General features: G+C 48.3%; 10 protein-coding genes across 16 annotated transcripts; 7 read left to right on the top strand and 3 right to left on the bottom strand.

Moving 5' to 3' along the window:
• Positions 1 to 9579: 9579 nt before the first annotated feature.
• Positions 9580 to 12247, top strand: FOXG_16147 (uncharacterized protein). The gene is made up of 3 exons (XM_018396236.1): positions 9580 to 9778; positions 9877 to 10942; positions 10997 to 12247. Exons 2-3 carry the CDS (start codon positions 10569 to 10571, stop codon positions 12156 to 12158), a joined length of 1536 nt encoding a protein of 511 aa, XP_018256750.1. The 5' UTR covers positions 9580 to 9778; positions 9877 to 10568; the 3' UTR covers positions 12159 to 12247.
• Positions 12248 to 15152: 2905 nt separating this feature from the next.
• On the top strand, positions 15153 to 16342 carry FOXG_16146 (uncharacterized protein). Of its 2 annotated transcripts, none has more exons than XM_018396234.1 (2): positions 15153 to 15349; positions 15404 to 16342. In XM_018396234.1, the coding sequence occupies exon 2, from the start codon at positions 15428 to 15430 to the stop codon at positions 16100 to 16102; it is 675 nt and encodes a 224-aa protein (XP_018256748.1). In that variant the 5' UTR covers positions 15153 to 15349; positions 15404 to 15427; the 3' UTR covers positions 16103 to 16342. The 2 variants fall into 2 exon arrangements, with proteins under 2 accessions (XP_018256748.1, XP_018256749.1); XM_018396235.1 differs by having other exon boundaries at positions 15413 to 16303.
• An 8557-nt stretch (positions 16343 to 24899) lies between these two features.
• On the top strand, positions 24900 to 29743 carry FOXG_16145 (uncharacterized protein). 2 transcript variants are annotated; one of them, XM_018396233.1, is made up of 2 exons: positions 24900 to 28912; positions 28943 to 29743. In XM_018396233.1, the coding sequence occupies exons 1-2, from the start codon at positions 28715 to 28717 to the stop codon at positions 29417 to 29419; spliced, it is 675 nt and encodes a 224-aa protein (XP_018256747.1). In that variant the 5' UTR covers positions 24900 to 28714; the 3' UTR covers positions 29420 to 29743. The 2 variants fall into 2 exon arrangements, with proteins under 2 accessions (XP_018256747.1, XP_018256746.1); XM_018396232.1 differs by having other exon boundaries at positions 24900 to 29743.
• A 553-nt stretch (positions 29744 to 30296) lies between these two features.
• FOXG_16144 (uncharacterized protein) lies at positions 30297 to 32043 on the top strand. Of its 2 annotated transcripts, XM_018396231.1 has the most exons (4): positions 30297 to 30360; positions 30418 to 30607; positions 30777 to 30813; positions 30861 to 32000. In XM_018396231.1, exons 2-4 carry the CDS (start codon positions 30539 to 30541, stop codon positions 31553 to 31555), a joined length of 801 nt encoding a protein of 266 aa, XP_018256745.1. In that variant the 5' UTR covers positions 30297 to 30360; positions 30418 to 30538; the 3' UTR covers positions 31556 to 32000. The 2 variants fall into 2 exon arrangements, with proteins under 2 accessions (XP_018256745.1, XP_018256744.1); XM_018396230.1 differs by having other exon boundaries at positions 30297 to 30607; positions 30861 to 32043.
• A 3565-nt stretch (positions 32044 to 35608) lies between these two features.
• On the bottom strand, positions 35609 to 37998 carry FOXG_16142 (uncharacterized protein). 3 transcript variants are annotated; one of them, XM_018396229.1, is made up of 3 exons: positions 37520 to 37998; positions 37238 to 37469; positions 35609 to 37179 (listed from the first exon to the last, which is right to left on the bottom strand). In XM_018396229.1, exons 2-3 carry the CDS (start codon positions 37251 to 37253, stop codon positions 36284 to 36286), a joined length of 912 nt encoding a protein of 303 aa, XP_018256743.1. In that variant the 5' UTR covers positions 37254 to 37469; positions 37520 to 37998; the 3' UTR covers positions 35609 to 36283. The 3 variants fall into 3 exon arrangements, with proteins under 3 accessions (XP_018256743.1, XP_018256741.1, XP_018256742.1); XM_018396227.1 differs by having other exon boundaries at positions 37716 to 37998; XM_018396228.1 differs by having other exon boundaries at positions 37238 to 37998.
• Positions 37999 to 38383: 385 nt separating this feature from the next.
• FOXG_22339 (uncharacterized protein) lies at positions 38384 to 40665 on the top strand. The gene is made up of 2 exons (XM_018402745.1): positions 38384 to 39819; positions 39878 to 40665. Exon 1 carries the CDS (start codon positions 39177 to 39179, stop codon positions 39651 to 39653), a length of 477 nt encoding a protein of 158 aa, XP_018256739.1. The 5' UTR covers positions 38384 to 39176; the 3' UTR covers positions 39654 to 39819; positions 39878 to 40665.
• On the bottom strand, positions 38540 to 38641 carry FOXG_22340 (uncharacterized protein; the record flags this gene model as incomplete). The annotated part of the gene is made up of 1 exon (XM_018402746.1): positions 38540 to 38641. The coding sequence occupies one exon, from the start codon at positions 38639 to 38641 to the stop codon at positions 38540 to 38542; it is 102 nt and encodes a 33-aa protein (XP_018256740.1).
• A 537-nt stretch (positions 40666 to 41202) lies between the features above and the next one.
• On the top strand, positions 41203 to 41556 carry FOXG_22338 (uncharacterized protein). Its single transcript, XM_018402744.1, has one exon. The coding sequence runs from the start codon at positions 41247 to 41249 to the stop codon at positions 41388 to 41390; it is 144 nt and encodes a 47-aa protein (XP_018256738.1). The 5' UTR covers positions 41203 to 41246; the 3' UTR covers positions 41391 to 41556.
• Positions 41557 to 44151: 2595 nt separating this feature from the next.
• FOXG_22337 (uncharacterized protein) lies at positions 44152 to 44976 on the bottom strand. 2 transcript variants are annotated; one of them, XM_018402743.1, is made up of 2 exons: positions 44867 to 44949; positions 44152 to 44758 (listed from the first exon to the last, which is right to left on the bottom strand). In XM_018402743.1, the coding sequence occupies exons 1-2, from the start codon at positions 44925 to 44927 to the stop codon at positions 44403 to 44405; spliced, it is 417 nt and encodes a 138-aa protein (XP_018256737.1). In that variant the 5' UTR covers positions 44928 to 44949; the 3' UTR covers positions 44152 to 44402. The 2 variants fall into 2 exon arrangements, with proteins under 2 accessions (XP_018256737.1, XP_018256736.1); XM_018402742.1 differs by having other exon boundaries at positions 44152 to 44976.
• A 14996-nt stretch (positions 44977 to 59972) lies between these two features.
• FOXG_16141 (alcohol dehydrogenase) lies at positions 59973 to 61690 on the top strand. Its single transcript, XM_018396226.1, has 2 exons — positions 59973 to 60975; positions 61025 to 61690. Exon 1 carries the CDS (start codon positions 59976 to 59978, stop codon positions 60861 to 60863), a length of 888 nt encoding a protein of 295 aa, XP_018256735.1. The 5' UTR covers positions 59973 to 59975; the 3' UTR covers positions 60864 to 60975; positions 61025 to 61690.
• Positions 61691 to 67901: the final 6211 nt, after the last annotated feature.

The following is a 67901-nucleotide window of genomic DNA, read 5'->3' as shown; positions in this document are numbered from 1 at the left end:
TAATTTTCACACTTGAGGATCAATCTAGTCCCCAGGAGCTTCTGTCTCTGTTCTGTCCTTTTTTGGTGTTTTCCCCGCTACCCGGTATTGATATATCCGGGACCCACAAAATACATGTTTCTTTTATCGAGGCGCTATCACTAATCCAACAGGAATGGGCTCCACTTCCCTTACTGCAATATTATTCTTGTATCCAAAAGAGGGGTGAAACCCCTCTTTGACTACTGCTCAAGGATCAAGTCGACGATCAATAACATCACAACATTCTGGTCCACACTTGGATACACTCACCCCATCGTATTCGTGCGTATTTAACAGGAGTCCGGCCCCCACAAGTAAGTCACGGGACCGGGTTCCCGTCACCCCGCTTTAAGCCTCAACACCATAACCTTCATCAATTCAATTACTTAAAAAGTCGATATTATATCACGATTTTCATCCGGTTTTGGCCTAAAATGCCTTCTTATACGGAAGAAGATATGCTTATAGCAATTAACCTTGTTCAAAATGGCCAATCAGAGCTCAAAGCCGCCAAGGAAGCTTCTGTACCCCGATCAAGCTTACGGGATCGACTCAAGGGCATCAGGCCTCAAAAGAAGGCTCATTCCGATCAACAGCGGCTCAGCCCGACCGTTGAAGCCGATATCATCCGGTTTTTAAGGCTTCAAGATACCCTTTGTACTCCGTTAACCTATTTCCAAATCAGGCAACTTGTTACCATATACCGCTATAACTCATGAAATTCGGTAGCGCCTGTGGGTCTAAGCTAAGGAATGGACCCGCAGTTTCTAACTGTATGTGGTTACCACCAATTTGCGAACCCAACCTCCACTGTCCTTCCCTCCTTGGTAACTCGCCGATATCTCGACTTCTAACGGTCGCAATGACTTCTAATTTTAGGAATGCATTTATTGATATCATATGTATATGTATGCGAAAGAACGGCAATTTTTGGCGACCCTGATGAATTTCACAGATGTAACCGAAGATTTCGATGACGACGAATGCTTCGAGATCGGACAGACCTACCGCCTTGTTTATTGACTCCCCTCTTCGCCCGGTCAACCTCAAGGGATTTCCCTGACGAAAAACGATATCTACTACGGTTGGGTTAGAATACGAAGTTGTCAATTAGTTGACGATGTCCTAAAGATGGGAAAATGGTGTTTTTGTAAGCCTGAACGCAGGGGGAAAAGGTGGAATAAATTCGATCAAAGACTCGGCCGTTATCGCGAGTGGCAGGAAGGGGAGGCTTTTTTCTGGGTTGATGATCAATTTGACGGTCAGGACTAACTATGACTATCTTCTACTGCGAATACAACGTCAGGATCCTCGATTTGGACTGTAATTGAGTCCCCAACTTTTTCTATAGTAGTTAGATGACTTCTCAGACGTTCAATAAGGTCGGACTTCTTCCCTAACGAGGAAATGTTGTTCAAAGAAGCCATTTGCCGTAATTGAGAGACTTTCAATCGTCTGAGTGTGAAAATGAGGGTATCTTCGCCATATTCCTCGTCGGGACCGAAGGAAAGCTCCTCTTCGTCACACAGCCGGTCCACAAGCTCTTCTGACTTGATAGATGTATCCCCAGCTTTCTCCCAGCCTGAAAAGTCGATATTTTCAATTCCTTTGATGGAAATAAGATGATCTTGACTTCCGTCTGGTCTTGTAGTTATCCCTGCTCGAAGGAACGAGTCTCTTATTATATCCCGTTCTTTTTTTATCCTCTCCCAAGCTCTGTGGACAATCCACGTTGTCATGATTCTTCTTTCGCTGATCGTCCAATAGGTCTTTCCTTTCCGTTCTTCTTCTAACTCATATATATCCATTTCCTCACGATAAAACTGTTTAAATAGTCTATTTATTGTTGTATCTAACGGCTGTAATAAGCTCGTACAGCCGGCCGGGATAAGAGCTGAAGTCAACAGCTGTCTCCTGACTTCGACCTTGATCCGGTCCGTAAGGTGGAAAGAGGCGGCATCCATCACCAAAAGGAAGTCCTCAGTTGCTGATTTGACGGTCGGGATATCTTCTTTCAACCACGATTCCATCAGGTCTTCGTTATTATATGCGTGTTCATTATATATCACCCTGATCCCCGGAGCGTACTGATTACCCTCATCTTTAAATATCCTGCTTTTCTCGCTTGGGGAACCTTTAAATATAATCGTAGGTTCAAGCCGGCAAACGCCATCCCCAAAGATATACAAAATCGCCGTTGCCTGCCGCTTTTCCCACCCACTGCGTACAGTCTTTACCGATATAGTTTTGGAGCCTTGTAAATCCCAGGTATCTCCAGAGTCAATTTCAAAGGCTATAGGCGTCTCATCAACATTTAAAGTATACCGTTGTTTAAAGCGTCTTCGGGGCGTATCAAGGATGTTTTCAATATCCATTTTGGGTGATGATTGCTGTTTTAATGGTGATAATTGTTGATCGTGTTGTACGCGCTTGATGAATTTACCGAAAGATCCACATATCTCGCGATAAGCTTCAGGTTGTTGAGTAGCCCGTTTTGTGACTCTGCGCTTGATGATATTATATCGCCTCCTGAAGCCTGCCCACCAGCCATTGGAGAATGTAAATAGTACAGCTTGTTCTTCGGATGATACTGATGATGTGAATATATCTTTTGCCCGTTTTCTGAACCATGCAGTTGATACAGCGCGCTGTTGAAGTCTCAGCTGGATGAAGTCTTCAAACAATTGCTTCTCGAGCTGCGGCCACACGGGGGAATAAGCTCGTTTTTCCTGTTCAATTGAGATAATATCATGCCTATACCAATCACTAATTGTTTGCTGTTTAACTTGAAAGTAAGCAGCAGCTTCCTTCTGCGTAGGTCTTCTGTATCCCTCAATTGATTTGTGATGGTCAGGATCGAAAATGCGGTGATGATAGAGAAACATTACAACGGCAAGCCGGCAAGCCCTTGGGTGAGACTCTTCCTTCCGCCTAACCGGCTTTTTGACCTTATAGATCCGATCCTGGATTGACTTTATTTTCGGCCCAGGTTTTGCGGCTTTGGCCGGTCGCCCGGCCCCAGAATTATACCGCCGGACAGAGCTCGATCCACCAGTCATTTTGATATATAGTATGTATTATAATGACTTCAATTGCGATGCAAGAAGTGGTGCGCGACTAAATTGAATCCAGGGCTGCATATTTTTGGATCACCGGTTTGATATGTGCGGGGAAGAGCCTCATTGAATTACCTTCCTAATAGGGCTAGCGAGACACTAATGGGATCCACAGGCGCTACCGAATTTCATGAGTTATAGCGGTACAACCCCCCTTTCGACAGCCCCACCCTTTCGTCAAGCAAAAAAAAAAATAGCAGCACCAAAATTCGTCAACTTCACTTATACGAAATTTGGCCAGAATAAATAGCTACCTAAAAGAAGCTTCTTTTATTGATTATATAAATGAGTGGAGATAATTATTTTGACCTGTTGAGGATGTGCTGGGCACGCGATATATGCAAGTCATGCTATTGAAATATTTTCAAAATGGTCACTAACCTCCTCACCTCTCTTTCTCGTGATTTTTGATCTTTACCCTCGACAACAGCAGAAAAATGGCTAAATCACGACTTCAATGGGAATATACAGAGGACGATATGGCTGAGGCCATATTGGACATTACCGATCATGGTTTTTCACCCCCTCAAGCGGCCCAGAGAAGAGGAGTGCCTCGAACGACCCTCATTGATAGACTTAACGGCCGTGGGGCCGCTGAAGACCAGACCCAGCCTCGCCGACGTTTGTCCAAGAACCAAGAAGATAGGCTCGCTTTCTGAATCCTCCGCCAGGAGTCCTTAGGTTATGCTCCGTCCCACAGTCAGATCCACGCTTGTGTCATGGGCCTGCTGAGACAGCAGGGCGAACATCCCGACTTAGGACGTAACTTGGTGATCAAGTTTATCAATCGCCGCGCAGACCTAAAGACCAAGATGGGTAGACGTCAAGAAGCCAAGAGGTTCGACTCTTTCACACCTAGAGCGGTTCATTGGTACTTTGATATCCGGGATGGCCAGTATGGCTGGATCAAGCCTGAAAACACCGTCAACGTTGATGAAGGCGGTATTATGACAGGTTTCGGCAAGTATTCACCTCTATTACTTGTCGGTGCTTGCATTTTTGACCGACTAATCCTCTTCATTCAGGACTAGATAGCTTGGTTGTTAGAAGCGCGGACCCGAAGCGCAAGGCCTTTCTCAAAGGACCACAAACTCGAAATTGGACTTCATTCATCGAAGCTGTCACTGCTGACGGCCGCGTTTTAATTCCTGGCATAATCTTCAAGGGGAAAGAACTACAGAAACAATGGTTTCTTGACGAGTTCAAGCAGATAGCAGACTGGTATTACATAACTTCGCCCAACGGGTGGACTGATGACCACATAGGCATTGAATGGCTTGAAAGAGTTTATCTGCCCCAGACGACACCTGCTGATGAGTCAGACGCTAGACTGATCATTTTAGATGGTCACGGAAGCCATGCAACAGTATGTCCTTCATTTTCCCCATCTCACGATCAGTGCTGAGTGGTGGAAGGATGAATGGATGGCCACGTGCTTTTTGAATAACATTTATTGCTGCTATCTACCAGCACACTGCTCTCATGGACTTCAACCACTAGACAATGGAGTATTCAACGCGTTGAAGGCTGCATATCGACGAGAGTTGGAAAAGTTCCCTTCATTGACTGATTCCGCTCCAATGGACAAGGTCAATTTCATCAGGGCCTACGCCAAGGCTCGCCGAGTTGGAATGACTAAGAAGAACATACTGTCAGGCTGGAAGGTCACTGGAAACTGGCCCATTTCACGTGCGAAAGCGTTACGGCACCCTGAAATCCAACAAGATAGGCCAAACGGCAGCCTAAGAGCGACTCCTAAACCTAGGCCGTATCTTGGCTCAGACGATACGCCACAGACGAGCCGTCAAATTCGTGATCTTGGGTTGAACAAAACACCAAAGACGCGGAGACGGTACAACGTGATAGCCAAGGGCTTTGAAGCTCATCAGCAGACAGTAGCGGCGCATACGTGGAGGATTGCCAGCCTAGAGGAAGAATTGGCTCGGCTGAAAAGAGGGAAGAAGAGGAAGGCGGTGCCGAATCCTAACAAACGTTTCATGACTCTTGGAGAGACTCTAGCTGGTAAAGAGTCCATACCAGAAGGGGTGACTCGTTATACGCCTGTCAGGGTGGAATTTATCTCTTCAAGCGAGCAAGAGTCAGAATCGGAGGCTGGCTCGGTCATTGAAGTGAGAGAGGAAGCCGTACCCCAGCAACGGACCACGCGGTCAGGACGGCTTATCAAAAGACCTAAATTCCAATAGAGATAGTTGTTCGCTATTGTGAGATGAGATATTTTGCACATGTCCCTCATTTTGGCCGAGTTGTTTACAAGTGAAGTTGTCCATTTTTGGTGGTCCTCTTTTTTTTTTGCTTGACGAAAGGGTGGGGCTGTCGAAAGGGGGGTTGTGTATGGTATCCGTATTTTAAGCTTATAAGGCGATAACAAACCTCTCGGCAAGCATTGGGTTACCCGATTTCTCGCACGCTCTGAACGAATCAAAACGCTTAAAGCAGTTAGAGTTGAATATAAGCGTATTAAAGGGGCAAAGGCAATTATTATCCGGACTTGGTTCGACCAATTAAAGAAGCCCGAGATCACGGTAATCCGCGGCTGTAACCGTTGGAATATGGATGAAACGGGGATCTTCCAAGGGGTCAGTATTAACGGCTTAGTAGTTGGCCAATCAGAGAAGAGGAAGACCTTAAAAAGAAGCCCTCATAGGCGCGGCTGGGTTACAATAACGGAAGCTATATGTGCCGACGGCACGGCCCTTCCGCCCTTTGTTATCTTCAAAGGGGATCAGCCGCAACAACAATGGTTTCCGAGGGATCCTTCCTTTTTAGGCAATTGGCGCTTTGCAACGTCACCGAAGGGCTGGACCACTAACGAGATCGCAGCCCTATGGCTCAAGGAGGTCTTCATCCCGTGTGCATTGCCTAAAAAGGAAGGGGAAGAGAGACTTCCTTTCTTAGACGGGCATGAGAGCCATTTAACGGATGAGTTTATCTTTCTTTGCTTTAAGCATAATATCTACCCCTGTTACCTTCCGCCGTATACGTCACATGTCCTTCAGCCTCTTGATTTAACTATATTTAGCTTATTGAAGCTTATATATCGCCGCGAACTTGAGTTGGAAGCCCTACTCGTTGAACAAGGAAATACAGCTAAGGCCGCCTTTTTAAGGTGTTATTTTAAGGCTTGGGCTGCTGCCTTTACCGAAGAGAAGATCCGGGCCGGCTGGCTTGCATCAGACTTGTGGCCTATTAACGTTATGAGACCGTTATCAAGTAAATATGTAATGCCGGATGAAAATGAGGCTCAAGCTGCCGAATCAGGCAATCCGACTACACCACCAGCTAATACAAGCTCTCAATTACCTTATCTTAAAGCACCACATAAGCTATCTGATGTTATGCAGCTTGCAAGAGCCGAATTAGGCAATAAGGCACTTACACCAACAAAGAGGCACTTGTTTCAGACGATTGGAAAGGGACTTGATGAACGGGCTGTTGAATTAGCTTTAATATCAGATGAAAATAGGATATTAAGCGAGAAAATCAACCAATCAGAGGTCTCAAGGAGAAGGAAGCTTACATTAGATCCAAATCAGAAGGTATATAGCTTAAAGGAGGTCTATGAAGCAAAGGGACACTATTGTAGTAAATACAACAGGGAAGTAAAGTTAACTAGGTTATTTCTTTTAATAAATATAAGCTTCTTTTATTAGTATAAAGAAATTAGATTAAAATTAAGCTTCTTTCTATTGATTTCTATATAGTTGAAGATATCGAGGTTATGGTGTTGAGGCTTAAAGCGGGGTGACGGGAACCCGGGGTGACGGGAACCCGGTCCCGTGACTTATATCAAAGACCAAGTTCTTTCCCGCCTTCCACGCCGCCTACCAAGCTACTATTACAGAAAGTAATATCCAGGGAGGTTTTAGAGGAGCCGGGCTTGCTCCCCTTGACCCAGAAAATATCATCTCAAAGATGGATGTGCAGTTACGGACCCCGACGCCTCCTATAGAGGTCACGGCACCTTCGACCCCCTGGGCTTCAAGGACCCCAAAGACAGTACTAGAGGCTCAATTATATTCTAAGTATCTAAAGACATAGATCATTAATCATAAAAGCAGCTCCTCAGAGTCAATTATCCAACCTGTTAGGCATTTTGAAAAGGCAACAAGCGTTCTTGTCTATAAGATAGTCCTACTAGAGGATAGGGTAAAACAACTTAAACAAGAGAATAAGATAGTAGGCCGGCGCCAGAGGGGAAAACGAACTAGACTACAGAAAGGAGGGCCCCTAGTTATAGAAGAGGCATCACAAGTAATTGATCAGATGGATGTTAATACGCAGGTAGCGGCCGAGTCGTCGAGAAGTGGTGGTTGCAGAGGGTCAAGGGGACCGAGAGTTATGCATTGTAGCAAATGCGGCAAGGCCGGGCATAATGCAAGGACCTGTCAGGAGGAAATCGAGGTTAATGTGGAAGAATATAGCGATTAGTTTTAATTGATTTAAAAGGTTAACGTACATGATAAGCATGTGAACCATCCAAGCATGTGAACCACTTTTCCCTCCTACACCTAACATTTCACTTAATCAATTGATTTATCAACCACCAAGCATGTCAGACCCAAATTACGAAGCTAGAATACTTCTTGCCCTTCAGGCACTTCAAAATAATCCTAAATTAAGCCTCCGATGCGCTGCAGATATGTATAAAGTTAATCGCATAACCTTACGTCACCGACAGAATGGTCTCCAATCTCGATGCGATTGGATTCCAAAATCACGCCGTTTATCAAATCTAGAGGAACAGATTATAGTTCAGTTTATTCTCGACCTAGATACGCGAGGATTTCCTCCCCGACTGCGTGCTGTTGAAGAAATGGCCAACCGACTGCTTGCTGACCGCAATGCACTACCTGTCGGCAAGCGCTGGGCTCATAACTTCGTCACGCGCCATAAAGAGCTTAAGATGCGCTTTTTTTTCGTAAATATGACTATCGGAGAGCCAAACGCGAAGATCCAACTATTATTCGCAATTGGTTTACGCTTGTAGCGAATACAATTGCGAAGTACGGCATTCGATCCGATGATATCTGGAACTTTGACGAGACTGGCTTCCTTATAGGCATGATTGCAAGCGGAATGGTTGTCACAGGCACAGACAGGCGTGGACGACCTAAATCAGTGCAGCCTGGAAACCGGGAATGGATTACGGTCATTCAGGCGATTAATGCGGCAGGCTGGGCGATCCAGCCGTTTATCATCGGTGGGGGCCAATATCACCTCGCCAACTGGTACCGAGAAAGCAACCTCCCAGCCGATTGGGTTATTGCAACGAGCCAAAATGGGTGGACAAATAACGAGCTAGGTCTTGAGTGGCTAAAGCACCTTGATCGGTGTACAAGCAACCGATCAGTTGGTTCCTATCGTCTTCTGATCCTCGATGGCCATGAAAGTCACCACTCTGTCGATTTTGACAGATATTGCGAGGAACATAAGATCATTACACTTTGTATGCCACCTCATTCGTCTCATCTACTCCAGCCTCTTGATGTTGGGTACTTTAACCTACTTAAAAACGCTTACGGTCGAGAAATTGAGCCTTTGATCAGATGCTCTATAACACATGTATCTAAGACCGAATTCTTCCCGGCCTTTTATGCCGCGCATCAAGCTACTATGACCGAAAAAAATATCAAGTCAGCCTTTAGAGGAGCCGGGCTTGTTCCCTTAGACCCAGAAAGTGTGGTCTCAAAGCTTGATGTGCAGCTGTGGACTCCAACGCCTGCTGAAGACGTCGCTAACCCTTCAACCCCTTGGGTCTCAAAGACGCCAAAGTCCGTGCTTGAGGCTGGCTCTCAGTCTGAATACCTTGAACGACGAATCAGAAGACATCACAGTAGCTCTCCAGAGTCGGTTATTGAAGCTATGAAGTCTTTAGAGAAGTCAACAAAGGAATGTATGCATAAGATTACCATACTGACAGCCAGGCTGGATGATGTTCAAGAGGCAAATAAGATACTAAGCCGGTGCCGAAGGGCAAAAATAACCCGACTACAGAAGGGAGGAGTAATGATAGTAGATGAAGCAAGGCAGGCAATTGACCAGATGGATGTTGATGCGCAGGTAGTTGCAGAATCGTCAAGAAGTAGCGGTCAAAGAAAGTCGGTCGGACCGGGGGTTCGGCGCTGTGGAGTGTGCGGTAAGCCCGGACATAATGCAAGGACGTGTCAGGTAGTAATTAGGATGTCTGGGGAAGAATATAGTAAGTAGTTTTAATTGATTAATTGATTTGTTGTGTTTTTATGATGATATCTGCCTATATGGTGTAGGAAAAGTGGTTCACATACTTGGATGGTTCACATGCTTATCGATGGTGCCCGCAATTACGTCGTAATTCGCTCCGACCACGTGACGACTTATCCCCCGCAAAAAGCGGCCCGTGAAATCGTGTGCGCGGCGCCTGATAAGTGCATTTGATAAGTTCCCCGCAACTTATCAGGCCCCAGACAGGAAACAAACACCACGTCGAAAGGCCTTGATCGACCAAGATGGCCGCAGACGACTCGTACACGGCCGCAGACGAGCGTGCCCGTGCCGCCCGGAGGGCGGGCCTTCAGGCGAAGAAGGACGAACAGCCGGCGAACACGGCACGGAGTTATGCTGCGAAGCAGCGGGAGTGGAAGGCACGTTCCCCCGGCCGCCGCCCTCTCTTTTCCCCTTTGCCCTTGTCTCTTTTTTTTACGTAGAGTCCCATAGGCGGCTAATAGACGAGAACTTATAGGCCTGGTGCCGTACGCCTCGGGCTGCGGCAGACGGCTCACTTTATAGCTGGCCCGACGGCGAGCTCGTAACTCCAGACAAGCTAGCAGCGTGGCTCAAAGAGGATATCCTCTTACGACGCGTTGCCTCGCCGCAAAAGAAACCACGGGCACGGGGTGGCAAAGGAAAGGCTGTACAGTTACGGCGGCAGCTCGAACAGGAGCAGCTCGAGGCCGCGGCCCTGGCAGAGGCCGAAAGCCTAGCCGAAGCCCTAGAGGTCCCCCTGGCTGAGGCCGCCGAGCTGCTTGCGGACGACCGCGAGGGCTACGTGCCACCCACGGCCCTTGCGCCAGCTGCAGCAGACCTTGCCGAAGGATCTCTGCTTACGAGGGGCACTATCGACGCCTATATCGCGGCCGTTATCGAGCTCTGGCGGCTCCAGGTAGCCCACGGCAACGCAAACACGGAAAACCCCCGGGGCGCCGCCGTATGAGGCTTCCTTGAGCAACGCGGCCGGCAGCGGGGGAAGCACGACCGCGCCTCCTTTAAAGACCGCGGGACTGACGGGATCCAGGCCGGCTATTCACCCGACGAATGGCTCCGGGTCCAGGATCTCCTTCTCAGCGGGGCCGCATACATGCCGCAAAACCTCCGTACGCGAGTTGACCTCCTATTCGGCCACTACTACCTCTTACGGGGGAAAACCGCCGTAAGATGGAGCTTGCAGACCTGTCTCTACTCGACTATCCGTCTTCAGAAGGCCCGAGCCCCTGTGGCTGCCTCGTTACCCTTTTGCAAGACGGTAAGCTAAACAAGACGGCAAAGAAAGAGTTCATGGGTGCCCTCCGGCATAAGGACCCCTTGTTCTGTACGCAAGGGGCCTTAGCACAGCTCTTCTTCTGGCGCTGGCACGTTGCCGGCGAGCCGTCCCCGTCCTTCCGGCGCCGCCAGGACTGGTATCGGATCAAGGTTCTTGTCGGACGGGACCGCGAGCAGGAGCTCTCGTACCCGACGCAGCTACAAGAGACCTGGCGTATCTTCGGTGCTGCTGCCTTATGGCGTCAAAGAAGACGCACCTCCCGCGCAGGGTAGGCGCCCAGGACGCGGAGACCCACGGCACGTCGCTCGCCCAGATCTCGCAGGCCGGCGCTGGAACCAGAGCGTGCTCTGCCAGGCCTATCTTACGCGTCTACCGCGCCAGTTCATGCGTATTGTTGCCGGCTTCTCGGCGTCACCCGGGACTACTTCCTCGCGCGTGCGGCCCACGAGCCCCCGTACGTCTTACAAAAGCAGCTCTGGCCGTGGATCGAGGAGTGGGAGCCTCGCTTTGAGGCTCGCGCGCGCCGGCAATGCTGGGCAGAAGGTGGCCTCGACGACGACGACCTAGCCGCCGACGGCTTCCTTAAGCTTATGCGGCGCCTGCGCATAGTACTGTTACAGGACCTGGCTGTATTGCAGCCTCGCTATCCGTCGCTACCCTTCTTCGCCTACGCCCCTTTTAACGGGCCCGAATGGGATGAGTTCGCCGTCGCCGTTCGCTCTGACGCGGTAGGGGCTACGGAGCCGTTAAGCCTGCTCGTACAATGCGCGCTGCCAGAGCTTAGCGGTGTGTTAGAGAGCACACGCGAGGCCGTCTTACAGAATAGCCAGCGGCTGGCCATCCGGCTAGAGGCCCAGCTAGAAGGAATTCAGGACGGCCTCGATGCCCTCCTCCAAGGCAAGGTCCCTGTCACCTTTACCGGCCACTTTGGAGCCGGGCCAGCAGTGTCGCTGGCGCCGGCGCCGGCGCCGTCGACAGCCCCTACCTTGAACTTCAATACGGCTCCGGCTCCGGCTCCAGAGCCTCCAGTACCAGGTATGCCCGTCGTTGCAGCCCTGGCTAAGGTCTTTACAGTGCGGGATGTCTGGAAGGAATGGGAGGAAGGGATTGCAGGTCAGCCGGCCGTACGGGTGCTAGAAGAGACGTGGGGAAGCCGCTGGCGCCCGGGGAACGGGATCAGGGTGCAGTTCTGTCGCCGGAAGGTGATCTGGGACGAGCTCTTGGCCCGCACGGCGTCCGGCAAGAGCGAGGAGGAGGCAGTTGCAGAGCTAGAGCTCTTACGCGCCGGCCAGAGCTTGAATCGGCTCATCGACGAGCTCAAACAGCGCCGCCGGCGGGGCCAGGGCCAGGGCCGGATACGGGTACAGGTAGGGACCCCCGTGCCCGATGACCCAGGCCCGGGACCAAGGCCGACTCGGGGCCAGGGCCATCGGGGGCGCTGGGCTCGGCTAGGGAGAAGGCGGACTGCCCCTCGTCGACAGTAAGCTGGCCATCAGGTAGGATCTTTATATATTTATAGCGGTAACTAGTCTGTATCCAGTTATCTATCTAGAAGGCATATTCTTTTATTAATTCTTTTTTTTTTTTTTTTTTTTTTTTTTTTTTAAATATTAAGGAGCAGCAGGATTAGCGCATTGCTATGTCGTAGTCCTTGCAGCAAAGCCTGGCCCCCCAGCCGCTGCACATGCAAATATCTCAGCGCCCGCTCATCTATACAACGTCGCTCTTGAACCAAACGGACCGCCAGAGCGTAGCAGTCCTCCGGCCCTGAAATTGCATCGATTTGGCTCCTAACCGTCGAGATATTCGCGTGCGCGGCGCCGGGCACTTATCAGATGGTAGTTGTGTAATCACATACGATTTCCCGAAATTACTCCGCAAAACGACCCCACGATAAGTTCTGCTTATCATGTACGTTATGGTGTTTTTAGAAGTAATCTTATTATCTAGGTGATAAAAAGTGGCTCACCTGCTTATCTGGCTCACCCGCTTATCAAACACGTTAATTGCTTTCCGAACCATATATATACCAATGACGTATGTTACCCTATACGAAATAATCCAAATATGCTGGACCAAACAAAACCACACATTCGGGCCATGAATGGCGCGGACACACAGAACATACACTGCCGATATTATAGAAAAGCCATTGGTATATTTTACGATTGATATGTCGAGCCTTTGTTAATCCCTGGGATATAAGGGTCCAAATTAGAAGTATAAACTATCAATTGGCTAATTCGCAGGTTTTGCCCCGATCTCTTGTGGGCGCTAGGTAGGAACTCATCTAAAAGTATAATAACTAAGAACTTGCTTGACAGTAACCTTAAGCTCCCATGTTAAGACTTGCTTCCTTTCATACCGTCCTCGTCTAAACTGATCATAAGACTACGCGGAAGAGGTCAGTCATGGACGGAGCTAAGCTTTAGGCAGCATACTCACATCTTGGTCGGTGGCACGATCTTTGCTTAGGCTGGAAGGAGGGGTATTATTCACCATGACTGACAGGGGTTATTTATTTCACACGGTTAGAACCATGACAAGTTCAGTGTGCTCTGCGCTGCAACATACATTTCATCAGAGACTTCTGTTGCGGAAAGGAAGAAGCGAATAAAAACCGAATCTTCACAATCATGTGCCATTTTCCGTGCGCCTGAACCTCCCCCATTCTGGGATCCAAGAATTGTCGATCGGCGTTCGTGGTGAGATATAGTAAGTAATAGAAGTCCTAACACTCTCCCCTTCTCGGTCCAGCCTTTCAGTAGCGGATGCGGAAGGAAAACCTATTCGAGACTTTCCGCCACCGGCAAAAAAAATCATTTTCTCGACATAATGCCTATCATATAAAGTCTCATATAAAGTGTCAAAATGTAGCTTCGTCATACTTGCCGCCCTGCTGGTACAGTAATCGAAGGTTGACCGAAATGTTCCTGTACATAGTATCACCTTCTCGAGTGATAGCTCACGGACTCGTGTCCGCTGAATAAATCCAAGCAGATCCGTCTCTTTGGCAGAAACCCCAGAAAACTTGCAACGCTTTAGGATGGGCAGCCTATCAAGTTCGACTATGCGCTGTAGAATGGTTTCGTAGTAGAAATGACCGACTAAGGCCGAATAACCCATTGGGATCCGAAGATAATCTATTTCCAAGTTTTCAAGTTGGTTGCATAGCCGAAGCAGTCCTGAAAGGCCGACAAAGTCGTTTTCATCTCCAGCTTCTGCTTGTACCTCAGCCGCATCCTTCTTGGAGGATCGCCCCACGTCCTGTTTGTTCTCTTGTAGAGCTCTACGAAACGCGAAAACCCGAGTGGAGAGGCTTATTGATAATGACCTTAGGGTTGCCAAAGTCTTGGCAAAACCGGAGTCATTCCAGTCGATTGCATTGATTTGATCGCACACCAAGCTAGAACAATGCATGTCCGGTTCGCTGAAGATGTTGAGGCTGTCAATGCGCAAGCTGCTCGCGGCTAATGCAGATACAACTGTATCAAACGTGTGCATTGTGCATAGCCACACACTCTTCTGCAAGGGGACTAAAGGCCCTGAATCGGCACGTAAGGTCATTTCTTCGCCGTTACGGACAATGGCTACTCGTAGCGTAAGCAACCGAAGACTTCCGTTCTTGCTGTATTTTGCAAGCCCGTTGAATGCTTGGCTAAGTAGATTGACTTGCATCCTCCGTGTTTCTTCTTTTTGCCAATAATTTTCCTTCCGTGGTTTCCGGCTTTCGCATTCCTTGACAATACCTACAAGATATAGGTACTGGATTAGACATCGAAGACCCCCAGCTTGAATACCCTCAGCGAATGTCCGTAGAGCATCAACCGTGACATTGACATGTTTCGAACGAAAGAACGTCCTGAAACGATACTGTGAGGATTTCAAGGCAAGTGATTTGCAGGTAAGGCGAAGATTGCGAATATCGTCGAAGTCTAGCAGCTGAGCAATGCATTCGACAACGGGTTCTGGACAGCTTTCCAGACCTAAAGGCATGTTGTATATGAAGAGTAAACAAGGATATGTGTGAACGAGGCCGTTTGTTCCTCTTTGGTGTTTAAGATGGGTATCTTGATTTGTATAAAACGGAACGATATATCCAGAGTTAGGTGCACTAAGGTGGCAAAATGGCATGGCCTCGACGCTTATTGGGAACCATTGAAGAATAGGTATGACGAAATAGTAGTTGATCAGACAGCTATCCTCTCACCTAGCTGTTGGTCTTGCTTGAGTGGATTATGTCACTATTTCGCCCATAGCAATCACCTAATGTCCTTTAGATAACCTCAGTCGGCACGACTCACTGCTAGCCATGAGGGAAGGTTTACACCATTGGGTCTAAAGCCTATAATGGCGTGATGGCAATTGCGGGGTAAGACCGCGGTCAGGAGACAATGTCTCTAGGTGTCAACTGAGTCGTCTTGGATCAGATCATAAATTGTAAAGTTGATAAGGAAACACGTCATTGTTACAATGCCAAAAACTCTGTCTAGAAGGAAGTCAGATCACTTACACAACACTACTGTTCCCACATGGGTATTACTGGCGCTGCATTTAGAGGCACCCTTCACTTCAATCATTGCATCAGATCATGCCGAATCATGTTGAGCTTACAACACATTGACAATGAGCAAATCCTTTCTATAGAGCCACGGAGCGTCCTCTCCAGTCAGATGTAAAGACTTTGCCTTCTTTAATGCTATATATACCCCCAGCAGCTGACTTTCAGAACGATGAGCTATAATGACTTCCCATGTATCCCTGCAGATCACTAGTTTCTCAACAAGCACGCAAAACAATAGGCGGTTTACTTACCAACAAACGCATCTTTCCACATTCCATTGCCAACAAAGTACGCACGATGGCTCTTTTCCCTCGCAGCCTTTATAATTCTGATTCCCCCTTTCACCCAATCTTCCGACTTCTCGAAGATTACGACACATACTCCCGAAAAGATCAGAATACTCATAACACTGGAATGATCCACTGGCAGCCCAGGTTTGATATTTGCGAGACGCCTCGGGCTTACGAACTCCATGGGGAACTTCCTGGTATTAACAAGAAGGAGGTGCAGCTCGAGTTTACTGAGCCGCAGACACTGGTCATCCGTGGAAAGTCCGAGCGAACCTATACCTCAGGGAACCCTCCTGCAGGTTTTGTCGAAGGCCCATCTGCGCATGGAGCTATTAAAGGCGATGGCGACGACCACAATAAATCGCAGCCTCAACAGCCAGAAAAGGGCGACAAACATGGCGAAAAGACGAAGTATTGGATTGCTGAGCGCAGCATCGGCGAGTTCTCCCGCACCTTCACCTTCCCATCTCCTGTGGATCAGGATAGTGTCAGCGCCGGCTTTCAAGACGGGATCCTGAGTATTATTGTCCCGAAGGTCAAGAAACATGAGTCCCGCCGCATCCATATTGATTGAACCTAACCGCGAGGCCAGCAAATACGGCGGCGTGCTTGAGCTTTCACTGATCGTAACTTGTCTTATCATTCTCATTTTCCTTGGAGGCTGCTTTTGTATATCTATAATATAATTCGGTCCCTATCTTCTCTCATTTATTAAAAATACACGCTCTCTGCAACTTCCATAGTAAGATCTACAAGATAGTCCTGTTCACAACCACCTCTAGCCTCCCAAGAACGTCTTATGTGACTCTTCGACTGATTGAGTGCTTTTTACTGTCCGGAGTAGTGCTGCGAGGACCTTGTCAGATTATGATGTTGTGGTTGTAGAATTGTAAGGAAGTTTCAGTTGTTTGGCAAAGTTAAGAGAGGCTGGTCGTACTGCATGCGTAGTATGGTAGCATTAAGTTATTTATTTATAAGACTAATATAAATAATATAACTTAAATCTCTGCACAAGTATTAACAGATTTAACCATGTAAAACATCGGACACGTTGTGACATATCACGACGCGTTATAACGCCTAAACCCAAATGTCTCCTCCTTTACTCGATTCATATGGTCGGTGAACCTTCAACTTCGAGATGGCGGACATACCTCTTGACCCTGAACTACCGACCAACCACGAGGGACAAGCCGAGGTCCCTCGGCGTTCTCGGAATCCAGACACCACGACGTCCGCCAGCCTTCTACTTTGGCACCGACAAGTGATGAGGAGCGGAGAATCTTCCGCGTCTGGAAGGGACTCACGCTGGCCGAGCGCAGCAAATATACCATATCATGGGTATGGAACTATGGGGTCGAGATTCAATCCAAAACTTCCCGACTATGGATCTGTATGCCATGTGTGCGCCAGAAGACCCCCACGCTACAGTCATACGAATCCAAAGGCACCCAAAACGCTGAACTCCACCTCTGGAATGCTCACGGCTACTGGGATCCATCAGGACGACGTTCAACACCGCCAGAGAAGAAAGGAGGCAAGAGGGTTCTTGCTTCTATTTCGGACTTCATGAACCTGAAACGTTTCGATCTAAAGGAGCAAGCGCTGGCCAACAGCTTGATCAAACGATTTGATCCAGGAGAGTTCCAGAAGCTCATTGTCAACTGGAGAGTCGAAAGCCAGCAATCGTTCAAGCCGGTTGAACACCCTCGATTGCAACAGATTTTGGAATACCTCAATCCGGCGGTCAAGGTTACGAGTGCGCACATCACGGCGAAGACTGTGCACACACTGGCGGTTCAACAATTCGAGCGATGTCATAGCACGGTCCAACAGGTCTTAAAGAGGTCGCCGAGTCAGATCCATATTGCCTTTAACGGCGCAAGGACTAGGAATCGTCACGCGTTACATGGCGTGGCGGCTGTCTTCAGAGACACAGAGAATCAGCTCCAAAAAGTTGTGCTCGGCATTCCGGAGCTGGTAGAAAGACATACTGGCGAGAACACTGGCGCCGAGATCCTCGAGATCATTAAGTCGTTTAGCATCGAGGACAAGGTCGGTTACTTCACTGTCGATAATGCAGCAAACAATGAAACGGCAATGTCAGAGATAGCAGAAGAGCTGAAGTTCGACCCGGTTCAACGACGAGTTCTATGCATGGGACACATCCTTAACATTGTTGTTAAATCCATTCTCTTCGGAAAGGATGCTGATACGTTTGAGAAATCTCTCGTCAAGGAGCCTTTGACGAGAGCAGCCCGTAACCAGTGGATGCGGAAGGGTCTTGTCGGGAAAGCGCATAACTTCGTCGTTTGGGCCCATAGGGCCGACTTACTGACTCAGTTGCTTCATCAACTGCAACGAGTCTCACTTGCAGCTTCTGGCGAGCCTGAAAGTGGAAAGCAACAGCCAGTTGACGTTGTTCTTGATAACGATACTAGATGGTTGTCCCAATACTACATGATAAAACGAATGCTTCGCTTGCAGCCCGTCTACGAAGAATCCATCGCCAAAGCCAAGAGGCTATTCCGAGACGCTCGGAAAGGTGAGAGAGGACAGAATCCTCCTCCCTGCCTCGAGGAGTCGAGCTTCATCAACGAGAACGATTGAGCGGTGCTGGGGGCATTTGATGAGATACTCTCTGATTTCCACGTCGCTATGCAAGTACTTCATGGAGACGGGAAGTCTCGATATCGATCGTCTGGAGTTAGGGAAGCTTTTGGTTCCATGACTGATGTGCTGGAGGCGTTCGAATTCCTGCTTGGGAGGCTCGAGGACGCAAAATCGCGTATTGAGAGGCATCCTGCGCCGGAGCAATTCTGTGTCAATATCAACCTTGGCTGGAAGAAGCTCGATAAATATTACAATACGTTGAGGGACTCGCCAGCATCCTACGCCGCCGCCGCCTTGCACCCTAGCCTACGATGGGACTATTTCGACGAGGTTTGGGGTCAACAGCATCCGGGTTGGGTCAATGAGGCGAAGGAAATCGTGCAACGTCTATGGGATACGGAATACATAGACCTACAGATCACAGTCACCTCTCTTGAAGGTTCGGTTGTGAAGAGGCGAAAGACAACTTTGTCCTCTTTTGATCGGTATCGCAACCGATACCGTCAAAGCCAACCCTCCGCTGCTCAAGCGGATGAATATATCCGCTGGCAGGCCATTGTGTCTGGGAGCGACAAGGACGTCGCAGACCCAGTTGGGTACTGGGTGCTCAAGAGGTTTGAGTATCCAAGGCTATCTCGAATGGCTCTTGACGTCATGACAGTGCCGGCCATGAGCTCGGAGTGCGAGAGACTGTTCTCCGCCACCGGGTTGATGGATTGATTCCCTACCCTGGACTCGGGGTCATTAGAACCAGGGGGCACAGACAATATGTCGATGGCCATGCGACTGAGACACGGATATGTCCGAACCTGATCCGTCTGACACCACCAGACCAGAGGAGAGCCTTCGATCTTTATAGGCTGGTTGTGGATAAAGTTTTCGAAGTCATCTACGTCCCTGGTTATGTCTTCGGCGACCATAATCTTGTTCAGAAGCGGATCAAGTTCGTTTGAGTCCCCTTGCTGCGACCTAGACGCTTCGCTCAGCGCCTGGGCAGGTCCGAGGGCGGGCGCCATCTTGTATTCTTCCTCCCATATCGAAAGTGCGTCCCTAATGGCAGCCTCGGCCCATTCTCCCTTCCAGTTTATTTCAAGGTATCGTGCTCGCTTCGACGGATCAAGGAGAAGGGCAGTTGCGTAGATAGGAAACTCCCCAGACAAAGCATGGTACTTATCGAGTACGAACCAGCCCATACCAATAGAGTGCAACATGAGAGATATCATTTGTCTCCTAGGCTTCATAGAGCTCCTAGCCAGAGGATCAGAAACTGGTTGGTTGAGTTAGGTGAAAGCTGAGATGATACCTTCTTCTGCTCGTAGTGGCGAAGTAATATATCCTTGATCATGAGGTTTTGTGAGAGCGTCGCCGTCACACCTTGAGCCCACAAGGTCGTAGACGATAATGGTTGTAGAAACACGTGCGTTTTCTCCAGGTGGTCCCAATCAGAAGAGGTGAGAATATTGTCACCTAGAGCTTTGTCGTAGTCAAGTAGGAACTGCTTTGCTGCTTTTTCCTTATCAGATTGACGATCATCCTGTGCCATGAATTTCAGCGCGTATCGTTATGAATACCGAGCCGTAATTGATGCGATCATCCCATGCATCACTGTGGATAGGTGAGTTACGTAGCCACAGCCCGATCCGGTGCAGTTTGCGCAGCGCTGGCACCATAATCCAGCCCCCCCTTCTGGTGTTGTCTGGCTTATTATCTGATCTCGGTGGAGGATTTACCTTCTGAATGGGAGCTAATTTGCATGCAACGCCGCCAGGATGCTCTGTCTGAGCATTTATATGATCTGGGTGGTTTGTCGTATTACCACCAGACGCGTCGTTTAGGATGAAGTTGTACGGTTCGTAGAGCTTATTCCCAGTGATATCGCCAGCAGCATCGAGGGCGACTTGAAGTGCTTCTCGTGAAGACGCGAAAAGAAAGGCTCGAAGGGATAAGTTGATAACATCAAGGATACATCGGATATGGTGCCGTTTTGGATCCCAGTTGATCTGCTATAAATTAGACGGCTAGATAGGAGAACGAAGCTGGAGTACGACGCACATTGCGGTCCTGCATAAACCCGGTTGATAAGTGCTGCAAACATGTTTCGTTTGATGCCGCATTATCACCCGTATGACAGCCGAGCTGATTCGCGATATCGTAAATATCAAGTGTTGAGAAGATAATCAGAGACTGATGTTCACCGGAATGGCTGTGTCGAATCTCTGGTAGACTCAGAAGCTCTCGTCTGGGTTGGTAATCTTCGTCAACCCATCGTGCACATACTGCTAGCACACCATGGCGGTGCGGCGATGTCCAGAGATCAGATGAGATGTGGATCTTTAAAACGGCGCTTCGTAACTTAGCCTTTAACTCGACTGATAAAGGCTAAAATTTGCAGTAATATGACGCATCGCTTCATAGCTCGATGTCAGTATGAGGTCCTCAATTGCCGGATTACAGGACAGCATGATGTCCTGCATCTCATCCCATGTAACTGCCGAAAAGGGAAGGCGAAGATGTGTGAGAAGGCCAACCATGCTCTCAGTATATCGCTGAGGATTGAACACTTTGCGGAGGGCCGATTCTGATGGCGTTGCTGTATAATAATTATCGGGCCTAGTTTGCGTTAATGGAGGTCCCATGTCCGATGATCGTTCGAGTACTGTATTGTCTGAAGAGTTGATTAACGTACATGATAAGCGAGTGTCTCAGACAAGCGAGTGTCTCGGACAAGCGAGTGTCTCACTGTACTGTGTTACCTAAAAACAGCTTACCTTATAACACTTTTTTAGCTAAAATAAAATAATGGAAAATATTAAAAACTATAGTTTTAAGTAGTAACGTATATGATAAGCGAGCGTCGCAGACAAGCGAGCGTCGCAGTATACTGTGCACCTAAAAGCAGCTTACCCTATAGAGCCCAAAAGTTTAAATAAAATAGTTAAAAATCTAAAAAAAAGTAGTTTTAAAGTTAGTATAGTTAACTAGGTAAAAAAGTATTTTTTAAATATTTTTATCTACTTTATTTCCTATATAAAACCTTAAAACACAGTGTATAGCACAGTATAAATAGACTTTTTAATATAACTCTATTAAGATAATAGGTATAATTTCTATAAAGATTATACTTAAATATATAATAGTTAGGTATATTATATTATAATTTGAACTAATTTAAAGCTAAGTAGACTTTTTGAGAGCAGTTTAAAAAAGTCCTTTTAAGGTGAAAAATGGCTTGCAACGCTCGCTTGTCTGCGACGCTCGCTTATCATGTACGTTATAGCTTTTAAAACTAAGATATTATTTTTTAGATTTTTTTTAATATTATATTATATCAAAATCCTGTTAAAATACAGTATAAATAGATTTTCTTTAATAACTCTATAAATAATTTAGCTATAATTCTCTTATAAAGTATATAGCTTTCTTATATAGATAAAAGTAAGTTATACAGCTTTTAGCTTTTTTAAACTTAGCCTGAATTCTATATAAGCTTTGTAAAGTCAGCTTTTTAGGTGTAAAGTGACGTGGGACACTCGCTTGTCTGAGACACTCGCTTATCATGTACGTTATATCACGGTGTTTGCGTTTGGCGTGGTATATGGCGTTGTGTCGTTTGGGGTATGACCAGGCCTGATCAGAAGAACAGAGAAGGCATTCATCAACCATTGGTCCCTTCGTTCTGCGCTTCCCTGATGGTCCGGACTGGCCTTTTTTGGGATATGTCGCACGGAACATGCAATCGAAGTTCAGGACCTCAGATGATGCTGATTCTACATCAATAGTAAGGTCAATAGTCATCTGGTGCTGTAATGAAGAAGCCATTATTAAGAGTAGCAGAGGCACAAAATAATACAGCGTATTATATCTACACACTTGAGTGGTGTTTGAGAGATTCCAATACTATAAACATGGGGAAAATCGGATGTTGTCAGGCGATAACGTGCCATCCGACCAGTCAGAGTGTGCAGCTTATCCTGATATCTATACTGACATGAACTTACGGACAAATTGTTCAGCTGCCTGCCTGGGAGGGATTTGATGAAGGGTCATGTGCTGAGGATTATATAATTATATAAAAGTCCGGAGACTACTCTTTTGCTGGTCCTGTAATATATGGCAAACTCCGAAATCCACGAGCAGTTCCTTGGAGGTTGGTAACTCGGCAGACCTTCTGATCGGGGAGCCGGGCTTCTGTGATATAGTCTTATTGATCAGACAACCTCTATTTACTGACTTAAGACGTCTCGCGCTTTCGGGCTATGCGCACTGATTAAATGTTGACGTAACCGCACAGACCTCCTTCACAATCATCACCATCAGTGCTAGGATCATTGTGCAGACAAAATTCAGACCATGGTGACCAGCCAATCACTACCTTACGTCCTGATCACAGTACTCCCACGCAAGATTCTAGTCCGTGCTAGCATTTTGCCGACCCACCACAATCCCTGGACCCTGGAGCATTCAATGAACCCCGCCATTGTATGCACACAGTGCATCTCAGCCGCAAATCTTTACGATTGCAACATGCTCTGCTCCGCGAGTTGGAAGAGACAGAATATGGTTCTAGACTCTCAGAGTAGGTGAGTCTTAGTGGCTGCGATCTCCTGATTTTATATAAACAGAGCATGATGATATGACCGGGCCATCAATACCCAACAATGAGGCCCGTGATTGAGGCTCTGTATGAATTTGGCCGCATTTCATAATGGCACCAGTAGCCACTGTATCATGGGATTTCAGGCTCGGTTCTAGCCAGCCGTATTCCCAAAGTCTCTGGCAAATGAGCATAAATTTCATCTATCTCGACTGAGGATTTGTTTAACTCGACCTTCTTCAGTTAACATACCAGATTCCACTACAGTTTAGTTCTGAAATTATTCTCCTACGCTGGGCATTGGATAGCCCCTCCTGAACCCTCTACTGTTACAAACTCTATCAGAACTATCCCATCCACTGCCCTGCAATTATGTCCCAGAGAATCTACTCCGAAGTACCTACTACTGTCATTAATGACAAGGACCTGACCTATGAAGGCGAGGCGCTCAGCGCTTTACACGAAAGAGCCCGGAGCGAGGCAATCAGGACGGCGCAAAGTCATAACGCCACCCCCAGATATGCCGCAGTACAAGGTTTGCACCAATCAATACCTTCACGAGAAGGCAAGGCTATTAACCAACTATCGATATGGGCATAGGAGATGCAGCACTCCCGTGCAAAAGCTGCATGGAGTTTTCCTGGTAGCAATTAAAATTGAATCCTATTGATATAAATCGCCTCTGTAATATTGATGATAATCGTGTAGCGTAGGGTTGCAAGTAAGAATAGCTATTATCAATGGTTCTTACATCAAGGACAATTACGCCTGTATCTTGACAAGTAGGATACCCTTGATTGTCATCTAATAAATGGCGTTAAGCGATATTGGAAATTGAAAACCATAACCCTTAACTTGACAATTTTGGTATTGCTTCTCAAGATATTCCTAGGACCAATTCTCTTCTTGGCCGACATCAGAGCCTCATACCTATCCCCAAAAGCCGTCTTCAGATCCAGCTCTCCATCATCCAAAAATCCCACAGAAGCAAGCTCAAGAATACTCTTGGGGTCCTGCTCAAGAAGCTCTTGCTTCAAGGCCAAAGTCCACTGGTCTGTCACCTTGGACGGAGCTTCTTCGGGCGATGCTGCGATGATCCTCAACCAGTAGTGATCAGAGCCGGGCGAGAAGACGGATTTTTATGCATGGCTTAGGTCCCGATGAAACTGGAAGAAAAAGCCAGGACTGGGGATAGTGTCGTTGTACTTGGCCAGGATCTTAACCATCTTGGGTCTAGGAATCTTGAAGTTGAGAGTCCGCGCTCGACCGTAAACACCATAACCAGCCGTCTCATCATTCTCGTCACAGTGAGTGGATTATGAGTTCGCGTTGACGATGTGTATGTCGCATGTACTCAGAGCTTCAATCTGGCCTATCCACTTGCGGCCCTCCTCGTGGTCATCATCTACCCAAGGGCATGACACAGAGAAACCGTTACCGATGCGAGGATCGCTACTCCAACGGGCTGCGAGGACAACCAGTTCGGGAAATCTTCAGCGCTGAAGAGTTTGTGGTAACCTTCAGCGAAGGTAGCCTAGGCTGCTTGATTGTTTCTCGACCCAAACGCAAAGGTACCTTCAAGCACCCGTGAGAAGAGCATGAATTAGCATCATATGGATATAAGTAACTCCAGAGTCCAAGCTTAGACTCACCTCTTTCAACGTGTACACTTTGATGGTCAACTCTGCGAATGACTCCGAAACTACCACCTCCATCTTGCAATGCGATCAACTCATCACCAGATGCATCAACAAGCGCACCTTCTACGTTGACGTACTTTGCTCCGTCAAGCTGATTAACCCCTAATCTACATTGTAGAGATAAAGGGTCGTACTGGCCTAGTGTTACTCAACCGATGTACCAACTGAAGCATTGGATGTAGATTCGCGGTTGTCCATATTCGTGACAGTACGGTCGATGTTTCTCATGTTGTTGTGATGTGTCTCTGCTGATCCAAAGCTTTTGCTAATTCCCTAGTAATAATCCAGCTCTAAGTTTTCCTAATATCAATGGTTCCCGAGTTCCTTCCTACAACAATTCAAAGACTCGTCTTCATTATAGAATTAGATCGGCCGTCCGGCTCCAGTGAATCCACAGTTTCCCAGTTCATCCGGAAGGGTAAGGTAGCAGTTGTCACAATGCTGGGCTCATAGCTGCTGCCAGAAAACAGTGCTGGATAGCCACGCTATGAAACTGAAACTGGGGGGAGTTTCAGTTTCACGAAACCGGGCGTCAGTATAGTTTCAGTTTCATATGAACCGGTTTCAGTTTCATACGAAACAATATCCAGTTGCAGTCCAAATTTTTGACAAGCTCGGCATCGATATACTCCTTATCTCCAAGTACCCCAAAGATGTTTGGTATTATCTGCCTACCTACACTACCAATTCCCTAGGCTCGCCATCACTTTCTGCCCTCTTACTCCTCTCTATATCTTCTTGGAGTATCCTTACAGCCGCGTCGATATCCTCCGCTTCCCTAAACACCCCTGCAAGAAGCGGCCTGCTCTTTCCCTTTGGAACGCTTATCCAACTTTTAATGCACTCACATGCCTCTACCATTTTGGCAGACATGCTACTTCTATCCCATCTAACCTGCCGTCTTGCGCCTGAGAAGGTTCGCTCTGCTTCCGTAGACATGGGGGGGGATGCAGAATATGTCAATAGCCATACGGCAGAGGAGGGGGAAATTCTCTCGCTGGGTCGGTTCAAGCCACCACTGTAAGGCCGTTTGTTGTCCAATCCCAACCTGTGAGCCCTGCGAAGCATCATCAAAACCAGGCCATTAGAAGCCTTCAAATTACTTACATAAATAAAGCGGTCGAATTCATCCTTCACCTCACTCGCTGTGCTGTACACCTTCTGCCTCCAGCGATCAAACTCATCGAGTTCTTGCTCTTTCTCCTGTTGTTCATCTGGGAGCTGGTAGCTCTTGTAGTCTGTGGACCAGATCTCCCTTACAGCCTTCACGGCATTGCTGACCCAGGCTGGGTTTCTCTTCCACTGCTCACTCAGATAGCTCTTTCGGAGTGCTGGGTGGAGGAGAATACCGGCCACGTACACCGGGGCTTGTTCGGTAAGCTGGTAATACTTCTCGAACTTTAGCCAAGCCACGTGAAAGCGCGTATAGAAGCGTGGGCCACTGAAAGCCCGGTTTTTAGTCCGCGTGAAGTGATGATGGAAGAAATCCATATGGGAGAGAACTTCATCGAGTGTATTCTCCCGGCCTTGGCGCACCGAGATCTGGTGGAATACTTGTAAGAACGCATGAATATCTCCTAGTTCGTTCCAGTCGTTGTGGTCCAGTGCATCTTTCTCGATTTTGGCATGATTTTCTTGAATCCAATCCATGAACTTTGCCCGATTCTCAATTGCCACGTCAATGAGGCGAAACCATGAATTCCAACGTGTGTCATTGTCCCTCGGCAAGGCCCTGCCAATCTCGGCCTTGAAGTCGTTGTAAATGCTGGTAGAGCTCCTTGAATATATGCACAAGTTGTGAAGTTTCCCCAGAACACTAAACTCCCGCCATTCCTCGGTAGCTTGTGCCTTCGTAATAATGCCCCCTTCTTCTCTTTCGGATAGCCTGCACAGCCGCTCATACGCCTCATCAATCCCCTCTCTCTCATCCTCTTGAATCTTCTTTGCTTTACTCCGAAAGAGGAAGGCTTGAACGATGAGGTTCATGATGTGGCCACTGCAGCGTAGTCGCCTGGCAACCGGATCTAAACCATCAATCTCTTTTGCGATATCGTCAAGCATAGTGTCGTTAGCGTCGTGGTTATCCATCGTAAAGTAGCCAACCTTTCCTCTGAGATCGTACTCTTCGACAACCTCCAGGAAAGCCTTGGCTTGCAATTTCCCGTTGTGGCTTCCTTTGAACTCGCGCAGCGACAATAACGCTTGAGCGACTCCTCTCGTCTCCGCATCTACAAAATGGACCACGATTGCCTGGTATGCCGCCTTCTGTTCCGATGAGGTCCACATGTCAATGGTGAAGTGGACCATAGATGAGAGAGAATTATGAAGCTTCTTGACGAGTCCTTGTTTTTGTTGAGCGAAAGTCTTTTTGAGAAGCTTCGGCACCGCTCTGCGGCTGCGTAGGAGGACGTCCCGGGCCATATAGTTGCAGGAGAGTATAACAGCATGAAACTCGGGGTACTCGATGAATGTGTGGGCGATATTGCGAACCGCAAGAAGCCTGGCAAGTGCTTTCTCGAATGCAGGAATATTAATAGCGTTTGCCAAATATTTTTCCTCAGTAAGGTCTCGACTGGCTTGACGTTCCTCCTGCCTTCCGAACAAGTCCGTAATGGTGCCATGTTGCTGCTTCTTCAGATCCGACCTTCCCACATGCTCTATCACCCGGATGCCATGAAAGTCCCGCAGGTGCTTGCGGGCTCGACTCAGGTTCGTCGTTATCGAATTAGGCTTTTTCGTGGAGTCGCAGTGCTTGCAGTACCAAATTTCGTGGTATGAGGTATCGCGAGCTTTCTCCCCTCTCTCTTCATAAGGGCCACGCGCCTCGTTCCAAGTGCTTTTGTTCGTACGGCCTTTGGCGCGCTTGCCAGCCCGATCAGAGAGAGAGAGTGATCCAATGTGTGCTTCGCGGGAACGGGAGAACCAGGAGAAGCAGACCCCAAGAGCTCATCAGAAGGCTCCGATAACAAGGGAGCGGGCGAAGCTGATGACATGTTGTCGGACAATTAATTCCACAGGGATCAGTGATGGCACCAGTCAACTGATAAGAATTAACTAAAGAACAAATGAAATTGAACCGCCATGTGTTCGGGCACAGCTATTTAAGCTCATGTCGTTAGGATTGGAGTCCTTGATGCGACAAGCTGGACGTAAAACCGGAGACACGACTCCAAAGTACGGGCCGCGTTTCACATCCAGTCGCACGAACCTAGTGGTGATATGCGACACATATTTACTATTAGCAAGTTTCTAACTGCGTTGAAGGCATTTGGTTTGCAAAATTTTCTTGGTTAAGTACTAAGATATTTGGGACTCATCGGGCGTATATGAAACATATGAAACCGACTGAAACATATGAAACTGGGGGAGTTACTGTTTCATACGAAACCGGGTCCAGGGACTGTTTCAGTTTCATATGAAACAGTATGAAACAACACGCGTGGCTATCCAGCACTGCTGATAACACGCCAAAGACCAGCCGTCACGTCAGAGACCTGGGGAAGAACAAGAGCCCCTCTACCAGAAGGCGGTATTCTGTGATATCAAAAGGGTTTGAAACCCAAGAGTCCAAGATCGCCTCTTTGAGCACCAGAATAGCCAGCCTGGAGGAGGAAGTGGCCGGTTGAGCAGAGGCAAGAAGAGAAAGGCGATACCGAACCCCAATAAGAAATTTATCACGCTGGTAGAGGCTCTAGCAGCTGTTGACACTATTTCAGAGCCAAACGAAGCAATTGAAGGGGTGGATGTTGCTGAGGATGTGATCGAGGTGGGAGTGATAGAAGAGGATGAGAGGTCAAATTCAGGGAAGGAAGAATTAGGTGTCGTACGCACCCGCACAGGGCGTGAGGTTAAAAGACCCAGAAAATATCAAAACAGATTCAATTTTGATCTAAATTTTAGTGATAAACTTATTTTTACTATTTTTATTAAGTTTTTCCCATGAGGTTAAAAAAGTGCATTATGTATGGGGAAATCTTTTTTTCGCTGACCGGCAGGTGGGTATGACCGGCAGGTGGGTACTGCATGGTAAATACATCCTTGGATAGTTATCTCCAGATTTCGCTTCTACTTCCACTTCCAAATGACTTCACTTATTGACTGGGGCATTAACACTCAAGATGAGCCTCATTATGGGGAGACATGCCTGAAGGTCTACACCCATGGGATTGGCACATTTCATCCAACACTCTCTATACCATCTGTGCAGTTCCTGAGCCATTGATATCGCCTTCTTCCTCTGAGTACTGCGTGAATGATGCTATTACGGGCAGCATGGTGAATGATGAGGGACTGTACTCTGCACCGTTATCAGGATCTCTGTCCAGCACGCACGGCGTCGAAGAATATTTTCAACCTGCAAGTCGAATACAGCAAGCAAGCATGCGTGTACGAAGAGGCAAGCTTGGACATTCTGCAAGATCACCACGGAAGCTTAAGCATTGCCACTGAATCGATCCCAAATTCGACTCCACCTGAGGCCGAACCTGCACTGCCCACTGGCGTGAAGGTCAGCGCTAGCATCAAGACCCACACGAATGCGGTTACAAAGGCTGAGGGGAAGAAAAGAAACAGACGAAAGCCCAGTGACAAAAAGAATGCAAGAAGGACGAAGACTGAACTCAACAAGGAAGAGAAAAAACGCTACATGAAGATTTTGGAGAGGAACCGAAGAGCTGCGGCGGATTGTCGTGCCCGAAAGCAAGAGCAACAAGACAAGTTGAACGCAGAGGTGGAGAAGCTCCAAGACCAGCACAAAGAGCTATCTGCTTCCTGCAACGAGCTGAGGGAAACAGCTTACCAACTAAAGCTCGAGCTCCTGAGGCACGGCGACTGCGACTGCACCCTCATTCGGCGATATATCGCAAGTGAAGCGGTCAATTCTGTCGAAACTCTGATTTCGAAACAATCTCCCTTCAGCAGTCCCAACTGCATCACTGCCAGTGCCAGTAGCCCGAGACGAGGACTGGGCGGAAATAACGGATGAATAAACCACCTGGCATGTTCCCATGAAACTGGAGTCTAGTGGCTGTTTTAGTGGTAGATGCTGCTGATGAGTCTCTTATCATGTTATGGTCTAGGACAAGGGATGCAGGATGAAGGGACGGGCGATTGCGACAGGAAAAGATGATTGATTTTGTTCGTACTGTGGGCATTAATGGTGCATTGAAGTGACACCAATAAGGGTGGAACAACTCGTTATATCGTCATAGGGTAATTAGCCAAACTTTGAATACAGCAGCTTGGCCAATAATTGATGTTGGACGCTGGGACTAGTTCAACAGCCGTCAGCCACCGTACGTTAAGTTAGCTGATAACAGATAAGCGATGTAACCATCGGGATCTGTAAAAACATTGGGTACCGCTGCCTGAGATGATGGACATCGAACCATGGCCAGTCAGATTGGTTAGCTTCTTCAGACCGAGATCGAGATCACCAAGACCCTGATGGTGATGAAACGCACGAATCGCAAACGCAGACAGCTATGTATATTGATATCAGGTGATGTGGCTTGGCTGCATCTCACCACTATTCGACATTATCGTAATCAACGCCATGCCCCGATAAGTCTTTAGTTTTGTCGGGTAACCGGATGCAACTCCTGCAGGGCCTCGACCCTCGGCTATCCCTTTGAGTGCCACAGCCCTTAGGCGGGGTCACGACAGGGGTATAGAGCCAACCAAGATAAATGAAACTAACGGTACTTTTCCACACATACTAATTTGTATGATGGTAAAAGTCCCAGCAGTTTTGATAGTTACAAAGAGCTACCTTACAGACTTGGCAAATCTCTTATGAACTTCCGGTACCCTGCACGTACTAACCTTATGACTAAGCTAAGTGGGGCGAGTGACTCTCCTAAGGGCTGTGGCACTCAAAGGGATAGCCCAGACGCGAGGAGAGTCGAGACCTCCCAGCACATTGAGGTAAGGTAGGTCGGAAAATATTGGGGAATAACACAAATTGATGTGCCATATCACAAGCTTTGCGTATCACATACCAACGCCACCAGCTCCGGGCTGTTGTATATAATTCTTTGTGCCAGAGGCATTGAGCTAGTCTCTCCCCTTCAAGACATCGCCATCATTGGATGCACAGATTATTATGAGCACCGCTGCTATTATTTCGGACTTTAACGTTTTCGAATGGGACGGAACGCCATTTTCCTCCAAGGTAAGTAGCGGTCGGTATTCGACAGATGCAGGACGACATGAACCCTTGTCGCATTTAGGTAATCTTCCAATCATTGCACAATTTCACCTGTCCGTGTGGCCAAGACACCGGTGCTCTCACAACACCTTGCCACCCCTCATGGCAGTCCAGGTTGACACCTCACTCACAGTCGACATTCGATAATATCCTCAGTCAATTCGAGCAGGGTAAGATGCCCATGGTCTTATCGAATGCAGAGAATGACCTTCTACAGACCCTGTGTTCCTCGATCCCTTGTACCGGGCACCTGGGTATTATCTTCGGCCAATCTCGCCCATCCCCAACATACCCCTCACCCAACCGCGACCAAACCCCTCTTCAAGTCAGCTGCACAAGACAGGAAAAGCCTCCTCTTGTATCACCAATAGTTGTATTGGGAATGATGACCTACCTGCACAGAGCGGAGAGGGGCCGCAGTCGAAGCATTCCATCAAGAACCTCGATTCATCCTGGGCCGACATGAACCAGGCAAAAGTCCTGCCGCCAGCACTTACTGCGGGGCTTTTGGAGCGACGCGACTCGACAACGAGCAATGAAGAGAGTCTTGTGGGCTTGGAAAAAACTCCCACTCAAGTGAAGATGCGCTCGGCATCACGCAGGCCAAAGAAGGTCGTCAAGAAACCCGCACTCCCTGCGCATGTCGTTCAAGCTAGGGAGTGCCATAACAATGTTGAGAAACAGTACCGCACCCGCTTGAAGCAGAAATTCGAGCGACTATTGGCTGTGCTCCAAGCTTCAAAGGCGAAAGACGAGTCCGGCCACGAAGAAGATCCGGAAGCACCGGGCTGTGGTTACAGTCGAGGGGAGGTGTTGGATTTCGCAAGGCAGCGCATCCTCGCCCTCGAGGAGGAGAACAGACATCTGTCTGATCAGATACAGCATCTGGACAGGGGCTTTACGATCGTATAATGACACAAAAGAAGCTGGATGTCGGCAACGACAACATGTACATAGGTAGTGCTATAAGATGTTTGTGGATGTGAGTATGGCAAACCACTCACTTATTATATGTATTTGCTTTGCTTTGCATGAGACACTTTGAGGTCCGTGCGCTCCACTTACCGCAACTGGCGGAACAACTGCTTTGCGGCGTAAAGGTTGTCCTGGTTGCTACATATCTTTGATGCTCGATAACAAGGCTAGCATCATCTGCCGGGCTCAAACTGGAGCCCGTGGAGAGTGCAAGCCTCCATATGCTAATCTTGAGACTAAAAGATACTAAATTCGACTGGAATTGGCAGACTATGATTAAGTTCCCTAGTACATCCGGCAGATAGTAAACTCTTTGTAACTGGTCAATAGAACACAGATTTGGTCCTAGTAGGATATCTAAACATTTTCTATCCGTCCATCATATACATGGATCTGCTGTGGTCTTTCCAGTCTACAAGCGTTGGTAACAAAGTTATGAATACATACAGGGCACGTATCATGTTCTGCAAGGTACCATGCTGCGATACAATCAGAATGAAAAATATGTATGTATGTATGTATATTTTTCGTCCGGGGGGCCGTGAGGCCCGTAAAGTCCCCTATTGGGGCACAGGACCTGCTGAGCTAGAGTTTCTAGTGCTAAAATCTACGTAAAGCATTCGCAAATTACAGAACAGACCAGTATCTAGCATATCATCGGCTCAAAAGCGCGTCCTGTCGAGCCTGTTACCCGTCAGCGGGATGACCAGGTGCGGCTATCATAGCGATAGCCGCTGTATCAGTCAGTCTTTAGTGAGACTGGGGAGAGGCGGCGGCATGACCGCACAAGGCGGCCGAGCCCATGAGAATAAAGAAAAGAAACAAAGAAACAGAAGGGAAAGGAAGATAGAAGGAGAGGAGGAGACGCAAATGCATCTCCTATCTGCCTCGTTTAGTAACTAGTGCATATCCTTTCGAAGAAGGCGCTTGATTTGGTCAACTTGATGTACTTGTCGAAGTTCCTTCCCATTGCGAGGTTGACCGCCGCAGTCGGCGAGGGGACGAGCCTTATTCGACACCGCGCGGTACTTTCCTGTAGTAGAAGACATGGCTAGGTGCTTTGCGTCGTCCGCGCGAGCAAGTCACCCGCGCGTCGTTGTGGTTGAATCATTCGTGGTATGCAGCGAAATCCCCATGGAGGGATCTTGCTGCGAGTAGATGGTGTAGGGCAGCCCGAGGGAGCGAGAGTTCCGGTGGGCAACATATAGTCGCCTTGACATTCAATCTCTTGTATTGCTCGGGAATGGAGATTGTTCACCATATTTCGAAAGCTTCTTTTGGTTTCTGCCTCGCCACCTTTCGCAGGTATGCTAGCGTCTGCTGAGCGCCTTCCGGTTCTGGTAGCGAGGACGCTGCCTTTGCTAGTTTATCGGCTTGTTCGCTGCCGGGAATGTCTGTGTGGCCAGGTATCTAGCGTACTAGACAGACTACAATGTCCCGTGCCGCTGATCCTGGGAGGTTCAGAGCGGCCTTAGGCCCTCCAGTGCTCCTGTAGCTTCAGCGTCAAAGACTTCGGCAGGTCTAAGACGGCCCGAGCCCTCGCAGATGGAGAGGTCCTTCTGGTGAATGGCGAAGCCATAGCTGGCTGCTCCCTCCGAAGACAATAAGCCGTCTGAGTATACGATCTAGGTGGTTAGGTCTACTGTCTCAACCCACTGGAGGAAGGCCTCGGCCGATTGCTCTTTCGGGGCTGTCTGCAGGGGTGTATCTTATCCCTTGCCGAAGCATTTCTGCATGAGGGCTGGTCGTGGACAGGGTGCGAGGAGTTCATTGGTCCTCCGAAGACGGGTTCTAAAGCTGCTCTCTGTTGGAGCTTGGTACTTCCGCTTAATGAGCTGATGGTATGTGGGCTGCCTGGGTGGAAGCGTGCGCTTCGCGAGGGGGTGAGCCTCATCAAGGGATTTAAGCCGGGCGGAGAAACAGTATCGACGTGCTTCAAGAAGCTGAGTGATAGGTGGTATCCCGCTTTCCCGATGGAGGATGGCGACTGGGGTCGTCTTCCAGACAGGGACTATAGCTCGCATAGATTGAACTATAGCCTTGTTCATTCTCTGCAGGAGATGTTGGATACTTGACGGCCGGTCTTTGGACGGTTGGTCCCACCGCGGTTGGGTTGCCCCTGGGTACCATACTTCGGTGCCGTAGCGGACCATTTCTTCGACAGAACGTGATGACGCAGCGGCCGTTTCCTCGACCGTGTCACCGACGCACAGGATGGCTGTGTCATCTGCATAGCCGAACCGGCCTTGAGGGTTGCTCAGTCGGTAGGTGGGCTCTGTATATAACAGAAAGAGGATCGGCGATACCGGCGATCCCCGAGGGAGACCGCACTGGAGAGGAGAGAGCGGGGTGATTATATCTTGGTACCTAACACAAGCAGATCGGTCATCCATAAAGGATCTGGCCCATCGGGCGAGATGTTCGGGCCAGCCCTGTTCCCGAAGTCGCAGAATCAGTCTGTTGCGCAGGACAGTGTCGAACGCGCCTTGGATATCCATCGTGACCAGCGTGGCCACCTTCTTGCGAGCAAATGCCTCCTCAATGTCGTGAACTAGGGCGGCTACGAGGTCTGTTGCAGACCTCTTTGGAAGCGCTCCAGCTTGTTGCGGGTGAAGGACTCCATAGTAAATACATGCCCACGCGAGACGGCGCGCTACTAACAGTTCCAGTCCCTTGCCGAGGCAGGAGAACAGAGAGATGGGCCGTCAGGTCTCTGCGTCCGGGTTTGGCGATCATAACCACCTCGGCCGCTCTGAAAGGCTTTGGGTGGTGGTTTATGGCCAGGCACCCCTCGAAGAGGCGGCGAACGTGTGTTCCGATAATATGCCATACTGCTGTGAGGAGCTTGACTGTGATGTTATCTGCCCCCGGCGATGTATTCCCGGTACAGAGGGTCGCGTCCTGTGCTTCTTCTAGAGAGATTTCCTGCGGGAATGGGATCGTTTTGCGAGGGCTGACTTCGATTCAGGGATTCTGGATATCATCCTCAGCTGTCCGACGCTCTAGAGTTGCTCGCCGGAGCGCGTTGGCCTTGTCGAGCTGGGTTTCGTAGACTATGTCGTCCACTTGGAGTGGAGGCGGTTGGAAGGCTCCTGGCGATCTCAGCCATCGGACGGCCTTGAAAACGGAACTGCTGTCTGAGAAGCTGTTGATCAAGTTCCGCCAATAAAGCCTTTTGGTGCGGCGGACCACATGGTGGAAATCTCGCTTGGTTATTTGAACCTCTTGGTTGAATCCGAGAGGGTACAGCCTTCTGATCGCCCGATACCCGGCAGCAGCAAGGGCGCACTCTTCGGTCCACCACGGAGCGTTGCGTGCTCCCTTCCTCGCAGGCCGGCCCGCTGCCTTTGCTGCTGATTGCAAGAGGCTCACTAGTGTGGATGCGAGCTTGTCTAGTTCTAGTGGGCTTGAGGCGGCGACGGGGATCGCCGTCGATCCCAGCTCTACGATTTCGACGAAGCGCTTGAGCTCGTCGTTCTGGCGATAAAAGTTGACTATTGTTGTATCGTTGACCGTTTTTACCTGTATCGCCAACACCTTCCGTGGCTTCTTTAGCTGTGTCGCCGACAGCTCCTGTGACACTACCGACGGTGTCTCCCAGGCCGCCGGACTTCTTGACTTTGGACTGGGTTGTGTATTCGCTCTTTCCCTCGTCGTGGGAGTCGTCCTCCTCCTCAGGCTTTCCTTGTCCTATAGGCATGATCTTGCCGAGGACATCGCCCGAAGAGCTGACAACATCACCGGTGGTGTTGACGGTGTTGCCCATGAGGTTCTTGAGGTTATAGGTGTCGGCGATCTTGTCAACAATGTTGCCGGCGTCATCTAGGACATCTCCGGCATCATTCAGGACGCCAGCTCCGCTCCTGGGGACTGACTCAAAGTTGACTGCAATCGGGACGATAAGTCCCATATACATCTTAATACTGGGGCCCGACTGGAGTATCACCGCAATGACGATCGCACGCCCCATTATGTAAAATACACAACGTGACAACATCACCACATTCTGGTCAACACTTTGATACACTCACCCCATCGTATTCGTGCGTATCTAACACAACTCAACCAAGAACCTACACACATTCAATGTGGCACATGAGAGAATCAGGGCTCGTGACACTTTTATCTAAGGGAGCGACGAAGGTTAGCCTCCTATACCAATGTTCAATCTGCCGATATCATAGGCAGTAGGATGCTGCCCGATGTTAGTTGTAGTCGTTCACTCTCATCGCGATCCTTGCCTCATTTCTATCCTCATTTCAACACCGTGTGACATTTGCCTGGTCAATTCGTTAGGGCGACATCAGGTAGCAATTTATAACAATCCGGATCGTTTGGGGCTTATTATCACAATATAAATTATGTAAGATATTATGTACCTTTAATTTAACGCGTTTTAATTGGCTGGAGCCCCCTGAAGTGACCGTGGTGGAGGTTTACAACATTAAGGGAAACAAGCGCATTGCCGCCAGTGCTACCATTGCCAGAACTTAAAAAGTCCAGGAAAGCCTAAGAGGGATGGCCTGGACTCTATGCCTGAGGTACCATGGAAAACGAGCATCCAGTGCCAACGGATTTTCCCTTCCAGAGCAGCCATCGGATGGTTTGGAACATTCCATCATGTTCCTGCGCAGTCATTCCCTGTTTCTTGGCGATCCTTCGTTTTCAACTCTTGTCTTGGTCGCCGGCTTGTGTCTCGCCATTCGCATCGGCTTTGAAATCGAGCGGAGTTTCCTGGCTCGACGAGGACACTGTACCATCAGAGGCAGATCCCTTTAGCCGTCGGAGATTTCCACGAAGCTCGAGGTTCTTGCGTTCCAACTCAGCGCGCCCCTGCTCCAGTAATTGTATATGCTTGCGAGCCATTTCCAGAACTTCACCCTTGCTCACACGGCGGTCCGCGTCATTCCCCTCCGAGTCGTCAGTATCGCCATTTCCGTTGTTCGCCGCGCGAAGTTGTTCTGGTAGGACGCTGAGAAGGGATTCGAATTGGGCATTGAGACGATTTCGATACTGCTTCTCGACAAGATTGTGGGAGGCGCGCGTTCGGCGTTCCTTGGGGGTATCGTTTGGCCGGGAATGACTGTTTTTCGAAGTATGAGACGCGCTTCTGAGCTTTGCTTGACGGCTAGAAGCTGTTGATGCTGCAGAAGCCATCGGCGTGGATCCAGACCCAATGCTGGCGCGGCTGTACTGCGGCGTGAAGCTGGGACTGGCAGCGTCCGATACCGAGGGAGCGCCACCAGTATTAGCAAGGGATGTTTCGGAAGACTTTCTGTTATCTCTTTTCTGTCGTCGAGATCGGGCGGTTCGCTTTTGTCGTGAGCTCGAGGTATGGTCATCTTCTTGTGCTCCGTCTAGGCCCGGCTCTGCCCAGGGCTTGCTCGCTACTGTCCCTAGAGAAAATGCGTCTGATTGTTGTCGGTAGGCTGTTGTTCGGTTATAATCGGAGGCAGTTTGAACATCTTGAGACAGGTCTGACGTGGGAAGACCACCATATGTTGGTTGATCTAGACTGAGGTCCCAAGGAATGGGCTCCATGATATCCATTGACGTATCCGCTACATCCATTGAGTTTAGTCACGGCTGCGAGTTCCAAGTAGCTTTGGTGTGACATACAGAAATTTAGTGTCATATCTACATCCAGAATGGGTGATGAGATGCAGTCAGATTCTGGAGAGGAATCGGCTGTGCTCTGGAAAGGCGACTGTGCAGGGCCATCGAAAAAAAGGCCCGGGAAGTCCTTCCCATAGTAGTTTTCGTAAAATGGTGTCTTATTGGAGTAATAGTCGGATCTGGGAATGGGTTGATCCCACACAGGTGGAAATTGACCGATTTCTGACGCCACAGCCTAACAAACGATGAGCATGTTCTTCAATTTGGAATATGACAATGCCCCACGGTTTGTTCCAGGGATCTGGATACTTAATGATGTGCCGCGGAAACTTACGCGAGAGCGCCACAGGGATGCCGGCTTTTGGGGGAATGTGGAGCAGGATGCTGGGGAGAAGGATGTGTTTGGGTAGGCTGATTTGCACGGAGTAGCTGGGGGTAGAACCCCGAGTGGATTCAGTGACAGAGGATCCCTGGTACTTACATTTTCACTTGTGCGACATGACAGGACCAGGTCAAAAGGACATATCGTAGCGTCCATTTTCGTGCGGGAGATAAGGTCAGTGTGACCTCAACAGTGATTTTTGCGCTGTCTAGAGAATGGATTACGTGCGAGATAGCCTGATGGGCGAGAACCATGATTCTTCAGGGACTTGATATAACCTTGGAGTTGAAGTATTTCTGGATGCCGGGAATAACACTGTCCGGCAGCAACTTAATCCTTGATGAAAGTATGGGCTGATTACAACGGCCATTGCCGAGTCACGGGGAATATTATGTAGGCCCAAAATCATCTGATACAATAAGTTGGGATCCCAGCCCGTGGGCGGCCCAGAACGGGATGCTACCCTGTTCTACCCCACTCCGATGTATTTGTAGGGGTTCCGAATCGCACAATCGAACGATGGGCTCAAGTTCTGGACCCTTTCAGCCACGCTTGTTTCAGCCAATCATCAGCATCTGACTGACATCAGAGGTAGATCACGACAGGGGAGCTTTTCCTGTTGAATGATTGATCTCATCGTTTTGAGTTACTCCGAACGCTGATCCATAGTTTTTTGTCCAAGGATCTGAGCCGGTACTTTTGTACGTCATACGATACATATGACCAATGGTTTAAGGGGGGTTGAATCCTGCCTCTAGGTCTAGACTTGGGGAGTTGGCAAGGGAAACCCTGCAGGGACTAAGCTACAGACTTTGTATCTACTATGTACTGTAGGATTTACCGGCAATTCGGCGATAAGGCTTTAAGGGGCGCACGGAGTTTAAAGTCCAGATTGCGGACGACCTCCATGGCGAATTGTCTCTTTAGACGGCATAAGCCTCCAACAGGTCACTTACCCCACTTTGCTTACTAACCCCGCTAGTACCTGCAGGGTACGTGAAGTACCCGTCAAACAGCTTCTTCATTCAACACCAGCAAAATCATCAAAATCCTCATACAAATTGACCCTAACGAGTCTCAAATGAAACGATGAGCTCTCAAAAGATACAAGATTACATAGATGATCGCAGCTTTGATACCCCGCCTTTGAGGGCACCTGATGACCCCACCGGCGTGCCTAATTTTCCGCCCGAAGAGGGTCGCGGTGATGATTTTGAACCTTTCAACCTAGAATATCGTGATTTTAAGATCAACCCTCTGCCCAAGGAACCACTCGAATTATTCCAGCTTTTCGTACCTATTTCCCTTATATAGTCATGGATTGAATACACAAACAGCTGGGTCGCTCACTTGCTTGAAAATGCCGTTACTGACAACTGGAATATCCCCCTTTCTGAACACTCACGCATCGTCGAATGGGAAGGCATCTCCACCGCAACGGCTTATGTATGGCTTGGGGTCCTTATTTACCTAGGAATTCATAGGGAAATATCCCTCAAGGGCCATTGGGAGGCCCCTAGGCTAGGAGATCAGCGACCTCTTCACTCGATCATCAAGTTCATGCCGTTACGGAAGTTCGAGCTGACCACACAGTATTTCCGCACTTTTGACTACACCAAGCTCGATGTGAGGGTTGAGAGCGATCTTCCAAAGACCTTCCAAGCGGCTGAAGAGTGGTCTGAGCATATACAAAGGGTGTCTATCGAGCACTATCTTCCAGGGACTAATCTGACTGTAGATGAGTGCATGGTGCCGTTTACGGGCAGATCAAAAGAGACAACGCTCGTCAAGAGAAAGCCCACGCCAGTGGGGTTCAAAATCTGGGTTATTGCGCAACAGGGCTACTTTCTGCAGTGGCTTTGGCATGTAAAGGCATCACCATATAAGGCTATAACGGTCGAGCTACCTACATCACAACAGCGCGGCAAGAAGGGAAAGCTGCTGACCGTGATCCCTCTCAGCAATACACAGAGCGCTTTAGTTCACCTACTGAAAAGGCTGTCTGTCAACACAGACACAGCACGTCTTCACAGATAACCTCTTCTCGTCACCGCAACTCTTCCGCCTTCTTCGGCGGCTTGGATACGGGGCTACAAGCACGGCACGCCCTAACTGCGGCATCACCACCGAGATGAAGCATATAAAAGATACCACGCCTTTGGTGTATAACGAGGTATATTTAATCCCGACGAAGGATAAACAGGTACAGACAACTTTACCTATATTTTCCTCACTATTTTGTCTCTTTCCGTTCCCCTAAGGTCCTTCAAATCGATTGGCAAGATAGCTCTGTGGTGCTATCCCTTTCAACTGTGCACAGCAAAGGCCCTCACGAGCGCACACCAAAAGAGAGGAAATTGCCCGCCAAAAGAGGCGCAACGCCTGCAGCAGGTCTTCAATTGAAATCAGTCCAAGATAATCCCTATTCCTACTGTTGCCGCTCAGTATAACGATGAAATGAATCACGTGGACCGCGGCGGTCAGATAAGGTCCTATACAACATACCAGCATCGTTTCCGGCGCGGTCCTTGGCAGGCATTGCTTTGGTCTTTCCTCCTTGAAGTCGCACTTGCGAATAGCTTCATTTTACAGAAGAAAACGCGGCAGCCTCATTGGAAGCCCTATACCACGCTTCAAGCTTGGAAAGAGGCTATTTACAATGCCATTTTCAACAAATGCGCAACTGAAAGTCACACAAGGGAAGAGAGGCCGCACAGGGAAGGAGGAAGATATCGAGGATACAGAAGCACGGCAAATTCACCTACAAAGAGATATCAATCATGTGTATAGAGGTAAATATTCCGACTGCCTAGCTTCTAAAGGCTGCCGGCAAGGACAGCCTCGATCCTTCACAAGAAGGAAGGAAAAAGGAGGTTATCTACAGCCGATATCAGGAAATCAGCGGCGGTCGCAGACCCGATACGGCTGCAAAGTATGTGAGGTAGCTATTTGTAACACAGCGACCTGCTGGTACTTCTATCACACGCAAAATTAGGTGTGTGTGGATGTATCTTGAGTTGCGCTAATTTTGATTGGCTCTAGACCCCTGTCGTGACCACTTTGGAGGCTTATGCCGCTCAAAGAGATAGATATTTTCCTAAGGTGATTCTGGTATTCGAACGTGAGCCTCGGATTAATCCTCTCGGGTTCAGCTGATAAATTGGCTAAGCATGATCACTGTACAGTATTGAGCACTTGCACCTTCCTCTCCAACAATAACTCTCGTTTAGGAGCGCAGCCCATATATCATTCTTGAGTAGAAGTGTGTATCTCGATGTACTTACCTGATTGATGCAAGCGACAGAACTTATAACTCGCACTGTTGGTCTGTCTCCATTTCCCCACATTCGCGCCTTGGACTCCACACAGCAGCGGTACTTCTAAGTACTTCATTTGCTAAGCCAGAAATTGCTTACGCACCCATAAGGCGGCCAAATTCTGACAGAACATCTGCTTATCAGGTAGAGCCATGTACCCAGATGGCCCCACCCTAGACTTTACAAAGAGCATGTTTTTGTGGACCGGAAGGTGCTAGTGCTCAATACTGTACCTTGCTTTTCGATACTGTCTCTCCACCAAGTTCGAACGAACGTCTGGCCGCAGTTGAAACTGACTTCCCACAGGCATGTGATGTTCTATACCCATAGCAGTCCAGAAGTTACCCATGAGCCTCGCGCTATGAAGGCTCAGAGGCTTCGTGCGGACGGCCTCCTCAGCGTCATGGAGGCCTCTATTTTCTACCAGTCAGTGCCGAGACCCGCTCCTTGTTGGTAGCGAACGTGATCTCTCCAGGATTGGGTCCGGGGCCGTTACAGATTTCCTGCAGGTCAGCCCGTTGATCTGGACTGATTTGTCTGTTAAATTTCATTACCTGCGATCGTGTCTTTAGATGCCTAGGTAGTGGTCATACTAAATGTCATCGCGTCATCGGACTCGTAGTGGCTGCTACTAGGCTCCTCCAAGGCTTAACCCGACCCAGAACCACCTGACCTCACCTCAGGTGATGTGATCAAGCCAAAGAGAACTCTGAACATTCGTAGGAATAAGCACCAAAATCATAATATCGGGAAAAGGCGGCAAGTAATGCTAGAACAATGTATCAGACCACCGATATTTCGACTAACAACTAACTACCTACATTCTCGCCCGATCCCCAATCAAAAAACGGGCAATAAGTGCCTGAGCCATGGTTCCATGATTTTTGACTTCTTCGTTATGTGGCTCAGTTTGCCATGGTGCGTCGTTTATGGCGGAAACTTACGATCAAATATCTGAGAAATCAGTAATATAAGTCGCAACTGGTCCATTAGATACAACAAGAGAACAACGCGAAGTATAGCCTTTATATTTCACCACATTTTACTGAGAATTACTCTATTTCAACAGAAAGTCCCTATCAAAAGATCATTCATGCCTTATCTTCCTCCAGGTAATTCAACCAGTCACCGCAATGCCTTCGTCTCAGGTACGCCTGTAGCATTCGTTGGGGTGATAGGCAGCATTATTGGTCTATTATTAATAGTTATTATTTTGTACGCCCATCTTTCAAAGTTTTGTGGTTAATATTCATATTAATAATGCTAGCTTTATCGTAAAATCACGATATCCTCTACATCTAAAGATCCTCAACAACGCAAGCCCTTCAGAAAAATACAGAATAGTGAAAGGGTCCAAAAAGCAGGCGACATGGACTGTAACGCAGCCTAGTTCAGTTGACGTCTGGTGAGTACCAATTTGAGAGGAGGGATTTTCCTACTCGTACTAATGTCAGTATAGTGCAATATGCATCGAAGTTCTTAGGGACCAAGATAATGTCCGACGATTGAAATGTAAACATGTCTTCCATACTGGTTGCATCGACTCCTGGTTCCAGAGACACCATGTCGATTGCCCATTATGCAAGTCAATATTCATTCCAGACAGGTGCTGCGATCCTGAAGACGTTCCTTAGGCGGGGTTTCATCAGCGACGGATGATTTATGCAGGTGTTAGGGTTCTAGTGATCGAACCTTTGAGTGGTCGTGCAAAGCCTGAAAAATACTTGACAAGGGGTTTCTTCTTTTGCAATCCGCTCCCTCTCCTACGCGAGGGACGTATATTTCATTACTCTTTAGTATATGAGGGTATTGATACGTAGGGTATGAGTCTTACTTACCAGTGTTATAATTCTCTTAATCACAGAAGTAATCTAAATCTAAGACTGTAAGCTGAAGCTTATACTTTTATCATGGTTGTATCTTTGCCCAGGATGCGCTTTTGATCAGGGCGTTAAGTATGGGACTCATAGTGTGCGCATCAACAAATTCAACCAGTAAATAATGAGAATCATAAGAGCTTCCATTTCAGGCTGACAACCTCTGTGTTGCATCCATGTCTACACATACCAACCTTCAGGTGTGGCCATTACAGAACAGGTGTATGTGGCTTTGGTCGTCAAGACCATATTTTAAAGCCTGTTTGCGCAAGGGACACGGCAGCTCACTCACGATCAACGCCTTCCAGGCCGTATACTTATTACCGCCGGCTTCAATTATAATGACATATCCCAGTGGTTAGGGATAACCTCAAGGCAGGTTCAGCTGGTTGTAATTTCTCTTTTCACTACGCCTAAACGCCGGTCGGGTGGCCTAAGTTGCTAAGAGACGCCAAGGCCAAGCCCTCCCTTCCTTCTTTGCTAGCGGACTAAAAAAGCCTAGGTTTAAATGATCGAATTCGTACGCGCCTCGAAGACCAATTGCCGTATGTCCTATCGAAGGATCTTTCAAGCCCTCAGTTTGGACCGCTCTGGGTACGCTATCCGCTATGCCCCAGGTGCACTGGCTTGAACAGATATGCATGCTTCGAGCCACGGATCACACGCTGAGAGTCATATCGGCTGTTCCATTCATCAAGGGAAGTCTATTCTATCCTTAACGAGGCCTGGGCTACAGCTGGAAAGTCCACGAACATGGGTAACGCGAAGGCCCGACCAAGAGCTCGATCCAACCAGCATCATTGAGCGTGAATGACAAGGTCGCTGAAAAGTTCCCAGAGAAGATGCCATAGGATAGATCGCGTGAGGTTATCAATAATCCTTGGGATAGTATTGGCCGGCCTTCTAGCGTGCGACCTTGCCTATCTCAGTTCTGCATGTAACTTAACTCGGAATGCATACCTGCGATGTTGACGGGAAGTTCAATTGGCAGGGTTTAAATGAATTGACGAGTGCAGCGGTCGGTCCGCAATTGTGAATGTTTTGGCACCCTACTTCCTCAGAGAAGAGGATAGTCGGTTGGCTAAGTCAAGCTGTTGACTGCCCTTGGTTTAGACCTTAGGGCTAGAAGAGGCAGGTGCTATGATAATATGTAGCGTTCCAAGGCATTGGCTTATTATTGTAGCAGTGTGTCTGGACCTCCTGATTATAACTTTGTAGCATTATTTGCTAGCATAATAAAAGAATCGTCCTGATCATATCGCAAGCTGCGCAGAGGGTGAGATTCAATTGTGAGACGGTTTAACCAAGGAGCAAAACCTCTTTCAGACTTCAACAACTAAAGCCATGCATTTATTTCGCGATAGAGTCATTCGTCAATTGACTCTGTGCTTACATCACATACAACAGTTAAGGCCATTTAACATAGGTTTCACCACAGCTTGGACACACTGCGTAGGTATATGCAGATGTATATAATGCTACATTACCAGCTGAGGCAAACAATGTGCACGGCGCTTACTCTGTCGCTAACAATGACATGCGCCTTGAATGTGACATATGTCATCGAAATATACATCAAGCTCAGCATGGGATCACCCCTTTTCTACCAACATCAGAATCCAAGGCATAATCCCAAACAATATCAAATTGAACAAATACAGCGCTCGAGCTGCTTCAGTCCACACCTCCTCACTCTCTTTTGCAGGACCACGACGTCCCGCAACTCTGCGCCCCATGAATTCCATGCAAACCATAAATCCCAACCCAAACAGTCCAACTGCCATTCTTACACGTGCTCTAGCGGGGACCTTATAGCGGTTTACTAGCCAATTCGCCCAAGCAATAACAGCGATAAACATAAGTGGTGCCTCAATAATTTCGGCATGTGGCAGAGGGAGATTGAATTTGGGGATGACGTATAGATGGCGGATGGTACCAAAGAAGAAGCCTGTGGAGAAGACAACGCCGAAATAAGTAAATGCCAGGCGACTTATAGTAGAGAGGGGAAGATTGGAGACATTTTTGGCGCGTGGAGTTTTAATGTTCGGCGCCATACTTTTCGGAGATGAGTGAATGTTTAAATACCGACTAGAGTTTGGTATTGCTATACAAAGCATGACATACAAGCCCACTTAGAAGTTAGGAAGGAGGGCATGAGTTATTCTGCCGACAGGATATGCCAAGTTATAGATTGAGGCATGATCTGACTGCATCACATGGGGTCCACCGCGAGACGGACCCACTCGATTCCACAGCGCCCCCTTTGCTTCCTCCGTGATGGCACGGACCGCAGACATTTATCGAAATAAACGTAGAAGCCCAGACCAGACGTAGACAGATTATACACGACGAACTAGTCACTCTACAAGCCTACACAGATGGGAGCGCTATCCATGGTCATATTGGAGCTGCCGCAGTCTGCACCACCAATGGGGAGATTCGAAGCGTATACATAGGTCTGTCATTGGCATTGTGCGGTTGCGTGCATACATAACATGCAACGCAGCAGTTCCTGGCGGTGACCACGTTGCTGAAAGCCTGAATGTTTTATTCATAGATGCACCGCGGTTAGGGAAGCCTCGTGGGTCATTTTCATTCTTCCTGAGATCATGATGATAAAAGTGTGGCTTGCATTTCAGTCAACGAGTACACGCTTCAAGCTTTTCCTCACCTCTACTGCACTCTGAATAATTCGTCTCAATCTTTTATATATCCTTCAATATATACTGAGTTTATAGGCTATTTTTTTTTCAGCCTTGATGGAGGTAAATAACGAATATAATAATGGCAAGGTTGCACAATAAAAGGGCTGAAATTGAAGCCGCGATATTTATCAGCTGGATAATCATCGGCTCCGGCAGGCTCCTTGGAGTCCGTGCAGGGGCCTTCGTGTTGCTTATAGAAGCTCTTCTCATCATAGGAATCGACCTCTTGTATTTGATCGAGATCTGAAGATATATTTATGGTTTGAGTTGCCATAAATTGTATAACGTACATGATAAGCGAGTGCCTCAGTCAAGCGAGTGTCTCACTATACTGTGCTACCTAAAAACAGCTTACCCTATAACACTTTTTTAGCTAAAATAAATAATAGAAAACACCTTCCTTTGTCATCACACTTTCTTGGCATACAAGTGTTAAGAAAGTGGCCCTTGCCTGCACCAAGATCCTTAACAAGCGCACAACAAACGACCCAACCTGCTCTTCGCGCAGCCGCAAGCCGCGGCGATGGCCTCGTCCATGACGAGCCCGCCCGCTGTCTCGGATCGCTTTGATCTTGGGATCCACACTCCCGCCAATCTAAACCGAGAAGCCCGTGCAGCTCTCCTGCAAAACAGCCCTGCAATCGTCAACGGTCCCGTTGGTGTTTCACCCGGCCTCGGGCGGACGGCGCAGACACCGTCCTCACCACTCAACGCCGCCACCACTGCTGCAGCTGCGGAAGGAGCTGAGCGTGCCAACCCCACATCGATCTATGATCAGCCAATCTCTATTATCAAATCGGCCAATGACCTCGCCCGCGAGCGCGTGGAAGAGTACAACGCCAAGCTGATGGTTTTCCAGGCCTTCTGCGCCAAGTTTGAAGAAGCCGCTCAGCAATTCACCGCTGGACCGCAGCGACGTTTCGCTCGGCAATTCGCCGACAGCTTCCTCGGCATTTGGAAACAAGAGCTTTCCGGCGATGCACCAGCTTCTAAGCCTACCTACAGCAGCGTCGCCGCCTCGCTCCCCACTGACCACGCCCGCCCAACTCCCCAACATCAACAACAACAACACCGACAATCTGACCCACTTCATCGCCAAGGGCAACAATCGACCATCGCTCCACCCCGACAAGACCTCCGTGTCTTCATCCGTCTAGAAGCCGGAGCTCCGGCCAGGACCCATAGTGGCTATGCAATCCGGACCCTGATCCGGGAAAAACTCGGCGCCGTCTCAGACAAGATCCGACAGGTGTTTGAAGTCAGATCAGGATGGGCCATCCTGGCTGCCGACCTCGAAACGCGCGACTTTCTCGTAGAGAAGCGGGCCGAGTGGGCGGCTGAGCTGGGAGCTATGGCAGTAGAAACGAACAAGGAATGGCACACTTATGTGGTCTCAGACTTTCCCAGAAGACTGACTGACTTTCGCGGCAATGAGGTGGATAGTGACAGCGTTGTCAGCGATGAGATAGAAATCCAGACAGGGCTCAAGCCCGTTGATATACGTACTGGGAGACAATTCTCGGATAATCCCTTGACCAAGACTCTACTTGTGTCCTTTCTCAAGCCCACCAAGAGATTCTGGTCCCTCTTTGGCAGCCGTGCAGCCAGACTCATAGACAAAACCGTCCAACCTAAACAGTGCAAAACGTGCTGGGACTACCACTTTGCCCGCAACTGCCGTAGACAGCCAGTCTGCCGACGTTGTGGCATGACTGACCATATCGCAGACGGCTGTGCTGCACCAGAACAGTGCGTCAACTGCTTAGGGCCCCACGAGGCCAGCCTTAGTAAGTGCCCAGCTCGGCCGAAGAAAGTACGCGGCGTCCTTCGCCGGCTTACCAAAGAACAACGAGAACACGTCCGAATGGTGGGCGCGGAAACATACCGGCAACGATATTCAGAAACACAACTAGAGACGCATATGGAAACCCAACAAGGAGCGGCTGAGCTGCGAAAGGGGCGACATCCGGACTAGATGAACAGCCAGACGCTCACGCTCCGAGTCCAGCTGCGTCGGGAGCACCCTCGTGCATCATGGTGGCCACAGCTCCCCGGGCTACCTACGAAGCAGAGGAGGAGCCTGAGCATCATGGACTAAAGCTCACCGAAGAAGAAGCGTCGTATAATCCTGACAAGCCGTACTCATGACTATGACCAGGAATAGGTACTCGCAGACACGAAAGAACGATAAGAAGCCACTCAAGGTCTTCCAGGCCAACGTCGGCAAGATCCCACCAGCCCACGACTGCGCCCTGGCGCTAGCCGACTCGGAACGATATGACATTGCACTCCTGCAGGAGCCGTGGACAGCTCATACTAAAGCCCGCTGCCTAACCAAGACACATCCTGCGTACGACACGTTCACGCCAGTCGACATGTGGAACAGCAACGACACTCGGCCTAGAGTGATGACATATGTTCGACGAGACCCAAGACTTCTGGCTGACCAGATTCGCCCCTTTGAGACACGTGACATTCTTTGGATCACAGTCAACGGCATGACGATAGTCAACTTTTATCGCCAGAACGACGAGAAGGACGCCTTGAACACGCTACTTCGATGGCCTGTGCCGGAGCGCTGCCTCGTCGCTGGCGATTTCAATGCCAGACACCATAGTTGGCAGACGGGCCAAGCTACGAATCGCGGCCAAGAAATTGCAGACTGGACGTCAGAGAACGACCCTCAACCTTCTCAATACTCTAGACATACCGACAAATCCGCACGGCAACACAATCGATCTTGCATTCACCAACCTGCCGCTGGCCGAAGCTACTGTCGAGGACCACCTCGCCACTAGCTCCGACCATTTCACACTCAGCTTGACCTTCCCTGATATTAGATCGACTCCGATGCAGCCGGCCAAGATTCGAGTGACGACGGAAGACGAGCTCAAACGATTCGTCGAGATCGTAGAACTTGGAGCCACGGAAATCCCCCTGTCACATTCGACCCCTGCGGAACTAGACGAGCTTGCGTCGGCACTCGTAAATCTACTAACATCAGCAGCAAAAGCATCTGGCCGGCCTGCACGCAAAGGTGGACGTCCAGCTCCCTGGTGGACGGAGGAGTGCGCCGACGCCGCGGCTACTTTTCGAGCCATCAGACGTAGCTACCCTCTGGGCTTCAACCAAGATGTCCAGATGGCCAAGAGAGACTTTCACCGTGTAGTCCGTCGTGCTAAAAGGAAGTATTGGCGGAACCTCATCGATAGCTTCTCCAGCAGCAGCGCTGTTTTCAAAGCTGTCCGGTGGCTGAAATCCCCTGGAGCCTTTCAGCCTCCACCGCTACAAGTCGACAATGTTGTCTATGAGACCCAGATAGACAAAGCCAATGCACTCCGACAGGCTACGTTAGAACGAAGAACTGCAGAGGACGACATTGCAAACCCTTGGACGCCTGTCACTCCTCGTAGACCGATACCGTTCCCTTCAGAGATCTCCATGGAAGAGGCGCAGTACGCAACCCTAAGCACAGGCAACACGTCCCCGGGATCGGACAACATCACAGTCAAACTTCTCGAGGCAGTATGGCATATCATCGGGACACACGTCCGCCGTCTCTTCGCAAGATGCCTTGCAACAGGCCATCATCCAAAAGTATTCAAGGAGGCGGAGGTGGTCATGATCGCAAAACCGGGGCGCAGAGACCTCACAGAGCCACGAGCATGGCGACCAATCTCGCTGCTCTCTTGTCTCGGCAAGGGACTCGAGCGGCTGATCGCACGCCGTCTGGCCTGGGCAACGGTGCACTTCAGCGTCCTTCACCCACAGCAAACGGGGGCGTTGCCCAAGAGGTCGGCAACAGACCTGGTGACAGCCCTGATACATGACATCGAAGAAGCGTTTGCAAGCAAGAAAGTGGCGACTCTAGTCACAATGGATATCCAGGGTGCTTTCGATACCGTCATGTGCAATAGGCTCGTCCTGCGTCTTCGCGAACAGGGCTGGCCTAACCATTTGGCTCGCTGGGCTGGCTCCTTCATGAGCGGCCGGTCTGCGCGTGTCAGGTACCAAGACACCGTCACGCCCTCTTCTCCCCTACAGTGCGGCCTCCCTCAGGGGTCGCCGGCATCGCCGATCCTCTTTCTGCTCTACACTGAGCCAATCTATCGACTGGGCAATCCCCGGGGTCGCTTCGGCTATGCAGACGACACGGCCATCCTGTCCATAGGCGACACGGTAGACGAGACTACTGCCATGGCATCCAGTTCCATTGAGGAGATGGTGCGATGGGGCGCGGCGAACGGCGTTTCCTTCGACACGAAGAAGACCGAAGTCATGCACTTCTCCCGTAGAACACTCAGGACTGCCCCAGCAGTACGTCATGGCGATGTAGAGAAGCACCCCGAATCAGCGCTGCGCTGGCTGGGCATCTGGCTGGACAGCAGGCTATCTTTCCGACTGCATGTCGAGAAGTGGGCGGCTAAAGCGAAGGCAGTAGCCTATCATTTACGGGGTCTCACTAACACGATACACGGCCCTCTACCGAGCGCCGTTCGAAGTGCTGTCAGAGCATGTGTCGAGCCAGTGCTACTTCACGGCTTGGAGGCGTGGTATCCAGGCAGCACTAGGCCGCGATGGAATCAGCCCACAAAGGAACTACCGTCGAGCAATCAGCATCTCATACAAATAATGAACAAAGCCATGAATCAGGCCATGAGAGCGATACTACCTGTCTGGAAGACGACTCCCACCGCCATCCTACATAGGGAAAGCGGTATACCACCAATTGACCAATTGCTCGAAGCAAAGCGACTAAGATTCGCCGCACGACTCAAATCGCTAGACGAGGCTCACCCTCTGGCGTGCCGAACGCGCCCGCGTCGACCGCCTGACCGACCTACCTACCACGACCTCATCAAACGAAGATATCAAATACAGACAAAAAGTGTCTTCAGGACACGTCTCCGACGCACAGACGAGCTGCTTGCGCCCTGCGAGCGGCCAAAACTCGTCCAGCGATGCTTCCATCAAGAACAGATGCCTCCACTCCAGATGGCGTCAAAAGAGAAATCGACTGGCGCCTTCCTCCACTGGGTTGAGAGACTCGACCCGCTCACCTTGGTCGTATACTCAGATGGCTCTCTATCCTCGGAAGGAGCTGCAAGCTACGGCTTCACCATTCATCAGAACAATGTCCCCATCTTCGATGGATCAGGTCGCCTTGGGCCTGCCGAGGTCTTCGACGCTGAAGCTACTGGGGCATTAGAGGGCCTCAAAGCTGCCCTGAACCTGCAAGGGTCAGCAGCGCAAACCATTTTCATCTGTCTAGATAACCTCGCGGCCGCCACGTGCCTGCGAGGCACGCCCTCCGACTCCTCTCAAGACGTCTTTCTCGAGTTTCAGGCTCTAGCGGCATCGCACGGAGCCACACAAGTACTCTGGGTCCCAGGACACTCCTCTATCCCTGGCAATGAACAGGCCGATAAACTGGCAAAAGCAGCGTCATCACTCCTCGAACCTGAAGGTGCTCAACCAACGCTGGCTTACCTACGACGGATCGCGAGACAAAAACCAAAAGAAGGATTCGAGACGTGGTGGTCTACCTCCGCTCCTGAGCAATACAAGAGACTCAACCTCAAGGCGACTACAGGCTGCCCACCAGAGCTGACGCTCCCGCGCGCAGCCTTACACCACTTGCTGGCAGCGAGGTCCCTCCACGGGGACTTCGCCGCGTATCACGAGAGGTTCGACCACGGCGATGCGCGCCTGGTCTGCTCATGCGGCCGACGCAAAGCACCGGATCATATCTTCTACTGCAGAAAGGTACCGCAGCGTCAACGGATGAGGCTAGCACCCTCACCGAATGCAGCAGTCAATCTAGCAATAGGAAGAGACTTTACCAAGTTTATCGATCTGTCTAAAGACAGCGCGTTCTTTGGGAAAATTTGCCCTCGCTACTAGGCGCCCACGACTTGAGAAGCACTCGCGACTCTCTTTCTTTCTCTACCATCGACGTATTTCCTTGTTACCTTTCCTTTCTCTCTCATATACTCACGGCCAGATGAAGGGCGGGCCAACGCCCCTCATTTGGCCGCGACTACCTTGAGGCAGTTTCAAGCTGCCGCATGCACAGGCTGATCTCAGCCTCCCTGATATCAGGCTCCAAAAGCGGCTGTAATGTCCCGGCTGCGCCTTGTCATCCCGCTGACGGGTAACAAGCTCGATAGGATGCGCCATTTGTGCCGATGAGATGCTGGATAGAGTGTGTTTGGTCTACTAACGCGGTTGCAAAAATTGGAATCTGAGGGAAGACTAATTTCGCGTCGCGAATGACTAATCGCCCTTGTAGCCAATGGTATTTCTGTAATTAGCTTATAGATAGATCCCCAATTCTCTAGCTCAGCACGTCCTGTGCCCCAGCAGGGGACTCGGGGCCTACGGCCCCCGGACGAAAAATATACATAACATAACATAACATAACATAACATAACATAAATAATAGAAAATATTATATTAGTAATAGGAAAAGCTGCCTTTTTTATATAACAAGATTAATCGTTCTTAAGACTACTTTTTAGGTTTTTAAGACTTAACAGCTTATTATTAACTTAATTTTATTTAATATAGTATATGTCTTAATATGAAGCTTTTTATAATAATAATAATTATTATATATATTATGTAACGGTTGCACAAGCCGTTAAACCACAGGGCAAAAGATCGGGCCATAATGTCAGACATTACGTGTATTCGGTTCATTGATGTGAATTGGTGTATTCATCTTGTGTTCTGTTGAAATCTACCCCTTAGAGGTTTTACCATTTCGGCTGTAATCTTAAAGTATCCCTGCTTGCACGTGAGACCCCAGCACCTGTTCAACACACCCCCCCAGACTGGCCATCGTGGCTCAGTCTGTGCAGTCCGTATTCCTATTGTCAGGTTGGCCATCCTTCCGATCCCTTATTCGGCTCATCCATCAAGCTGTTCCTCTGCTCTGACAAAGTCCTCCGCAGTGAGCTCCTTGAACCTTCTCTCTTGAATCTTATCGTTAATATCCACTAGGCCAACCTGCATGACGAACTTCTGGAACTGCTGAGCGGGTAATGCCTTCGTGAGGCCGTCCGCAATCATCTCGGTGGTGGGAGTATGCCGGACCGAGATCCGGTTAGCGAGTGCTTCCTGGCGTAGCCAGTGGTTATGGATGTCGACGTGTCGAAGTTTGGTCTGCAGGAGCGCCACGTCGGAATTAATAAGCCGAATGGTCTGCGCGTTATCGCACTGAATGATGATGCTTCTGTTGTCAAGGGTCACGCCGAGCTCGGTGATTAATCTGGAGATGAACATGGACTCCTTCGCAGCCTGCGCAAGTGCCAGCAACTCCGCCTCTGTTGTAGAGGTAGTCACGGTGTCCTGCTTGTTGGCGCGCCATCCAATAGTCCCTCCAAATAGCTTCATCACGTAGGCTTGCGAGCTCTTCCGATCGATTGTGTTGTCGGCAAAGGAAGCGTCACTGTACACATCAAAAGTGTCTGTTCCGCCGAGTTGTAGTGCAAGTGCCCTGGTGTTTTGCAGATACCGGAATAGGTGGTCCAAGGCCTCATGGTGATCATCGCTCGGGTTCATGTTGAATCGACAAAGTCGAGAAACAGCAAAGGCAATATCGGGTCGAGTGATTACTGCCAGGTAGAGCACTGATCCGGTCTTGCGTTGATACTGCTGTATTGACGCTGTTGATGCGCGCTCTTCGTTCGGAAGAAGTTCTTTCGTGGTCATTGGAGTGAGGGAAGGCTTTCCCCCTTGAATCCTAAAATGACTAGTGATCTTATCCACGAATGACGATTGCGACAGCCAAATCAGACGTTGGTTTCGGTCGCGAATAATCTCAATTCCAAGAAACCACTGTAGCATATCTCCTCCAGAGAGTTGGTACTTTTCTCGAAGCTTGCCTATCGTCCATTCGACCGATCTTTGATTGGTCTTCTCGTAGGCAACAATGAGGTCGTCCACATAGAAGAATATCAATATTCCTCCTTTCGAGAGACAGCATGGCTCGTGAGGTACAGACTTGAACCCAATGTTCGTAAGGGTGGTGGTTAGTTCCTTTTGCCAAAGTAATGGTGACTGGCGCAAGCCGTATAGTGCTTTCTGAAGTTTGAGGATCAGGCCAGGCTTCCGGTAGCCTCCGGGCATCCGCATATAGACGTCCTGTTTCAGTTCAGCATTGACAAAGGCGTTGACGACATCATACTGGAGAAGTTCTAAATCAAAGCGAGCAGCTATAGCCATGAGTGTTCGGAAAGATCTGCCGGCAAGTGTGGATGCATAGGTATCCTCGTGTGTCGACTTGGCCTGTTGATCGCCTCGTACAACGAGCCGGGCCTTGCACTTGGTGAACCATCCGTGCTTGTCGAACTTGTATACATAAACCCACATGCAGTCCAGGAGTTCCTTGCCTGCGGCTTCTTCTCTCTGAACCTCACGCCAGGAGCGCATTTCTTTATGGCTTTCAAGATGAGTCTTTTCTGCCTCGCGGAATAGGTCACCTAGTGGATGGTTCTTGAGGTCTTTATGCCTTTTTGGCAATATTGGCATGTCTCGCCGGTGTATTCGGCGTTGGCCGTCACCTAAATCTGTCAGCTTTGCAGATTGTGTTTTGCGATTGGGAGAATCCATCAGCTTAGTAGATTCCCCTCGACTTCCCGTAAACTGAGGTTCTCCGCTATCAGGGTGGCAGCTGGCCGAGCTCGCCTGCTTCTCGAGCTTCCGCTTACTCACCACCTTGCCATTCCAGGTCCCTTTCACAGATGCGAGTCGACCGGCATTAAATGCGGCCTCCCAGTAACTGCTCGGAGTTGAAATGACACGAGGGGCTCCATTTGCGCCGTCTCGTCCCGGGGAAGTGCCAGCGCTAGGTGGGACATGCACCATCTTCGCAGCTCGTAACTGAGGGGGGTTTTCCCCCTCCTTCCTCACGGGAGGTTCTCTGATAGTAGCGACCAGAAGGGCAGCAGGCCGTAGAGGGCAAGTCTCCGGGGTCAGGTAGGGAGTGAATCGAGCGGTCGTGTAGGGGTGATCAGTCCCGTCAGGCTCTTCTCGATTGCGATCTCCTACGACTAGTGTCCTGCCAGTCTCACCCTGCGTAATCGTGAGATCACGTTCAAACCCTCTATGTGGATAACTTGCAGCCTCCCGCTCAAACGCTAGTCCTTCAGGCAAGGCGCTTAATTCCTCGTCTTCTTCTTGGGTAGAAGCATCCAGATTGATGCTAGATCCCTGTGGGACCTCTGCATCAGTGAGATGCTGAATAAGTTCTTCCTCGTTTAGTTCTTTTAAATCATCCTTGAGGTGTTGGACATCCCCAGAGAACGTCTCCTTCTCGTTGAAGATCACGTCTCTAGTGGAGATGACCTTGTTGGTCAACGGATTCCAGACCCTGTAGATGTTTGTCGAGTTATACCCGACCAGGTATCCTATCCACCCTCGGGGATTGAGTCGTTGTCGCCGATTCTTCTTTTTCAAAGCATCGGTCGTCATCGCAAAGGCTTTACAGCCATACACGCGTAGGTGTGTTTGATCGGGCTTACGCTCCGTGACAACCACGCCGTCCCTAAAGGCAAAGTAAGTGTAGAAACGCTCATATGGCGTCTTCCAATTGTAGATATACTTGGGTGTCCTATTGTATAGGTATACGGCAGCGCGCCAGATCTCAACCCAAAGGAACGAAGGCAGCTTTGCTCCAGCTCTCATTGCACGAGCTTTCTCCTTGATCACACCCCCCGAGCGCTCTGCGCCGCCATTTTGACTTTGGGCATATGGCGCGGAGGGCTCTAGGCGCATCCCGTTTTTGATACTGAGGAAGTCACTTACCTGGTGACTATCCGGGATCTCGTTATCACACTCGATGACTTCGGGCCTACACTGGAGTTGTCGCTCTAGTGTTCTGAGTAGATGCTCAAGTGCACCGATAAGCGTTGGTGCAGTTCGATCGGGAAGATAATAGTCCCAGATATAGCCAGAGTAACGGTCGGTGACCAGCATAGCTGAAGTGTAGCCTGGATCCCCACTCATGTCGTGGAAATCAATAGCGAGTCGGATTCCAGCCTTCTCGGGTGGAACTCGTCTTTGTCGACGGACTTGGCGCTTCACCTTCGCCATTCCACAAGCATCACACTCAACCGTGGAGATCCCTCTGATCTTCACCCCCCGACATTGGCCCACGAGGTGCTTGAGTGCTTCAGGCCCTGGGTGTCCAAGTCGAAGGTGCCAAAAGGTTTCGTCTCCACTGCGAGGAGGGCGTTTAGTCCACGAATCATACTGTTTCCGTTTGGCTAGGAATGCCGCTGCCGTTGTTGATTTGTCGATATACTCCAGTACGTACTGGTCGAAATGATCCGTCAATGTGCAGAGGATTGAATCATCTTTCCTGCGGATTTGGTTGTTATTCCCTTTGGTATCCCAGTAGTAGCCCCTTTTCCGCAACTGGCGGTATGACACAATATTGCATGCAAAGTTTATGCAATGAGCTACATCTCGCAATCTGAGAAGAGAGGGTCCTTGAGGTCCTTGAACGCGAATATCCACGTTCCCGTACCCGTGAATGGCCACTGGTGACTCCCCTGCGTAGACGAAGTCTCCAGACGGTGCCGGTCGGTAGTTGAGGAACCTGCATACTTCATTAAAGATATGGATTGTCGATCCAGAGTCAAGGATGGCAGAATGTCTGAGAGGGTAGGGGGCACAGTTGAAGGCTGCGATAAAGTTGTGCATCACTAGGTAGCTTGCCTTGACGTGTGCCATACCCCGCCCAAGTCACTCGTCCTGAGTGGTTCTGTCTCTACTTTTGGACAATCGTTTGACTTCCTCCACCAAACCAGTATCGTTCTTGAGACGGTCGTTTATTAATCGTTGTATCGCTTGGTTGGGCTCCCATCCTTCGGCTTTCTGGGCTGGGAATAAGTACCAGCAGCCTTTCCAGTCATGGAAACCTAAACATCCTCGACAAGTAGGGCCATCCGGGTTCGGATTGACGGTCGTCTCTGCTCGTTTTCGTTTTATTGATACTCCTCTTCCGCCGCCTCGTGCTCTACGCCCACGGCCTTGGCCTCGCGTATCTCGATGTGCATAGGATGTTTCGTCCGTCGCCCAATCTGAGGCGTCTCCTTGGACTTCAATAGTGTCATTATCGCGGTCTGTGATTGCAGGTCTGTCGTTCCTGGATGCAGCGCCGTATGTGGCTGCGAATGCGCCTCTCTTGATTCCTGACGGCCTTCCGCTAGCGTTGGCCATTTTGGCTTCGTATCGAATGTCGGCAGCGACCTCTCGATAGTTGAGGGAATTATTGAGGATTTGAGGACGTCGGTGTTGTCGGAAAGTAGATGCCCAGCTGGGGAGAACATGGTACATTGCTCGGTTCAGGTCTTCCGCCCAGCATTGCGCGTCGAGGGCATCAGGGACTTTCTTGCTGATCGCTTCGGCCATCGTCGTCTCCCACTCCGTGACCCACTCGTTGAGTTTGTTGATCTTCGGGGCTGTATGTACGGCTTTGTGGTACTTGTCGCGCGCTTCGGGTCGAAGGCGTTCGTTGTATACCACTCCAGATCTTCGTAGCTCCTGATACCACTTGTCTAATCGGTCTCCCGTGACGCAGGATGTTTTCTGATACGTGGCCGAGACCGTCTTGAGGACAAACTCGACCAGCTTCTGCTCCTGTTTCTTCGTCTCTCTATACGCCGTTTCTTTCAGAGAGTAGATCCTGATATCATGCTCGTATTCCGCTCTTCCTTCAGACGTCAACTCTCCGATTCGCCGGGGCGGTACGTAATCTGAGCCGGGCGTCATTGTGCCACTATCGGGATCGTCCGGATCTGCTTGTCTGGGGTAGTCTCGGATTTCTGGAAGTTCTGGTCGCTGAGGCCATCGGATGCGATCGGTCGGATCAATATACTGCCACAGGTCGTAGGCGTGCGCCAGTTTCTTGAATTCGTTGGACCAGGAGTCCCAATCCTCCGGAGACGCGTAGCTAATGATCCTCTCGGCGTGTTTGGCCGACATGGTGATAGAATGAACCGAAGGTCGTATGCATTTGGGTGCGCGGGTCGCTGAGATGCAATTGAGACTCTTAATTGTTAGACATTACGTGTATTCGGTTCATTGATGTGAATTGGTGTGTATTCATGTTGTGTTCTGTTGAAATCTACCCCTTAGAGGTTTTACCATTTCGGCTGTAATCTTAAAGTATCCCTGCTTGCACGTGAGACCCCAGCACCTGTTCAACAAATGTATGCCTCGCTTTTTATAAGAGTTTCTAAACTCAGATAGTTGTATTCCTATTAACATAAACCTCTTACTAAAGTTGATCTCTACAGGACCACAGCCTACCAAGCCACGATAAGCTTAAAACTACGGCGCACCCACGGAAATCATGATTTAATGCTCTAGATAAACTTTTTATCTAATTGCGATATAGGCCTCGCTTTCTATAGATTTTTCTGATCTTAGATGGAGGAGTTCATGTCGAAACATGTCTCCTGCCAAAACCGCTCGCCCTAGTATGGAATGCCCAGTTCACCAACTGGGATACCAGGGGATTTATGGATTGTGTCAAACATTACGTGTATTCGGTTCATTGATGTGAATTGGTGTATTCCTGTTGTGTTCTGTTGAAATCTACCCCTTAGAGGTTTTACCATTTCGGCTGTAATCTTAAAGTATCCCTGCTTGCACGTGAGACCCCAGCACCTGTTCAACAGCCAGACAAGCAAGTTAGCCAGTATACTGTGCAGCTAAAAGTAGCATACCCTATAGTATTTTAATCCCTAAATAAATTAGCTAAAAATTAAATAAACCTTTTTCCTAAAATAGTATAGTTAATCTTATTAAGAGGTATTTTTAAAAGATTTTTAAAAATTTTGATTTATATAGAAAACTTTAAAATACAGTGTATTTTACAGTATAAATAGACTTTAAAGTTTATAGCTATATAGGATTTATTTAAAAATCTAAGATAATTAATATAGCTTACTTTAGGACGTATTTATAAGTTACCTAATTATAAGCTATTTTAAGCTTGATTTGAATTTTTAAGAATTATTTAAAAAATAGGTTTTAAGGTGAAAAGTGTACTGGCTAACTCGCTTGTCTGGCTAACTCGCTTATCAACTACGTTATACAGCTTTTAGTTTTTTTAGACTTAGCCTGAATTCTATATAAGCTTTGAAAAGTCAGCTTTTTAGGTGTAAAGTGACGTGAGACACTCGCTTGTCTGAGACACTCGCTTATCATGTACGTTAGTAATTTAGCTGTAAAAAGTTGGAAGCTAAAGCTCTTGGTACCCCGCTTGTACTGCTGTAATGACAGGAATAGGGTGGGTGGGGTACGAGTTGTAGCCTCATTAGGAGACAACATTATGTGTTGCATGTGGCTGTAAAAACATCAAGAATTGACTAGCGGCCCCGCACTCTGCCGAGAGAGACAGACAAGGCTTCATCAAGACTTCAATCAATAAGATTACCAGTTTCTGCTCCATAATACGTTGAATCCACCCCATTCATGCGCTCAATATACGTAGCGCGTATCCAACCAGTTGTGGACAATTAAAAGATGTGGAGGTGTCACGTCGGGAGGAAGTGGTTTTCGCAAAGGTGGGGTGGCGTTTCGGGATACTTTTGGACCACCAGTGTTGACCTTAGGTGGTCACTGAATGAAAGTATCTTTTCCAGCGTCGAGGTTCTAATCATGGCAAAACCATGAATATTAAGTCTGGGAATTGTATTCAATAGAGGATATAAAAGCATAATTCGGCGGGGTGTGACGTGACAAGCTCACATATATCATGTGAAAGTATAGGACCCTGGGCAGTATCTACATGGTTGCTACTGTCAAGGAATAATAAAGTTGATCCAAAGTTACGTTTATTGTGGCTTTGCGTTGCGAAATAATCTAACCATTTTTTGTTTCTAGTGAGCCATTCGACCTTGCTTATGTATGTGTTAGTTGTAAATTACCGTCACGTCATCCTCACGCAATACCACGTGGCTAGTGGATAAGCCAACGCTGTTTTGGTCGCCATTAATGGTCATGTAATCATCACGTATTTACCTCGAGAGGTCCTCAAATAATGAGATCATTATGGCCTGTTGTAAACTTGATATCTCTCACCCACGTTGTTATTAATTTCATTAGTCGAAAGTTCTCACATGATTGACAAAGAAGCTCCCCCGCTGTTTGCCATATATAATCAAAATTACCTCGCTTTTTAAACTACATGACACCAATAGCATACATCAGGCCATCAGACCACCGGTAGGAACACTATCTTAGCCTTAAAACACGTTCCTGAAGGCGTCTTCCTCTCACCATTTTTTCGTTCATCGCCGCTGTTTTGACGATTCCACAAGGTTCATTCCGATATCGATGCTTACTCAAATCTCAAGGTCATTCATTCCTGCCATCTATAGCACTGCCCGGTTTAGAACCTTGATTAACTACACTAAACTCGGTCCCAGATACTTATCTACGATGAAGGCTCTCGTCTACAGGGCAGTCAATGCGGTATCCCTCCAGGATCGGCCTATTCCCACCCTTTCATCTCCAACTGATGCCATCATAAAGGTCACAAAGACAACTATTTGTGGTACAGACCTGCACATCCGAAAGGGCGATGTGGCTACCTGCCAGCCCGGCCGCGTCTTAGGTCACGAAGGCGTTGGTATTGTGCACTCCACAGGATCCTTTGTCACGCGGTTCAAGAAAGGTGATCGTGTGCTAATCTCGTGTATCTCGAGCTGCGCGACTTGCGAGTACTGTCGTAAAGGCATGTACAGCCACTGCATATCGGGAGGCTGGATCCTCGGAAACACCATAGATGGCACGCAAGCTGAGTTTGTCCGCGTTCCATTCGCTGACTCAAGCCTTTATGCCATCCCCCCGGGTGCTGATGAGGCTGCCTTGGTCATGCTGAGTGACATATTCCCCACAGGACTAGAATGTGGCGTGTTGAATGGCAAGGTACAGCCAGGAGGCATCGTTGCCATCGTGGGATCTGGTCCTATAGGTTTGGCGGCTTTGGTCACGGCCCAGATGTACTCACCGTCCAAAATTATCATTGTCGACATGGACGCCAAGAGGCTAGAAGTTGCGAAGCACCTGGGCGCCACCAAGATAATTGACAGTTCCAAAGAGAACCCAGTTGCTAGTGTTATGGCTGCAACAGACGGCAAGGGATGCGATTCTGTTGTTGAGGCTGTGGGAATCCCAGCAACATTCGAGCTATGTCAAGAGTTACTGGCACCCGGCGGCACCTTAGCCAACGTCGGGGTTCACGGTACAAAAGCGGATCTTCACCTACAGAAGCTCTGGGATAGAAATATCTGTGAGTGCGTTCTTCTTAAGCAAGGGTATTGCTAACCAATCGTGATACTAGCCATCACCACGAGACTTGTTGACACTGTCACTACACCCATGCTTCTCAAGTTAGTTGGGTCAGGCAAGTTGAAGCCAAGCCTACTCATCACGCATCGTAAGCAAAAACTTGATTCAATCAAGAAAGAGCTAACCTATTGGTCTAGACTTTAAGTTCAGTGACATGGAGAAGGCTTATGAAACGTTTGGAAAGGCGGCTCAGCATGGGGCCTTGAAGGTAGTTATTGACGTGGACTGAATGTTTGCATATGTTTCGATGTTATGACCGTCTGATGTAGTATATTTCTGAGTTCTAGTACTATTTCCGAAGGACATTCCAATGAAACATTCGGACATCATAGTTATATATAATCAGCATGTGCTAGATTAGCCTGGGTTGGCATGAAAGATAGGTCACTGAGTAGCGCAATATCGACGGCGCGGCTTCAATGTTGGAAACACACCGCAGAAATACCTTCGTGTCCTTATACGCAGAGATGAGGGATGTCTCAAACGTTGGAAGACCAGGGTAGAGATAGACTCCCGAGCGATTGGGTACACATCTTCTCCGATATCAACGAGAAGAAGCTACATCATGTTAGTCGAATTATCTAAGGCTCGGATGTCATGTCGTATTAATTACGGTATCAGACTTGGTCAACGCAGGATGGCGAAGACCTACGTTGGCGCTGATCGTCATTACGCGCAAGTGAAGCAGCGCTGAGGCAGGATGTGGCCACGAACGAAATTAATATTATTCTCAATGTTGAAGACGTTTAAAGATTGATAAGTTATTATTCATTAGAAGATTGCTGAGACGCAGATAACATCACACGTCAGCCCGAGTCGAGAGGGGTCTGCACCGGTCGGTTAATTAAGCCTGTATTCAGAATCATAAGTCTAGAGTGTGATCCACAGAAGTTCGCAGAGTAACTCCGGTGGGGATTGCGGCTCAGCAGCTTGGGCCCACCGGTGGTGATGTGAAGATATCATGGTGGCATCCGGTACGTTCAGTTGTTGAATATACATATACTGTCGGTATTTAGTTGGCTGCTGAGACCAAGTTCTAGAGGCTCATTCTTGGCGTAGAGTGCGGTGATCTCACTCATTTGCCCCCTACTATGGAGTACCTCCAAATCCTTCATCACAACTACATGGGCGTGCCTAGTCATCAGATCACACACACCTCATTCCCATAATAATCATGAAGATTAGGTTTCGTTTTGATGGCATCAAAGGGTTCATGCACAGACGAGGCGGGCCAAGACCATACCTCCTCCTACAAATGAGCCTAGATGCTTGAGCATACCAGCCCACTTTGAGGGACTTCCCAGATGATAAATTGTTTGACAGCGGGCCGCTTCAAATCAACAGATGAACTGTCAAGGCACTCTGACCCATGCGAAGATGAATCCTTCATGTACCGTGTCTAAACAGGCTAGTCTGATGTCAATTGAGCTAGGATCTGTTGAACAGGTGCTAGGATGTCACCTGCAAACAGGAATACCTTAAGATTACAAATCGCAATAGTAGAACTTTAAAGGGGAAGATTTTGACACAAAACAACATAAATACACAAATCTGAATCAATAGACCGAATACACGTAATGTTTGACAGGATCCTTCATTTTTACCATCACACTCAGCCATTCCAGTTGTACTCTTATTTCGGCCTTATTAGAAGGCATTGGTGTTTTGTTAGGCTTGTTAAGGCTTCTAACGTATCTCACCACCCCGCCCACCCCCCACCGCCCGATTGGTGATAGTCTCAACACCAACAGATAGCATCTATGACGCGGATATCTCACGGTTGCAATTCTTATTCAATTAATTCCAAGTTTTTAAAATGACTTTAAATATACCTGATCGTGAAATGAGGATTTTTCGAGCCATTTCTAACGCCCGTGAGACGAGTATTCGCGCTGCATCATAGCTGGAGACCGTTCCTCGCTCGACATTGAGGGATCGGATCAACGGTGCTTAATCGACACAAATAGCACATGAAAAGTTCCTCTCTCTGACTCCTTTACAGGAAAAGGAACTCGTTGACCTTATTTTACTGCGTGAGAAGGCGTTCCAGCCTCTTCTGAAGTCAGAGATACACTCATACGCACAGCATCTTGCTGAACTCAACGGTCTTGGACCGCACCTCGGCAAGAACTGGGTCAACCGTTTCTTCAGGCGTCATACGAGTGTTATTTTGAAGCCATCACGACTTTTTTCTACTGCAAGAAGGAAGACAGTGACAGAGGAGGGACTCAGGGAGTATTATCGTGGTCTTCTGGCCATTTGCAAAGAGTTATCCATAGGCTCAGACCGCATGTATAATCTCGACGAAACTGGAGTCCAAGAAGGGGAGTCTTTGGCCGGGGCTGTTGCCGGAACGGTCCTGACGACTTCATCAGAGAAGATACAGTCTGACGCCTCGGCTTGGATCTCAATCCTCGAGACTATATCTGCTACAGGTCAGCGACTAACCCCGTGTATTGTATATACAGGAAAAACATCACAGGGCCAGAATCTTGGCGATTTTATTCCTGATTGGAAATACACATGCAGTAAGAAGGGCTGGAGCAATACGGAAATTATGTTACGGTGGTTTTATGATGTTTTTCTCCCTGGGACGACGCCAAAAGACCCGTCACAATGGAGACTTCTCGTCCTGGACCAACATAAGACTCATATCTCTGTGGAATTCATGAAGAAGGCATATATGAACAAGGTCTGGCTCAGTTGGCTGCCTTCGCATTCTTCTCATATCACTCAACCTCTCGATGTGGGCATTTTCGCAGCTCTGAAGAGGTATTATCGAGCTGAGACGGCCGGGATGCATACGTACGAGGCGACATCCTCTCGGCAGAAACATATCTTCGCAACTGCATATAAAATAGCTTCCAATAAAGCGTTCAGTCAAGACAATATCCGGAATGCATTTAAAGCATCTGGAATTTATCCTGTCGACGTTGAGAAGGCAGTGTTAAAGTTGAAGCCCAAAGAGCGTCGATCCGTGATTTCAAACCCCCTTATAACACCACCAATCCAAGCTCTACAGGGCGATGATATCTTCGCGACGCCTTCATATAGTCATGATATTGAAAAACTGCTTTTAAAGGTGAATTGGGCGTCAGAAAACGTGCAAAGGGACATCAGATTAATCCTCAGGAAGGCAGGCAAGTCCCTCGATCAAAAGATAGCCGAAAACTGCACCAAAGACGAGGCAATCGTGATCATAAGAGCTCGAGAAGTTGATCAGAGGCCACCCGGCCGCTCGCAGGTCAATTTTGACCCTAATCAGGCTTTTCCTGATATACCACAATTGATCTCAGCCCGTGATCGGGCTGAAAGGAATACCTGGAAGTTAAATAATAAACCAGCTGCAGAAATACGTCCGAAAAAGCGGAAAAAACAGACTACTGAGTAGGTATTTTTTAAACGGTATCCAAAAAAGAATTAAATTTAAAGCTAACGTGTTTGATAAGCATGCGCCGCAGACAAGTATGCGCCGCACTTTTCCCTCTTACATCATACATTTTACCTGATCAATTAGTTTTCAACCATTTATCATGTCACAATCTTCAATTGAAGCTAAAACCCTTCTTGCTCTTCAGGCCCTTCAGAATAATCCAAAATTAAGTGTCCGACGCGCTGCAAAGATGTATGAGATTGATGAGCGCCGCCTACGTCGCCGCCAGCAAGGCATTCAATCACGACGCGATTGGATTCCAAAGTCACGGAAACTATCTGATCTGGAAGAGCAGATAATAGTCCAATTCATTCTTGATCTAGATTCGCGAGGATTTCCCTCGCGATTACGTTTTGTGGAAGAAATGGCTAATTCTCTGCTTGCTGACCGCGATGCGTCACCTGTCGGCAAGCGCTGGGCTCATAACTTTGTAAAGCGACAACCAGAGCTCAAGACGCGTTTATTTCGGAAATATGACTACCAGAGAGCTAAATGCGAAGATCCATCGATTATTCGTAGCTAGTTTAGGCTCGTACAGGACACAATCGCAAAGTATGGTATCCGATCAGATGATATCTGGAACTTTGATGAGACTGGCTTTATGATGGGCATTATTATGGCCGGAATGGTCGTCACCGGTTCAGAAAGGCAAGGCAGACCAAAATCAGCGCAGCCTGGAAACCGGGAATGGATTACTGTAATCCAGCCGATTAATGCAGAAGGTCAATCGATCGCACCGTTTATCATTGGTGCAGGCCAATATCACCTTACGAATTGGTACCGAGAATGCGACCTCCCGGGCGATTGGGTTATCGCAACGAGCCAAAATGGATGGACAAATAACCAGCTAGGCCTTGAGTGGCTAAAGCACTTTGACCGATGTACAGCCAATCTATCAGTTGGTTCCTATCGTCTTCTGATCCTTGATGGTCACGAAAGTCACCACTCGACCGACTTTGAGATATATTGTGAGGAGCATAATATTATTACGCTTTGTATGCCGCCTCATTCATCTCATCTACTTCAGCCTCTTGACATCGGGTGCTTTGGGCCGCTGAAAAAGGCATATGGTCGAGAAATTGAGCATCTAATCAGAAGCTCTATAACTCACATTTCGAAGACCGAGTTCTTCCCGGCCTTTTATGCCGCTTTTCAGGCTACTATGACCGAGAAGAATATTAAGGGAGGTTTTAAGGGAGCTGGCCTTGTCCCTTTTGATCCAGAAAGTGTAGTCTCAAAGCTTCATGTGCAGCTACGGACTCCAACACCTGCTGAGGAGGAAGCAGGCCAGGCACAACCTTGGACTTCAAAGACCCCGAAGACAATTATTGAGGCTGAATTGCAGTCTGAATACCTTGAAAGACGAGTTAGAAGGCATCAAAGCAGCTCTCCAGAGTCAATTTTAGAAGCACTAAAGTCTCTTTCAAAAGGAACGAAGGCAGTTATGCATGAGATGGTTTTAATGAGGGCTGAGATTCAAGATCTTCGACAGGCGAATGAGATACTTAGCCGACGGCGCAGAGAAAAAAGAACCCGCCTACAGAATAGAGGGAAGATGGCAGTAGAGGAAGGTCGGGATTTAACTGATCAGATAGATATAGATATGCAGGTAGTGGCCGAATTGTCGAAAAGTGGTGGTCAGGGAAGGTCGATGCGACCGGGGGTTCGGCGCTGTGGGAGATGCGGCAAGGCCGGGCATAATGCAAGGACCTGTCAAGAGGGTATTGAGGCCTCTGCAGAAGAGTATAGCAATTAGAATTAAACGATTAGATACTTTATTGTGTTTTTATTGAGATTTTTATTTTTAAGATGAAGACTTTTGTAACACTCGCTTATCTGTAACACCCTGTCGCAGGCCGGGCATGGTCTCAATGATCCTCAGGAACAACAGCCCTTAGTAATCAAGCTGGGTGATTTAAAGTAAAACCTGTGGGATGGAATAACGTACATGATAAGCGAGTGTCTCAGACAAGCGAGTGTCTCACTATACTGTGTTACCTAAATACAGCTTACCCTACAGCACTTTTTTAGCTAAAATAAAATAATAGAAAATATTAAAAGTTATAGTTTTAAGTAGTACAGCTTTTAAAACTAAAATATTATTTTTTAGATTTTCTTTAGCATTATATTATCTAAAAAACCTGTTAAAATACAGTATAAATAGATTTTCTTTAATAACTCTACGAATAATTTAGCTATAATTCTTTTATGAAGTAACGTGTTTGATAAGTGAGTGGGTCAGACAAGTAAGTGAGTCACTGCACTGTATAGTATTAAAAAACCTACCCTATAGTATTTTTTTATTCTAAATAAAATAGATAAAAATTTAAAAAAAATATTTTTAAGAATAGTATAGTTAACCTTATTATAAAATATTTTTTTAAGACTTTTAGCTATTTTATTTTATATAGTAAAGCTTAATTATACAGTATAAAATACAGTATAAATAGGTTTTAAGGTTTATAGCTATATAGAATTTTTCTAAAAGTCTTAAAAAATTTATATAATATATTTTAAGACTTATATATAGGCTACTAAAATTACAGCCAATTTAGGCTTAGTTTGAATTTTTAAAGAATTTTTTAAACCCCGGATTTAAGGTGGAAATAAGATTGACTCACTCACTTGGATGACCCACTCACTTATCAAACACGTTATATAGCTTTCTTATACAGTTAAAAATAAGTTACAAAGCTTTTAGCTTTTTTGGGCGTAGCCTGAATTCTATATAAGCTTTTAAAAGCCAGCTTTTTAGGTGTAAAGTGAGGTGAGACACTCGCTTGTCTGAGACACTCGCTCATCATGTACGTTACCCCACACAGAAGATAGAACCAATCAACTCACTACTGCTGCTCATTCTGAATGACCCGACCTTCAATCCATTTTAAGCACATCCAGTGCGACAATTAGTCTCGTAGCTACTTGCGAAGGATGGTCCCCCACCGAGATTCCTCACAGAGGCAAGTGACTGGGATGTTGCGCTTGATATGAATTATACCTTATGAACTCTCATCTGAAATTGATCGAAGGTTAGCATTCGAACGGGTTTCCGAGGCTCTAGGTTATGATATGATGGACACCACCATTACTTACCATTCGTAGCGTTAGCATCACGCCACAACGGGACGCAACATGATGTGACGAGTCACTCCCATTCAGCCATTTTAGACGCCACAGATGTTTATGTGAGTAAATCCTATTGATCCAATTCGCTGAATACCCGGGTTGAACAATTTAACACGATTTGCTCTTATGACTGACATATGACAGCTCTGAATGCGATGAAAAAGGCAGCATCTACACGACAAGGATCAGGTGCGTATCTTCTGGCGGGGATTAACAAACTTCGGGCAGATTCAATTGAGTTTGAGGGCGCCACCTTTATCGCATGACCAATGAAGACATGTCGAGACAGCCCCGCAGCGTCGTTCATTTGGCTACTATGACGATACGCGTTCTCTGATTTCAAAATGCACATCAGACAATATGGATATATTTTCACGTCGTCCCTTCAGTCGCTTCGAGCGCTCTTGGGTCATTAAACCTGACTTATTCATTAAACAACCATCTTCTCTGCTTAA

This window comes from Fusarium oxysporum, chromosome 3, assembly GCF_000149955.1.
Source record: "Fusarium oxysporum f. sp. lycopersici 4287 chromosome 3, whole genome shotgun sequence".
Classification (NCBI taxonomy): Eukaryota; Fungi; Ascomycota; class Sordariomycetes; order Hypocreales; family Nectriaceae; genus Fusarium; species Fusarium oxysporum.
Note: the sequence above shows the minus strand (reverse complement) of the source record. Positions and strands in the feature narration are given on the sequence as shown.

Coding starts and splice junctions, on each gene's coding strand:
- FOXG_16145 (XM_018396232.1), top strand. CDS start 28,715: ATGATGAGGGACTGTACTCTGCACCGTTATCAGGATCTCTGTCCAGCA.
- FOXG_16146 (XM_018396234.1), top strand. CDS start 15,428: ATGTATCCCTGCAGATCACTAGTTTCTCAACAAGCACGCAAAACAATA.
- FOXG_16142 (XM_018396227.1), bottom strand. CDS start 37,772: ATGGACGCTACGATATGTCCTTTTGACCTGGTCCTGTCATGTCGCACA. Junction 37,470..37,715: donor CATGTCGCACAAGTGAAAAT/GTAAGTACCAGG, acceptor ATCGTTTGTTAG/GCTGTGGCGTCAGAAATCGG. Junction 37,180..37,237: donor AGATATGACACTAAATTTCT/GTATGTCACACC, acceptor CAATGGATGTAG/CGGATACGTCAATGGATATC.
- FOXG_16144 (XM_018396230.1), top strand. CDS start 30,539: ATGAGCACCGCTGCTATTATTTCGGACTTTAACGTTTTCGAATGGGAC. Junction 30,608..30,776: donor GAACGCCATTTTCCTCCAAG/GTAAGTAGCGGT, acceptor CCTCACTCACAG/TCGACATTCGATAATATCCT. Junction 30,814..30,860: donor CCTCAGTCAATTCGAGCAGG/GTAAGATGCCCA, acceptor GACCTTCTACAG/ACCCTGTGTTCCTCGATCCC.
- FOXG_22338 (XM_018402744.1), top strand. CDS start 41,247: ATGTTCTATACCCATAGCAGTCCAGAAGTTACCCATGAGCCTCGCGCT.
- FOXG_22337 (XM_018402742.1), bottom strand. CDS start 44,927: ATGCTTTGTATAGCAATACCAAACTCTAGTCGGTATTTAAACATTCAC.
- FOXG_16141 (XM_018396226.1), top strand. CDS start 59,976: ATGAAGGCTCTCGTCTACAGGGCAGTCAATGCGGTATCCCTCCAGGAT.
- FOXG_22339 (XM_018402745.1), top strand. CDS start 39,177: ATGCCGTTACGGAAGTTCGAGCTGACCACACAGTATTTCCGCACTTTT.
- FOXG_16147 (XM_018396236.1), top strand. CDS start 10,569: ATGGAGCTTGCAGACCTGTCTCTACTCGACTATCCGTCTTCAGAAGGC. Junction 10,943..10,996: donor AGACGCACCTCCCGCGCAGG/GTAGGCGCCCAG, acceptor CAGATCTCGCAG/GCCGGCGCTGGAACCAGAGC.